Here is a 71,559-nt window from a genome sequence, read left to right as displayed (position 1 = left end):
TTTGAGATAAGTTGAGCACTGTCTGCGTGTGTACATAAAGTGTCAATATGATATGCAATATGATATTTTCAATGGTCGACTTTATCTTAATCTCTCGACTTAATCACCCCAGTTTGGAATATTTACGATTATATCCAAACTTATGTCAAGTAATGAAAAGTATTTAATCTTATACTAATCAATATAAATAACAATATGATTTACCGCACTAACGATGTGGATTGAAGTCCTGCTAAGATTGATCTAAAAACATCTTTTAAATAAATAAAACCTCAAGCACTTATTAAATACACAAAAATCTACATAGAGATTTAACTCTATATGGTATCGCTAAAAGGATACCGCAGTCAATGCTAGGTTACAAAAATACAGATCAACCTAACAGTATGATTTCATATAAATATTCTGGGAGATTCCGATCTTGCAGTTGCTGCTGTGTGATGAAGGGTTTTGTTATAATATCAACCAAATGATGAGAGATTTTAGTAAATTTCAATATTTATATACTGAAAATTCTACACCAATAAAATTATAAAGCCACCCGAAAAATGATAAGCGGTCACAAATAGTTGTGGCCAATACATACCTCATTAGAAATTCATTTAGCCCCCGGTTAGTTTTTATATCACCCAATAATTTGTTTTTAAATATCGGACTGTGAAGTTTGAAAGCTTTTGCATTAACATCACTAACACAAACAAATCACACACGCCATCTACGGGCAGCTAAATAGTGGAAATAGTGTTGTCTAAACGCGGTACCAGAAAATTGGCATTCTGCCATATATATATTTAAATTGAACAGAGTAATATCCAGCAGAATCGATACAAAGAAATATTTAAAATTTTTCTCTTATTAATTAAACATATAGTTTATAATAGTATTTATATTACAAATAGATTGACTGGTATACTATTAAAGTCTATGCTGTTTAAATCCTTTGGAAGCCTAATAGATAAAAACTATTTGTGAAATTTTAAGTTATGACACCTGAGAACTTTTATTGCTTTTAAACTAATCACCAAGCCATGCCACAATGTAATCAAAGCACACTCTGGCTGCTAGTAATCCATTTAGAGTTTGTAGATAAAAATTCCTTAAATTAATTCCCTGTTATATGTTATATGCGACAACTGAAGCATCCCTTATCTTCTTAACACTCTTCCTTGCACAGAATCACTGTTAATATTCCAAAAACAAAATTTAAGCCAAAATTTCTGCACAAATTTATTCTATAGAAAAGTGCAATTTACAACAAAAACTAATAGGAATAGAATGGACACTCTCACTTCCCTTAACATTTGCAACATTTCAGATTCTCTTAAATAGTTCATTTAGTACACCCTCACCCTAGAAGGGTGTGAAGGCACAAAAGCATAAAAAACTGCTTAACTAAGGATAATAAACAAGCGGCCACTCTCGGAGTCTAACACATGAGCGCAGTGAATACGTTTTATGTGTTACATCCACTTCGGTTGGGTCACTGAACTTCCTTGGTCACACAGGTTGTTGTTTCTATTTATTTGAAGTGCAAACGCAGTACAGCAGATTTCTTTGAACTTCATCCAAGCAACCAACCCAATTTCACTTAGTTTCCACTGACATCGATGCACTTAAGCTTCTGCTCTATTCAACAATTTTGCAAACTATGATTCCGATTTTTTTTTTATGGAGAGCTGTAGGCATGTATGAGTATCCATACTGACATAAATGCAAATATTTACTTTTACTTTTATGAGATAAAATTTGTTTATTCAGTTGATATTTTTTATGAGGATTTTGAGAACAAAGCGACTTTTATTCAAACGAAAGTTGAGATAACCACTTAACATAGAATGCAGTTTTTCCCAACGTGCTAACTAAATCCATAAAAAGAAATTTTATATCCCCTAAAGGTTTTGGAAACCTAAATATTGAAATAAAACAAATTTTTGTATATTCAGTTTCCACTGATATTTAAGTTTATTTTAAAATTATATATTATATATAAGTCACTACAAAGACATATATATTTTATAACACTTTTCTAATAAACTGGGTAATAAAAACATTTGCTATTTGTTGTCACTAGATGGTGTTGATAACATATATATTATGTTAAAACTGTTTTGAGCTAGTGCACTTTAGCACTTATATTCTTTTTTAACTCGAGGTTTCTTCAAAACCCCTCTTTGCGCCTTGACTAGATTATTGTTTATCACTTTATCAGACTAAGTAATAATTGACCTCAGATCTGCATACCTCCCCGAGGAGCCTGACAATACTAAACCGATTATGTCAGATAAACACTTGTGTGAAAGAAGACCTTTTAGGCTAATTTTTTTATGAGTTCAGTTGTGTAATTTATCAATCGTACAAAAAGTTATATTCAGTTATACATGAGCAAAATATCTGAAGAAATACATTCTGTGCTGCTTTACTACTATTAACAAAAAGTAAAGGTACTACAGAAACGTGTCGAAAAATTTGTGCAGCTTACGGTAAGAATGCTGCAAGTGAACTCCAGACCCAGAAGTAGCTTACTCGATTCCGTTCCGATAATTTCAATATGAAATATTTATTTCGTTCTGGTCACCCAAACACCACAAAAAGCCGATTAAATGTTGCAACTTCTCGAATAAGACCGACACACAAACTGTCAGAAGATACCGATCCCAGCAGTAGTTTGCTCTATCCGTTTCCGGTAATTTAAATGCCTAAAATGTACCCTGTTCTGGTCACCCAGTCATTAAAAGAACCGATTAAATTTTAAAACCTAAGATAGTGGAGGCACAAGTAATCCACCACATGACAGTTTGGAATTATTTAAAAGAGAATGCTCTACAAAGTACCTCCATGTTACGGCAATGAAACTCAATTGATGGAATTATCATCTGCGAAACTTTGCTGAAATGCAACAAAATCAAATCATTCATGAAGCCAATCAATACAGGCGATAAAAAATGGATAACATATAAAAATATCCAATCATTGGTAAAAACCTGCAATCCTCCACAAACGATTTCAAAGCCTAATGTGATAGACTAACTATCTAAGATTTGTGTGTTGATTTGTTGCAAGGATTGAAAGGAAATTATATATTAAAAGGTGCTTTAACCTGATACAATGGTTAATTCGGTCATCTAGTGTTCACAAAGTAAATAAAATTTGATAACAGAAAAGAAATTATATTCTATTATGACAATGCCAGGATATACACATCTTTGATGAATTGGAACCTGATTGAGAAGATTTGATACATTCGCCGTATAACCCGGACATTGCACCATCTGACTACCATTTGTTTTGATCTCTATAACACTCTCTTAATGATAAAACATTGGATGACCCAATAACCATCGAAAATAAAAATTTTTCAATAAAAAAAATTTTTACTTAAAAATTTACCCATAGATTGCAAATACTTTTTATATCACCCAATACAATATTAAGACTGTGATCTTCCTTAACACAGTTTTTCTCTGCTGATAGCTATCCATATCAACAAACCAGCATGATGTACATATTATTGAAAGTAGTGCTGCTATAAAGCTGTTATCTTCTGTACACAACACAATAAATTATTGAAAAAGTCTCTATATAGGCGAACTGCACATTTTAATGGGGAATTTGAAAGTTTAGTATCTATCAAATGCAGATTTCTATATTTACTTCTTCAGTTTCTGATTATCATAATGACTTATAATGTATTAATTTTATAATAGACCACATTTCGAGTACATATGTTAGTTTGCTATGTGAAACATCAATCCATGTACTAGCCAAATCTTTGTAAATTTACAGTTGGTACTATATTTCTATATATTCTATATTCACAGTTGGAAACGTTCCGCCTGTCTTAAACATTACTTTTTAATATAAAATTCCTTATCGGCTAGCAGACGAACCAAATGAAAAAGCTTTTTATTTAAAAATTTTCAGCATATATTTCGTTCTGTTTTTTAGAACTTCATCAGTGCTCAGTTCGCTAATTATTTATAATACAGATATTTATCCAAAATTGAAATAGCTACCAAAAACATAGAAATATAAAGACATGTAATTTGCCTCTGTTAAAAAAATCATGAATTCTGAAAAGGTACACGCAATGGGAAAAACATGTCTGTTCAAACGTATAAACAATCGAACTTATTATTTTTGTATGATCAATGCTATTTTGTTAGGGAAGTCAGCAATCAAACCAATAGCGAACATGTTGTATTTTGCTTGGACAAAATCATATAGAAAAAACTCTAATATCAGAGCAAATGCACACATAGCTTCTAGCTCATGCGTATGTAAGTTTCTTGGTAAATTTTTTCTACTCTTCTTTTTATTGCACACTTACTAAATATATATGTGCATGGGTAGGTGAGACAATATTTTTGAATGTGATGCTTGGATTTTGTTTGTGTGCTTTTTTTTTTCTTAAAATATATGACTGGCTTCGTGTGCATGAAATGCACAAGTCTTCCAAATTATTTAAAATTTGATTTTTGCTGAAATTTTATACTAGCTTCATACTAAAATATGATGTTTGCCTATGACATGATGCGAAAACACCGGAGTAGCGCAACCACAGTTGTTATTAGTGTAAATGCTCTTAATATATTTGGCTGTCCAGACTCGGCTATGCCATACAGTAACACTAGTTTCATGAAGAATATTCATAAACACCATATTATACAATAATTGATTATGCTTTATATATTAAGTTTTTATTATTATATTCTTATATTAAATACAATAGAATTATTAACTAAATTTTATTACTTAAATTATATAGAATACAACTATAAATCTTAGATAACTAATTATACATTAACTTAAATTAACTAGAACTATTAACTAAATTTAATTGCATATAACTTATAACTGTTTAAAATGAGTTTATTTATTTAGGGTGAATATTTTTGTTTCATTGCTAATTTTTCTAAACATTTATAAATAGTATATTTTTTATTAAAATTCAAATTTTTGCAATTGTTTTTAATATGCTGGTAAATTTTGCACTATATTAACAACTTTTTAGGTTTAAAAAACCCTCAGTACTGCCATTTAAATAGCATTGAAGATATCATAAAGTTATTAAAAATAAAAATTAATTTGATATAACTTATTGAAAGTATTAATTAATATAATTAAGTTAATGTTTTACACAGAAGTTCAAATATTTACAATTTCTTTAATTTATTGTTAAATTTTACACTATTTTTTTTAAGTACCCAGTTTGATTTAGCACTTTTATTGAAAAGTTTTTTAACAAAATTTCATTGTGGCACCCGTAAATCGGATCCTTAAATCAATTATTGTTATAAACTTTTTTATTTCTTTTTTTTATAGTGTTTGATAAGATTTCTTTAATACCATTTAAATGGTATTCTGTTTTGAAAAAGAAAGTAAAAGGTGATCACCTTTTACTAAAAAATCTTTCTGACGATCTCTATAAAATGTGCGTTTTACATTTTGAAATTTTTAAAAAAATATTTGAAAACATCGGCTCCTCAAACCAATTTTCGCTTTGTACATTTTTTTTCATTTCTTCTTTTATGCTATTTATTATAATTTTTTTAATGCCATTTACATAATAATAGTTTTCAAATATTTTTTTAAAAATTTCAAAATGTAAAACGCACATTTTATAGAGATCGTCAGAAAGATTTTTTAGTAAAAGGTGATTACCTTTTACTTTCTTTTTCAAAACAGAATACCATTTAAATGGTATTAAAGAAATCTTAGCAAACACTATAAAAAAAAGAAATAAAAAAGTTTATAACAATAATTGATTTAAGGATCCGATTTACGGGTGCCACAATGAAATTTTGTTAAAAAACTTTTCAATAAAAGTGCTAAATCAAACTGGGTACTTAAAAAAAATAGTGTAAAATTTAACAATAAATTAAAGAAATTGTAAATATTTGAACTTCTGTGTAAAACATTAACTTAATTATATTAATTAATACTTTCAATAAGTTATATCAAATTAATAAGTAATTTTTATTTTTAATAACTTTATGATATCTTCAATGCTATTTAAATGGCAGTACTGAGGGTTTTTTAAACCTAAAAAGTTGTTAATATAGTGCAAAATTTACCAGCATATTAAAAACAATTGCAAAAATTTGAATTTTAATAAAAAATATACTATTTATAAATGTTTAGAAAAATTAGCAATGAAACAAAAATATTCACCCTGAATAAATAAACTCATTTTAAACAGTTATAAGTAATATGCAATTAAATATAGTTAATAGTTCTAGTTAATTTAAGTTAATGTATAATTAGTTATCTAAGATTTATAGTTGTATTCTATATAATTTAAGTAATAAATTTAGTTAATAATTCTATTGTATTTGATATAAGAATATAATAATAAAAACTTAATATATAAAGCATAATCAATTATTGTATAATATGGTGTTTATGAATACTCTTCATGAAACTAGTGTTACTGTATGGCATAGCCGAGTCTTGGTAGCCAAATATATTAAGAGCATTTACACTAATAACAACTGTGGTTGCGCTACTCCGGTGTTTTCGCATCATGTCATAGGCAAACATCATATTTTAGTATGAAGCTAGTATAAAATTTCAGCAAAAATCAAATTTTAAATAATTTGGAAGACTTGTGCATTTCATGCACACGAAGCCAGTCATATATTTTAAGAAAAAAAAAGCACACAAACAAAATCCAAGCATCACATTCAAAAATATTGTCTCACCTACCCATGCACATATATATTTAATAAGTGTGCAATAAAAAGAAGAGTAGAAAAAATTTACCAAGAAACTTACATACGCATGAGCTAGAAGCTATGTGTGCATTTGCTCTGATATTAGAGTTTTTTCTATATGATTTTGTCCAAGCAAAATACAACATGTTCGCTATTGGTTTGATTGCTGACTTCCCTAACAAAATAGCATTGATCATACAAAAATAATAAGTTCGATTGTTTATACGTTTGAACAGACATGTTTTTCCCATTGCGTGTACCTTTTCAGAATTCATGATTTTTTTAACAGAGGCAAATTACATGTCTTTATATTTCTATGTTTTTGTAGCTACGTTGCTAGCATAGGCAACCATCTCCGTTCTTTTTACAATAAAGACCTTTAAGATCTTATTTACGCCAAAAGCTAGAAAAGGTGTGATAGCACTCCTCCCTAATTGTTTCCCTTTGTAGTTCTCTTGTTCACACAATCCATTACCATAGTAGCCTTGACGACTCCGCTGCCAAGCATTATACTAGTCCATGCTGTTATTGTACCAGCGACAAAAACATAGAAATATAAAGACATGTAATTTGCCTCTGTTAAAAAAATCATGAATTCTGAAAAGGTACACGCAATGGGAAAAAACATGTCTGTTTCAAACGTATAAACAATCGAACTTATTATTTTATGTATGATCAATGCTATTTTGTTAGGGAAGTCAGCAATCAAACCAATAGCGAACATGTTGTATTTTGCTTGGACAAAATCATATAGAAAAAACTCTAATATCAGAGCAAATGCACACATAGCTTCTAGCTCATGCGTATGTAAGTTTCTTGGTAAATTTTTTCTACTCTTCTTTTTATTGCACACTTACTAAATATATATATGCATGGGTAGGTGAGTCAATATTTTTGAATGTGATGCTTGGATTTTGTTTGTGTGCTTTTTTTTTCTTCAAATATATGACTGGCTTCGTGTGCATGAAATGCACAAGTCTTCCAAATTATTAAATAATAAATAAATTAAATTATTAAATTAAATTATTATTAAAATAAATTATTAAATAATATTTATGAATGATTAGAAAAATTAACAATAAATAATATTATTCACCCTTATATAAATAATTTTATTTTAAATAGTTATAAGTAATATGTAATTAATAGTTAATAGTTCTAGTTAATTTTGTATAATTAGTTATCTAAGGTTTATAATTGTATTCTATATAATTTAAGTAATAAAATTTAGTTAATAATTCTATTGTATTTGATATAAGAATATAATAATAAAAACTTAATATATAAAAAATAATCAATAATTGTATAATATGGTTTTTATGAATATTACTGTATGGCATAGCCGAGTCTTGATAGCCAAACATATTAAGAGCATTTACACTAATAACAACTGTGGTTGCGCTACTCCGGTGTTTTCCATCATGTCATAGGCAAACATCATATTTTAGTATGAAGCTAGTATAAAATTTCAGCAAAAATCAAATTTTAAATAATTTGGAAGACTTGTGCATTTCATGCACACGAAGCCAGTCATATATTTGAAGAAAAAAAAAGCACACAAACAAAATCCAAGCATCACATTTAAAAATATTGACTCACCTACCCATGCATATATATATTTAGTAAGTGTGCAATAAAAAGAAGAGTAGAAAAAATTTACCAAGAAACTTACATACGCATGAGCTAGAAGCTATGTGTGCATTTGCTCTGATATTAGAGTTTTTTCTATATGATTTTGTCCAAGCAAAATACAACATGTTCGCTATTGGTTTGATTGCTGACTTCCCTAACAAAATAGCATTGATCATACATAAAATAATAAGTTCGATTGTTTATACGTTTGAACAGACATGTTTTTCCCATTGCGTGTACCTTTTCAGAATTCATGATTTTTTTAACAGAGGCAAATTACATGTCTTTATATTTCTATGTTTTTGCCAGCGACCCGTTTAAGTCAGCTAAGTTACCTATGTTAACATGTGAGTCAATGTGGAAATGTAAGCTAAACAGTGAAATCGACTTTAAGTATGTCATTTTATATTTAAGATGATTTAGTCAATTTGTGATAGTAGTTTTAACTATATTATGCATATCTATGCTCCAGAATTAGAACAACGCGAGGAATAAAATTTAACAGAACGTTTTAAGCTTTAAACCCAAAATGTTCGTTTGGAAATTATAATAATCGCCAAATATAACTCAATGATATGAAATAAAAATGTACTATACTTTAAAAAAAAAAATGCATTCGTTTTTAAGTTAGAAATGTAATATTCGGGGTATTCAGAAAGAACTCGGGAATTCAGTATTCTATAAGTGCTACGGGGCAGCAAATGATAAGAGAAAGTTTATCAAATGTCTAGTTACGATGTGCAGACAAAATATTCATATATGCATTTATTTTTTATTCCAAATAAAATAGCTTCTTTGTTTATTTTAAAATTAAAACTTATTAGTTATTTAAATTCATTTCAAAAAATATACTATTAGCGCCATCTCTGTGCGAATAGTTGAAATAATATTGATTTTTCCTTCACTCTTTCATTGAGATTTTCACTTTCGCCAAAAATGAAAATTGTGCTTAACTTCACCTAACAACAAGAGCAGAAATAGTATCGGTATTTTCAATAGGTAGACAAAGATATAAAATATTACTAAAAAAAATAATTAATTATTTTTTATATATATTTTAGGCTGATACCGTTTCAAAATTAACATATCAATAAATAAGTATAATTGAATTTGCATTTATTTTTATTATTGCTTGAGAACAGTAATTGTAATTGTTGCGCATGGTGGAAAAGCCCAACAAGTGGAAGTTATTGTGATAAAATAAATTTATAAAATATTTCTATTATTGACGACATCACTTCATCATAGTCACCATAGGTCTTGCAGAGACAGCTGTATTGGATATAATGGCTGCTAATCTACAGCAGCAACGGATCATTAATCACCAGTTGAGGCGTGAAGTAGACGTACCACGGATGCAGGTATCCGAAGCATGTTTGCTCATAATGAAGTACATATCGGACCATGAAAGTGATGATTGCCTACTTAATGGTTTCACTAGCCAGAAAGTCAATCCATTTAGAGAGAAAGCTTCCTGTGCAATTTTGTAAGCTAGCCTAACACTAAAAGCAATTATGTAGCTCTAATCTAAAGTATTATATTTTTATGTATATATATAATATATATATAACATATGTTTATCATTTATAGCAAAACATATATTATAATAATTTTTTTTTAACTGTGTGCAATGATAAACACTAGACTTTTTATAAAGTAACTATAACGATATAAATACATACATATATATACATATACATATACATATAAGAAATTAGCCAAAATATCTATTACTGAAATGTTAAAGTATTACTAAAATTTAGACATATTTATTGATATATTAACAAATACAGCCGTCTTATTCTACTAAGAAAACTCTATTTGCATATAAAATAAAATGTACTAATATTTATTTATGCTTTTAGAATTATATGAAACAATATTTATATATATGTATATATAACACATATACATTAATAAATTTATATATTTATATGCATGTAATTCGAAAATATTATATATACAAATAAAATGTTAACTATTGTAGTAAAAATATTTAATAAAATAAAAATTACAATATAATATAAATGGTTTTTGTATTTGTGTTGCTGATAAAGCTACGCTTTCTTTATAATGACAAAGAAGCTATATGTAAAATTTAGAGGGTCTTCGAATAGCAAAGAAAGAAAGGAGAAATGGCTGACCATACTCATAAGTGCTCATAATCAGTGGTCTTAGGAAATAATCGAATTTTAATTAGTTTATAGTCTGTATATAATTTATTTGGACTGCAAGTGCCAGGCTTAGAACTCGTGCCTGTCAAATTAGACAGACAAATCTTAAAAGTGAAATTTAGGAGACTTGTAGATTATGTTAATCTGGCTAGATGCGAGGTACGCATAGGTTGGCCTCTAACGGTAACCAGATAAAATGAAAACTTTATGCAGATTTTGTAGCAAGCATTTTTGGGAATTTAAAGATTACGAATTATAGGTCTATTTCTGACACAGCGGACTATAATCTACAGTGAATTGAATACAAAAATATCAAATACAATAACAATAAAGCAGCAAATACACACACATATGCAGGAATTATATACGAGTATGTGTACAAATTACTAGGTATAGATAGTACTCAATCCTATGAAGTATGACCTTCATTAATTCGACGGTTAATTATAAAAAATGGTTTATGTAAACAATCAAATCAGCTGTAGTAATTAATGCATATATTAAAAATATTATTTTCAGATGGCTAAAACGCTGTAGCTGTCAACTATAGTATATAACTGTACATATAATAAATTTCTTCATAATAAATAAATTTAAAATAAAATAAAATGAAATAAAACAAAAATACTTCTACTACTTACAAGTATTTTGTATTCTGTTTCTACTATTAATCCTATTATTTTTGTTTAACAAAGTTTAATACGTTTTATAAAAAAACTCATACTGATTACCCTGATACTGATAACAGAGAACAGTAGTGGCTCTAAATCAAAAATAGACGTCACCGGTACTTAACCTAGTACTAACATCCATTTCGCAGAAAAAATTGCGATGAGTCTATGTAAAGAATTATTTCTAATTATTTTCTATAATATAATTTTCTATAAATAATTGGCAACGCGGCGTCATCGAGAAGATTCTACTGTCAGGTGCTACGCTTATTGTGAATGACCATTTAGTTTTGTAGCCGATTGTCAAATAACGCGTGTTGAGGTTAAAACGTATTCGCCTTAGTTTTTCGTTAGTGAAGTTCTTCTATAAAATCTGTGCATTAAAATGGCTTTATCTGTACCAAAAGCGCCCGGAGTGGCTCAAATGCTTAAAGATGGAGCAAAAGTAAGTAAAATATGTAAAATAAACAAAGTTTCATTTATATATCCATATAATATATGCATATAATTGTACAAAAATGAAACATGCTGAAGTACGCCTTCAATGGCTAAACGGTATTAGTCATCGCGAGTAATACAAATTAAATTATATACATTTTAATAAATTAAATTCATTTAGTATGTGTATAAATAGTAAAATACAAATAATTTTAGATGTACAGTGGTTTGGAGGAAGCTGTATATCGCAACATTACCGCATGCAAAGAATTCTCACAGACCATGCGTTCCGCCTATGGACCAAACGGTATGAACAAAATGATAATTAATCATATCGAAAAACAGTTCGTAACCAGTGATGCAGGCACAATAATGCGTGAACTGGATGTTGAACATCCAGCTGCAAAATTAATCGTTATGGCAAGTCAAATGCAAGACGCCGAAGTTGGTGATGGCACCAATTTTGTAGTTGTCTTTGCCGGTGCACTGCTTGAAGCTGCTGAGGAATTGCTACGCTTGGGTATTACTACTGCCGAAATTGCTGACGGCTATGAAAAAGCATTAAACAAATCTTTAGATATATTACCAAAATTAGTTTGTCATGAAATTGAAGATTTTCGTGATGTAGCGAAAGTGAAACGCTGCCTTAATGCTTGCATTATGTCAAAACAATACTCTGAAGAGGAATTCCTAACTGAATTGATAGCCAAAGCTTGCGTTTCAATTCTACCAGATAAAAGCACTTTTAATGTTGATAATATACGCGTCTGCAAAATTCTCGGAAGTGGCTTAGCTAAGTCAGAAGTAGTGCGTGGTATGGTATTTAAGCGTTTTGTTGAGGGTGACGTGACCTATGCAGAGAAAGCAAAAGTTGTCATTTTCTCTTGCCCAATTGATATTATACAAACAGAAACTAAAGGTACTGTTCTAATCAAAAGCGCTGACGAATTGATGAATTTCTCTGCTGGTGAGGAGAACTTGTTGGAATCACAAATTAAATCTATTGCTGAAGCTGGTGTAAAGGTAGTTGTATCTGGTGGCAAAGTTGGCGATATGGCTTTGCATTTCCTTAACAAATATGGACTTATGGCAGTACGCTTGAACTCAAAATTCGATTTACGTCGCTTAAGTCGTGCAGTAAATGGTACAGTGCTTCCTAGAATTGCCACACCAAGTCAAGAAGAATTAGGTTATTGCGATAAAGTATGCATTGAAGAACTGGGTGATACCACTATCGTCGCATTCAGGTTAATATACACTTAAAGTTTATGCAACAATCATAAATATTTACTAATTTTTTTTATTTATCTCAACAGAAATGAAGGCGCTGAGTCACGTATTGCCACAATTGTAATACGCGGTGCTACAAACAACTTTATGGATGATATTGAACGTGCACTTGATGATGGTGTTAATAACTTCAAAGGACTGACCCGCGATGGTCGTTATGTGCCAGGTGCAGGAGCAACTGAAATCGAGCTTGCTACACAACTTGCCGCCTATGCCGATACATTACCCGGCTTGGAGCAATACGCAGTGCGCAAATTCGCTACTGCTTTAGAAGTATTCCCCAAGGCTTTAGCTGAGAACTCTGGTGTTAATGGCACAGAAATTATAAATCAATTGTATTTGGCGCATAAAGATGCTGCTGGTAAAAATATTGGTGTTGACATTGAAGCTGAAAAAGCAGGTACTGTTGATGTCACGAAAAAGGATATTTTCGACTTATTCCAATCAAAGTACTGGGGTATTAAATATGCTGTGGGTGCAGCTAATACTATACTCAAAGTTGATCAAATCATTATGGCCAAACGTGCAGGTGGTCCAAAACCAAAGCAAAACACTGGCAGTGATGATGAAAGCTAGAGTAGACGTTAAGCATTCATTATTAATATTTATTTCTACACAGATTTATAACTTTACTTGAACAAACTCACCTTCTATCATTTTAATTTCGTATATTTGCTGCATATACTTTTAGCGAAAACAAATAATATAAAATTTAAATTAAATATCACAATGATATAATTGCTAAAAGTATTTATTAATATTATAATTTAATTTAATTACATTAATGCAAACCGATAATGTAAAGCTAATATAAAATTTAATCATTTTTATTATGAAAAAACGAATGTTTTTACACAACTAATAAAAAATAATACTTCATCAAAAAGGAATTATATTATTATTTTATATTAATAGAACTTTGACAATAATATCTCAAATTATTAGCTCATCAAATTTTATAGATTCGAATAATATAAAGTAATATGTAAAAAATATTTAAAAGGGTGAGAAAAATTGTTAATATAATAATATCGTTTGCAGCAATGACTAGGCATAAAATGTAAATTATTCCCACTTCCGTTTCAAAAGATATATTACACCTAATGCCACTGCAAGTAAGATTAGTTATTTATAAATGGACAATCAGAATTTAAGTTCTCAGATCCACATAAGAGAATCCCAGTCTTCTTCCGTTTTAAAATGCCACTGCAAGTCTTAAATGGCGCAAATGCCTAATATCACTGCAAATAAGATCAGTTCCTTTCTAAATCGACAATTAGAATTTGAGTCTTCAGATCCACAAAAGGGAATCTTAGTCTTCTTCCTTTTTAAAAGATATATTAGACCTAATGCTACTGCAAGTAAAATCAGTTCCTTGATCTGAAGACAATTAGAATCTGCGTCTTCAGATCCACATAATAGAACTAAAGCAAAATGTTGCCAAATATTCGATAATGACAAGCAAAGAAATTATAAGGAATTTAAGTCCCGAAAAAAGTTCGTATTTGAGCTAAATAAAATAGAATAGATCTTGAAAATGACGCATATAATTTAAAATTCTGTACCTCAAAATATCATACGAATGATACTATAATAAAATTTAGCAAATAACTGGAAGTACATATTCCAAATATTATCTCTTCTGAGCCACTAGAACATCAAAAATCATCTTTTAGGTTGTGGTATATTATTATTTTAATCTAACGAGAGTATATATTTATATATCTCGCCATACTGGCCTGTAGACATGCCGCGATTAATGAATTGGACTGATTACTGAGCAGGTCTAAACAAATGGAAGTAAAACGTCTTAATGGAAGTATTAACAAAGAAAAAGACAAAATATTTATGAAGCTGTCGGGGAACCTCAGTACGAAGCTTTTCAAATAATTCGATTATCAAAAAGGATAATCGAATTATCCAAATATCGATTAAAATATCTGTAGAATATTTGGCAAGAGAAAACATGTATTCGTTAAACCTTTTAAGCTTTATTTATTCTAATAAAAGACATTAATAGTTGTTGCAAATTTATTGCAATACTAAATTGTCATTAAAACGCAAAAATTTATTTGAATTTTGTTAGAATTAAAGACCGAAAACAATCAAACCATAAGAAAAGTTCATAGATATCAAATTAATCGACTTTAAATTAACTTAAATAACATTGCACTATATATTATAGCCTGTTTAAGCTGGCATTGATTTATTGCAATAATAAAAATTATTGCAATTAACCAATATAGGTGTTCAAACTATACATTTTGAATTAATGCAATTAAAGAAGCATCAAGTGTTATTGTTTCGTTTTAATTCTGCAAATTCTACATGAACTGTATTAAAAATGTAATGGTCTGTTCCCGAACTTTTCACATATCGTACAGTACGAAGTCACAACTCGGTCTCACAAAATCTCTCATCCTACTATGCATTTGGTACTAGAACAGAAAATAGTAAAATAAAATAAGAATTTACTTGATTTTTACTAAAATTACGTACTGGAACAAACGTAACATATCATGGAGAAAATGAAAAATTAATAACAAAAAAATAATTTTAGGTCTGTTCCACGAGCTACTTATAGTAACTTTGAGTAAACACTGCGTATACAGAAGCGCGTTCCACTAGCAAATTTTCAAGTATTTTTGTGTAAATTTTACTTCTGTTTTACTCATGTTTTACTATGAGTAGCTCGTGGAACAGACCTATTATTTTCTTTAAAAAATGAATTAATTAAGGATGTAATGAATTAATTAAGGAAGCATAAACATTACACGAATAATATAATATCAGGCAGCGATTGATTTGGTACTGGAATAAAAAATAATAAAACCCAAGTAATTTTTCAAGGAACATTTGTTTACCTTTTTTGTAAATATGTCAAAAACAGGTTTCTCAAACTGTTAAAATGCCAAGAAAAGCTTTTATACCCTAAATGTTCAATTTGCATTTGGAGCATATTTCGAACTCATTTTAATCTCGTTGGAACTCATTTATACAGAATGAGATGCAATGGATCTCATTTGCGCTTAAGATTTTGTATGCAAAAATTAGGCATTTGCTTTTCATTTTTGATTTTTGACCAAAATGAGGCCAGTGTAAATTTCACATTAGATATTTGTTGAAGTTGTGTAAATGCAATGTTGTATTAAATGAAATAATTAATATAATTCTAAGATATACGATATAACAAATTATTTACAATTTCTATTTATACTACTTACATTATTTCATGTAAGAAAAGTTACTTTTTGTAGTTTTATTTTAAAATTTTATTTATATCAGTTGTATACAGTATAAACGATCAGTAAAATATTTAATATATTTTTAAACATTGGTAGCCTTTTAACTACTTGGTAACCCTCACATTATGGAGCAACAGCAACAATAATAGTGTATGGTAACACTGTATGGCTTTGTTTTGCCCGCACTATCCAAATGTTAAACGAAATTGCTCCACATCAGTGTTCGCATACGTAAAAAAGAAATAGCGTTTTTGTAATGAATTTTTTTTAAAACAGTTTTGATTTAAATAATAAAAACTGAAAAAATAAACATATATTTTTGTGAAAAATTTAATTTTTTATAATAATATAAAATTGCAATTGTTTAGTGGCGATTTTTCCTGTGGAGTTTTACTAAAATGTATGTGGCTAAAAAAATAATTTGATGGTTGTATTTTATATATTATTCGATTTAAATCACTTTTAAAATAATTATTGAAAAACTTGTGTTAAAAAAATAGTAAGCTTTAAATTTTTTAAATTTATTTAATATCATTTTAATTTTAATTTTTTACAATTTTTAGAATCACAACAAAAAAAAACGAACAAATAATTGTAAGCTTACACTAAACTTGCTTTGCTAAGAAAATGGTAACCATAATTATTCAAAATTATTTATATATATTAAATGGAGTTGATTTTTAGAGTAAACCTGGCATCAATCTAACGAAGGATATGGTAGATGAGGCTATCGAGTCTCTCGCTAATAAGCGATATATACCAACATTTGGAAATATATGCTCCCATATTGAGAAAAAGTACACCAAGGGTGAAAGTTCAATACCATTTGAAGGCAAGTTGAAGTTGCATTGGTATCTTACTATGCTCTATCAAGGCAATCAGTTAGAAATATCGAATAAAGTTGAATATACCATACCAAGAGTAATGGAAATAGCTCAAGGCAAATATGAAACCAACCAAAAAAAGCAATAATATTCAACGTCAACCAGAAACGCTTTTCTTATTTAAGATAAATGATAGATAGATTTTCAACTGCTCACTATTTATACTTTAGTTAATTAATATACCAATAATTCTTGGTTGGAGTATTCTTTTTATTTATTTTAAAATATTTTAATGGATTTGAAACGTTTTGTTAAATATTTTAATTTTAACTTGAAAAGTCTGATTATTTTAATATACGTGCAAAATACCAGGACTAATTTGGACCAAATTATATAAATCTCCCACTAGCAAATGATTTTTGATCGCGAAATTTTTATGTTCATCTATCTTTTTCAAGTTTCATCGCTATGCCTCGAAGTTGAACAAACTGCGCACTTGATAGGTGTTCTAACTAAAATGAAACCAATTCAATACTAAAGTATATGTATTAGTAGGCCATCCCGGTTTCTTCGAAATACATACAATAAGACTTGGTCTACTGTCTATCGACTTCTATTGGGGTTATAGTTCTGTGAATAAGTCGAAAATAAGTCTGCTTCTTTCACCAAAAAATTTTATTCAGTTTTTCAATATTTTAAGCTTTAAATTTTAATGTTCAACTATCTTTTACTTACAACTCAGAATAAAGTTAGTCTTATCGTTTGCAGCTGGTGTAGTGAGAAGATTTCCCAGAACTTAGACAAATCAAAACACTGATCAAACCAAACTTCTGTAAAAACATTTTTAAATTCTCAACAGGTAATTTTAGGTTACTAACGGGCTTCATTACGCAGCATTAAGGTCTGAAATATCACCTATATAAACTTTAATTATCTGCTAATCCTGAAAGGAGATTATGCCTCTAAGATGATGAAACAACTATGCACATTCTTTGTGACTATCCGACTTTTACAACGTACAGAAGAAACTTATTTCATGTGGAATTTTTATTACCAGTACAGATTAAGCGCTCTTCTCCAGATTTCGTTCTGGACTTTGTTCACAAAGCTTTAAAGGGCTTTGTGTAATTAAAGTAAATTTGGTACATTATGATTCTTCTGGCCGCAGTACCGAATGTTAAGCGAATTCACGCCACTAGTTTTAATAATAATAATATTTTTGAAACGTTTTATCGCTATGTCTCTTAAACAAAATTCACAGAGTCAGGTGATTTAACTAAAGCGAAACCGATTTAGTAACAGAGTATCGAGGTTATAAGGTTTGATCTTCCCTCTAACGACTTATGTCGGGATTATGGTTTTACTGATGAGTTGGAAACGACTTCATGTTTCAACTTCCTTCATTTAAAAGATTTTTTTTAGTTTTTCGATATTTTGTGCTTGAAGTTTCAATGTTAATCTATTTTATTGAAAAATTTCATCGCTATGCCTCTGTATTTTTTAACAGTATAAATTCGCAACTTCTTATAAATATTTTTATTTCTGATTGACTGTGTATCTATATTTATATATCTATAAAAATTAATTTTTTAATAATTCATTAAAATAAATCAAAATCTCCATTATTCCAAAACAATTCACATTACGTAGAAAACTGTATTATTTTGAATATAATAGGTCTATTCCACGAGCTACTCGTAGTGAAACTTTACGAGCAAAGTCTGTGTAGCATTTTCAAATTTCGACAGGGATGTTACGCTCCCTCAATTGCTCTCATTTACTCGAAAATTTGTTGCTCAAAGTTACTACGAGTAGCTTTTGGAACAAACCTAATATTAATTAATATATATATAATATAATATATTTTGTTAGGATAATACCACCTGTATGAGATATCTACCCTCTTTTTCTCTCCAGCAGATCCAATCGCTAAAACTTCCTCTTAGGTTCTATTATAAAATTGGTAAAGATTAAAATCGTATATGAATATATATATATATATATATATAACTTATTTTCATTCACTATTCTTAAATAAAAAGACATGATAATTGTTTTTTTGGTTCCTCTAGATAACACATCTAATTTTATTGAATCCAAGCAAAACGAGTATTTTGTTTTTGTGATGTTACGAAGTGTTCATCAATAATTTGTCGGTAACAATTTTAAGCAATTACAAGAAAAAAGTTATGTCGAATAAATATTTGTAATATTATAAATTTGTAAGATAATATATTATTATCATTGTTTATATACGTTTGAAAAGAAAATTTCTTGGAAAAGGAACGAAGATCAAAAAAAGTTGAAAGTTTTCCATATTGTAATTTTCACAAATTTTGATAAATTAATGTTCACAAAAGTTATTTTCAACGATTCAAGTATTTTTTTTTTTGGTTTTTTCTTATATTAATAAATAAATATATATGTGATCTGTATATAAATATTTATATATGTGTTACATATATATATGTATATATTTGAATAATTTAATATTGTTTTCCATTTTAAAGTAAATTCTCATATAATAAACGCAATATTTTTATATATAAAATTACGTTCCCTGCGGTTATTAATAAGATTTTATAATATATAATTAATATTTATATTATTTCCAATAAGCTTATATAATTTAATAAACAATAATTTTAACTTCAAAGAAATTTGCTATATTTTTTTAATATATATTATTATTACTTTTTTGTATACATATTATTTTTTTTATGTATATTATTTTTGTTTTATCTATATTATTTTTTTTTTATACATTATGTTTTTTTATATATATTATTCATATATATTATTTTTATTGTGTCACAATTGCCACTGCAGTTAAGACAATTGTAACATTTTTGAGATCATTTCGCATATAGAAAATATATATATATATATTATTTCCTTTATAAGAATGCATTTGGGATATGTTAGTTTAGTATATTTCTCCAGGTTTAATACTGGTCGTTGATAAAACGTTTGCAAAATTACACTTTTTGAGTATCTTATTCACTCTAATCTAATTTTATATATTCACTCCTATACATATATCTTATACCTTGAAAATCTTCATTTCGTGCAATCTTTTGCTGTTTGCTCACGACAGCAAAATAAAGATCGAAATTACTATTTCTTCTAAACATATGATAATAATATACACTAACAATCGCCATATAATATAAAATTAATTACTTTACTCTAATATGCTTGATAAGAACTTGGAAAACTTGGAGTTATAAGGATGGATACAAATTACAAACAAACTCTTGTGTTTGTAAGTGAAACAAACATTTATGTAAAATTATTGTCTATATTTTTTTCATAACTTTACTTCTTATATAATGCTCCTCCTCCTCATCCCTGAAATTTACTTTAAAAATTTGTGAAAGAAAGTTGCATCAATTATATATTATTAGCACACAACAACAAATAATAGACTTATTTAAAAGACACTTACGTATTTACCTATAATATAACTGCTAAACTAGGCTTAGGTTCTCCAAGAACTGTTACGTCAAGAAAGAAGTACTACATCACTTGTATAAGTTAGGTTAGGTTAGGTTGGAGTGGTAATCTTTTGCACCAAAATTCTCTTAAACAGATATAATAACCCATTGTGATACCATGGAAATCGCTGAAATTTTTAATGATATTTTTTTGAAATACATTTAGAGTCAATTTTACAATTTCCCACACTTAGGGCCACAACACACAGCAAATGGTGATCGATCGCTATATTGGTTATTACTGTTAGTCCTTTCGATTTTTTAGCTTATATTGCAAGTAAAAACAAATATAGCGATTCACGATCACTCGATCCTCGTGAAATATAATATTTAACTGTTGATTTGACACTAAAGTGACTATATAAATTTTTAGTATCAATTGAGTGCATATGGGGCAAACACTTAAGATTTATTTAAATTAAGTGTAGATTGTAAAACTGGTTCTGAACACGTTAATAACAATGATCAATTCCAGAAATAAAAAATAAAAGCTCAACAGTTCATATAAATTTAACATACATAACCACATCATACTAATAATAATTGATATCACTAACATACCACTCAGACCTAACCATATTATTTGCCATTAATTAAGTCAGTTGAAACATGCTCTTAATATCTTAGACATAACTCCCTCAAAGGTTATAGATTTGATTTTGAAATGAACTTCGAAGAAATATAAACAATATATATATAAATAACTATATATAAATAAATTTATATGAATAAATATATATAAATAAGTATATATATAAATAAGTTTATATAAATACATATATATAAATAAATATATATAAATAAATATTTACAAATAAATTTATATAAATAAATCTATATAAATAAAAAAGTCGTCTTGCAATCAATATAATTAAGTCTATAAAATCAATTCAATATGGATAGAGGTAGGTTTATAAATATGTTCTTAACTAATATTCGTTGCTTTCGAATAAAAAAATATATAACACATTAAATTTCTTTAATATTTAAATGTGTATATAACAATATTCATTTCCCTAAATATATAAAAGTACCTTATATTAGGCACTGTAGACTTAGCCTAAGTTCATAGTACCTACCTCCAAATCAATTGTAAATAAATTAAATATATTTATTACATATAATAAATTTGGCAATAGTTCTTAAATATAATAAAGCACTTAAAACAATTAAATTTAACTTAGGTTTAATTAATATGGAAGTATTTTAATTATTAAGAAGAAATGTATATATATATAGATTGACTAAATATATATATATATAGCAGAAGACTCTAGTTATTTAAGCTAATAAATAGATTTTATATGGACACTTCCAATAAACTAAACAGTTATCACAAATAATTTAGTCAAAGTTATTAAATAAAATACATATATATATATATATATATATTATTTTTAGGTGTTTCATAAAACAGAGCTTAGCTCATCATTTGTTAACTTATTTTCTTTAAAGTAATATAGAAATAACCTCATAAGTAGTAATCGACAATCACATAAAAGGCTTTTTAATATTGATATAAGTATAACATTAAAAATAATTAAAATATAAAATAAAATTAAATAAAAAAATAAAATAAATAAACAAAAAAATAAAATAAATAAACAAAAAAATAAATTAAAGAAAATGAGTACAAATAAAATATAATTTCAAATAATAAATCGAAAAAAAAAATAAATTTAAAAAATAAATTAAAAAAGTAAATTAATAAAATAAATTCTAACAATTAAATCCAAAAAAAAAATTAAAAAATTTAGTTTAATATTAAAATAATTTAAATCAGTGTTTAAAAACTAATTTAAAATAATAAAGTAAATCAGTACAAAATTAAAATTACAATAAAGAAAATTAAAATAAAAAAATAGATTAAAGCAAAAACTATTAAAATAAAGTAAATTTAAACGAATTTCAATACATAATAAAATTTGTAAGAAAAATAATTAATAAAATAAATTAAACAATAAAATATGAATAAATTATATGAATAAAATAAAATTGATGCTTAGCAATTATTTTATCTGAAGTGGTTAGCATTTATATATATCTTTATGGGATATATGTACAAACTGGATAAACACTAGTGTGCTTATACCCTAGATTCTGAATGACTTGCATATTTCATTTCTTCGGTGACCCAATGAAAAAGTTATGCATATTTAATAGACTATCGGAGCTTCTGATTTCTTTTCTAACCTTAAACTTTTCTCTTGAAAAGTTTTCTTCTCTGATTTGGTTTGTTTTTCATGCACTGAACAATTTTAGTCTCTTCACTTAATATTTTTGAAAATTTACCTTACTTTTTCATTGATTTTGTCAATGATATATCTGTATCACATCACAACAACATTTAAAAGGAACTCTTGATATCTGATATGATATGTTTATAAAGGAAATGTTTTTTTTTTCTACACCTTTTCACTAACATTTCTAGATATTAAAAAAGAACATATTTTTTAGATACTATTATTTTTATGTTTAGTTTATTTGTATGTTATATTCTATATACCTAAATGAAACACATTGATAATAGATATAGTTCCAGAGTCAAATAATTAGTAAACCTGCGAGAATGAGTCATTTTGAAAGGCCTTCAAATTTTGCCAGTAATCTACTATTGTCACACTATTGTTAAAGAACTTTATAGAATATAGAATATATTATGTTCAATCACATATTATATATATGATATATTATATTATAATATATATTATTTTATATTATATTATATTATATTATATTATATAATATTATATTATATTATATCATATTATATAATATATTATATTATATTATATTATATTATATTATATTATATTATATATATTATATTATATATATTATATTATATATATTATATTATATATATTATATATATTATATTATATATATTATATATTATATTATATATATTATATATTATATATTATATTATATATATTATATTATTATATATTATATTATATATATTATTTATAATATTATATATTTTATTATATATATTATATTATTATATTTATATTTTATATTATATATATTATATATTATATTATACATATTACATATTTTATATTATATTATATATATTATGTTATATATTACATATTATATTATATTATATCATATTTTATATTATCATCTTAAAATACCATGGAAAACTGGTGATAACATTTTCTTAATTTCGAATATCAACATGTTCAAATTAGAATAAAAAATAAATTGTTAATATTTAAATCTATATATAAACAAAACAAAAAATATTTGAAAGCCTTTTATTAAATTGTCATCGTATAAGTGATTTCATGTTGAAAGCAAAATAATTATATATAATAAAAAAAATTATTAAATATCATAAAAAGAATGAATTATATATAATACAAAAATTATTATTATTTAAAAAAATTATTAAGTAAAAAAAATTATTAAGTAAAAAAAATTATTATATGTAATAAAATATAATTAAATTAATAAAAATCAATCGTTTGATATAAAAAAAAAATAATTATAAATATTTAAAAAATATATATTTATTATATTATAAATATTTATTTATTATAAATATATGAATACCATGATTATAAATAACTATAATAATAAATATATAATTATATAACTATATTAAATATATAATTATATAACTATATTAAATATATAATTACTATTAATATATCATTACAATATACATTTAACTAAAATAAATATATATTATAATAATTATTTAATTTTAATGACTTAATAATGCTAAATAAAAATAACTTTTCATTTAAATCATATTTTTCAAATTGATATTTCTTCACAGTTCATTTCTACACGAAATCTGAAAATATCGCAAAGGCACAACTTTAAGTCCAACTAATATTTATAGACTGCTCTTCAATTTATTCTTTAAAACTTCCGGCATTCCCCTTTGAACGACTTAACTTTCGAAACAAAATTTCTAAACGACTTAAATTTCGACCAAAATTTCTAAATCGATCCGTTAAGTATAAACTGCTCATGACTTTACAAAGTGAATATTATCTCTGTCAAAATACTGCACTTTGTAGAGTCTACAATTTTTTGTAGAGATTTCTAGCAGTTAAATTCGTATCAAGCATATTTTATTATCTCTTTTAAGTATAAATCGCAAACGTTTTATTTTAAATAAAATTATTTACTAAAAATAAATTTTTATTGTTCAGTTTAGATTTTCATAAATTAGCAAATTTCTTTAATTGATCAAATTTAATGGTTAATTAAATATAAATGTTAATTTCTTTTTTTATTAATTCAATAACGTTTAATGTATAATAATATTGAAACAATGTTCAAAAGCTACATAAAAACTTTGAAGCTAATAAATTTTCGCTAATATTTTTAATATATTTAAATTTAAAATCGAATAGCTTTAACTTCAATAATGCATTATCAGCGTAATAATTAATAAATAATTAATTAAATATATGCTTGCTTCATTTTGATTATTTGTTGAATAATTAATCATTTAATTAGTATTGCTGCTTTTGCTTAATGCAAATATAAATTTTACTAAATTTTTATTTAAATTTTGTTCGTTACTTTTTACTTTGCTAGATAATAAAATATTTGCTTTTACTTTTACTTAGTTTTTTTAAGTGTACGATAATTAATTTGTTGTTTAATTAATAGTTTAAGAATAATAGTAATAATTATAATAGTAATAATAATAATAATAATAATAATAATAAGAGTAAGAGGAATAAAAATATCAACAATTGATGTTTTTAGTGTTGTAGAGTTTTTCGTATTTATTGGAGAATTCTCAAGTAGTATAATTAGCGCTAATTATAAATAATCTTAATACATTTGGGTTTATGTTTAGTACTCGTTTTCGAAAATTGTCAGTTTGTCTCCTCCAGAATATTCGTATTGGTTATATATATATTAATGTGTATATAGTTTGATTACATAAATTGGTGGTGATAATATTGCATATATCGCTTTGTATAATAAATATTCATATAACTTGTGTTCTGTTAGATATTTAATCGAATATATATGTTATTGTTGCGTGTTGTTGATAATAAAATATTTGTTGCACTGAAAACTCCAAACGCTAACAAACTTCCATTTTCGTCTTCGTTGATATCTACTAAACACACCCATGCTGTTTTGTTTAATCTTTGGTTTCCTTTAAAGTACGGTGCATGAGGACTTCTCACGGAAGGGATTAACCTTTTGACTGGAGAAGCCAGTCAAGAGATAATCCTCTTGCTCATGCTCTGTTATGTATTTCATCATTTTAGCGCATGATTCCGAAACTGATTGACGATCGATGGCTGCCTCACGGCGTAGTTGCTCGACGACGGTACGTTGTTGTTGCAATGAGGATGACATTACGTCCATAACGGCTGTCTCGGATAGGCCTATGATTGAGAATTTGCAAAATATGCCGTTGGTATTGAATTCAAATTTGTAAAAAAATTTTAATCAAAGTCTGGGAAGAACTTAGTCTGATGGGAAGATGATAATATAGTGCTTTGGTTGTTTGTGGTAATGGTGGTTGGTTGTGGTTATGGTAAATAGGTGATTGATTAGGTTTATATATTCAAGAGGTTTATATGGTGTTGTTGTAAGCTGCAAAATCGTTATAAAAAAGAAAGAAAATTGCAAATTTGATACAAATGAATAATAAAACCAATGAGTTAAGTGCGTTATGGAACAAGGAACAATTATTATTTAACCAATTACAGATTAAACATGCACATAAAAAATCTAATTCACAAAATTATATCTACAAAAAAATATATATTTATATAAAAATAAATAAATATACATACTAAGCCATATATTAACTATGTACAATTATAAGACATTTAAAAATTATATGAAGTAAAAACAAAAAAAAATGTATAGAAAAATATATAGAAGAAAATTCTAAAAACATAATTAAAGATGTAAAAAAGGAGTATAAAGGGAGTCACTGAATTTTCTTTAAGATAAAAAAGCGGAATGTATTTGGCAGTTTGGAAGTGGGATTCTATCATATGCTGTAAGAGTTCTTATCTTTGTGAACTCTTTTATATAATAAAATTTGACCTAAGGTCTTAATAAGTCTAAGTCTTAAAAATATAAAGTCTAAGGATAGACCTTAACGCACGAAAAAATGGATAAACTCAACTTTCTTTGTGAGGTTGTATCACATATTGTTGGGGTTTTTATCTTTAAGACTTCTTTTATAGAAAAAAAAATATATACCCAAAGTCAAAAGATATAATTGAATATCTTAAAGTAAGAAGGGATCAAGTTAACTTTCTTTAAAAAAAAACGGATTGTGCTATGATATTTTAGCAGTGGGACTCTATTATATGTTGTAGGAGTGTTTATCTTTAAGTACACTTTTATAGGAAAATATATTAAATCAAAGTCTTAAATTCTATGATAAAAAAGGGCATTAACTCAATTTTCTTCAAAAATAAATCAGGTAATATTATAAAGTTTCTTTAGTTTTAAAGTGAAGTTCTATCACATACTGTAAACATTTTTATCTTTAAGAACTTTAAATAGTTAAATATATAGATTATAATATTTTTGGGAAGCACTCTGTGTTTGGTGTGATAGATTTTTAAACAAAGCATACTACTTCTATTCATACTAAAACTCAAAAGGAATTGACTGGGGGTCTTAGCAGTAATCCTACTATAAAATGTATTCAATTTTTTTATATTTGAAAACACATTAATTGCTTGACTGTCTAACAGTAATCATACTGTAGTATGTCTAATATATCTATTGCATAAAATATATTTATTACATAAAACCTACAAAACCAGAGTTAATCTATCCATTCACCCAAGGTCTATCATTGATCCTTTCGCAGTATTGTAAACTAATTTTTTTTTAAATATTTGTATATAGCAAGCAATTACTTATTAATATTTTTAATATTTACTTAGCGTCTACACTGGCTAGGCTCTAGCAAGATTTATACGTATGAATGCACATTTGTATTATTTTCGAATAGCGATAGTTTTCAATAACAAAGGAATTATATTCGAATTATATAATTTTTAAATGCGAACAAAAATGTGTATGTATTAGCGAAAAAATGAGCGTGGATATAAAAATCTTGCGAAACTCTAGCCAATTTAGACGCTGGGTTAGTAACAAGACAAATTGTGTAACAAATTTTAATAATCACAATAACTACAGGTCCATATTTACAAAAATCTTAAAAATAATAATAAATATAAAACTGGTTAGATCCTATAATAAAGGATGTTGCAAATCTGCACTTATAAGAGCAACGATTTATCTATATCCTCAAGCATATCTAAGAATCTAGGAGGCCGCATAAATTCAAAACAACTATTATGAAATACAGCAAACAAGTTCCGATGTATAGAAATTCACAGGGACCTAATTCCCAAGCTGAATACTGCGACTATTGCAGATTTCTTATTTTAGTTCATATATAACATATAACGACGTCAACATTTTATAGAATTTTTTCACTGAACGTAAAAATAATGACAATATGATTTCAGAAAAAGATTAAGATTATCGTTAACTGTGAATAATAGAGATTGGGATTTAACCGTTTTTATCAAGCGGTTTTATATTAGTAAACAATGGATTCATTGCCTTTTTTTCAAATGGTTTTTTTTATCAAATGGTTTTATATTAGTTAACAATGATTCAAACTCTTCAATTTGTCTTTAGAGAATCTCTAGAACAGAACTTCTAGGTCCTACTCCTATGAAACAAAATTTCATTCACTTTTTATTTATTTCCTTTTTATTGAGTCATTTTATCTAACTAAACAATGATGTGAGCTCTCTTCAGAACATGCTCTCTAAGAATCTCTAGAAAGGAACTTTTAGCATAGTAGTGCCTATGAAACAAAATTGGTTTATCGGTCAATTGATATTCACTGTATTTTATTTTATTTTATAATTATTGAATTAAATTATTCGCACTATTTGCAAATCGTCTCTAAAAAATCTCAAGAAAAATTAAATTGCCTATATTAATTTTGGGCTTTCAAATCCTATTAATTCGACTTTTTTCAATAATTTTAAATCATTAATAATAGCTTACGAAGTTTTAGGATGGTATAATACTAATTCTCTGTCTTGATCCAGTTTAACTTCACTTAAAATCCAATCTATCACCAATTCACTCTTGTTCCGAAACAATTCTCACCCCTTTCAACACACTTCCTTTACCTTATCATGCTCTAACCCATGTATACGTATTTATAATATGTTTTATATTATCTGCTCTATGTCGTTGTTTTTGTAACCCGCGAAGAACCGCTGGCATAGTCCTTTTGGGCATGTTGAATGTGACAGGATCGTTATACTCGACTAGTGGCACCGGGACGCAAATCCGACGACACTTAGCACCTGCTCTATAGAAACTTCAACTGATACCGGCAGAATTCCTTAGAGTTCCAATGGGCGCAATATATCGATACGTGTGTTGAGAGCACCGTGGTGTTAAGCCTTCACGACAGGAAATCACGTTAAATAATTTTAGACTTCTGTTCCTATCTACCTGCTCTATAGATCTCCGCGAATTATAAGAACAACAATAACAACCAATAGGGTAATAAAATGTACTTTCAGAATAAGAATTTTGGCTTTAAGCTGGAAGGTTTTATCTATAACTAAAAACATACATATATATAAAGTAGAAGATTTAGTTTTTGAAATTAATACTGGGAAAAGAAATTATAAAACAATTTTGAATCATGAAGACTGCAGTTGAGTCATGGGACTTTGCAGTTGAGTCATCAGGCACGTTTGTCATACACATGCATTAAATTAAAAAAAAAAAAGAGGAAAAAAATTTTATACAAAACATAATTAAGGAAATGCAACATTAAGCATACGTCACATGTGTAACAAAGTAAGAAAGTATCCATGCTAAAATCAATAAGCGAATTGCTAAAATTAGTTAAAAAGAAAAAAACACCAAATTCAAGGATTTTGTGGTTGTTGAGGCTGCCATGTTTTGCGCTATTAAAATAATAAGGCACGGCAACAACGCACAGCGGAACAACGGAACAACGCAACACGGCGTACACCGTGTTTACAACAACAAAATGTTAATCAATTGCTATTTATAGTGTAGGGATTAATGAGTATGCAAATGAATGCTAAAACAATTGAGGCAAGCGAAAAGGAAAACAAATAAAAATCTTGCAAACAACCACTTAAGCATATGTGAACATTGTTTTTTTTATAATTTTTTTTTATGCTACATATTTTAATGTAATGCAGTTGTTCTATCAGACTTTTTGTACATTAACTATTAAATCGATAAAATCATAAATTATTTAAGATAGTTGTACGCACACACACACACACAACGATTGGCGTGAAAACGGCAGTACTTTTATGCAGACATTGCAACACTAAAAAGATTCAAGGGTCACCATTAAGCACCCCTCACCCAACAACACAGAAGAACACAATAGACATTTATGCACCACATATTATTTAAACACAACACAATAAACACACTTTAATTAATTGTAGATTTCATTGTATTAATAAAAAAAATACTAAAAATGCTATTAATTTATGTGATTTTTGTTTTTAAAAAGTTTTACAAATAAACGGAATAGCACCGCTCGTTATTGGAAAATTTCACAATGAAATTTACAATTAATTTGCGAAATTTTACAACAAATCCTTTTATTTAACATAATTTATGTTAGTTGCTATTAGTTATTTACCAGTTGTTATTAGAATTTACTTAATATTTAGCAGTTAATTTTTAAAATAAATACTGAAAAATACTTAGAGCGACACACACCCAAGAAAATTATTTGCCTTTAATGAGCATTCGCTTTTTATGTATCATTACTGCTTTACGCACGCTATTCTCAGTTTATATGAGTGCGTACAATATATGCTGAACAGCTGAGTGCACAAGTGCGAAAGAAATGCAATGATATTTGTTTTTATATTTGTACTAAAATTTCTATTAGAACTGAACTGAATTATTTTATTTATTAATTTAGTAACGCGATTGGCAACGCGTAAATATTATTGTGAATTGTTATAAATTTAGCCACGAACATATTTATGTCAACGAAATGACATTTATTAACCGCATTTTTACATTGCAGCTAGCAAAGTTATTTAAACCAAAATATTTAAAAGCACAAATAAACAACATGAGTGATTTACAAGAAATTATTACAAAAAATAAATTTAACGAAGAAATATTAACATCACTTAAGCATGAGGTAGAGTATAAATAGTGAAGTAATCATTTAAATTCCTTAATAGTATTTCTTTACAGCTGAAAGCACTACAAAACGAATTACTTGTACGTAAAAAGCAACAGTTACGTGCTGAAAATGCTGATTTAAATAAAAAAGTAGTAATTGCCAAATCATTACTAATTGAACTAGAAAATCGTAATGGAAAAGTACAAATACCAATACCTGGTGTGCGCAGCTGTAGCACGCAAGCCACAAATGCCGCACCACCGGCAACAGCTACTAAAGCCAACACTGCAACTGCTACTCCAGTACCCGCTGAGCAACAAACACCAAAAGCGGATAAAACAACAAAAGAAAAGAAACCAAAAAAAGAGAAACCTGCTCAAGATACAAACAATGCTGTAGCAGCTGAAGCACCTATAGACGTAGGACGTTTAGATATGCGTGTTGGTAAAATAATTGATGTCAATCGTCATCCGGATGCAGATAGTTTGTATTTGGAGAAAATTGATTGTGGTGAAGCACAACCTCGTACTGTTGTATCGGGTTTGGTAAAATATGTACCAATTGAAGATATGCAAAATCGTATGGTTATTGTTCTATGTAATCTCAAACCAGCAAAAATGCGTGGCATTGTTTCCGAAGCGATGGTCATGTGTGCGTCCACTCCTGAAAAAGTTGAAGTATTAAGTCCTCCTGCTGGAGCAGTACCTGGTGATTTAGTGCATTGCGAAGGTTATAATCGTCAACCTGATGCACAATTAAATCCGAAAAAGAAAATTTTCGAAACCTGTGCTCCAGATCTATTGACCAATAATGATTTAGTAGCTTGCTATAAGGGAGCTGTTTTACATGTGCCTGGAAAAGGCAATATCGTTGCACAAACTTTGAAAAATGTTAATGTAAAGTGAAAATGTATGTTAAATTGTAATGTAAAAGAAAAATATTAAAGTTTGCTACTCTTAAGACCATGTTTTCACTTACAATTATCGAACGTTAAGGCACAATTTTGTATGGATTTTATATGAAAAATGGCACTTTTTCTTGTACATTCGTTGAATAAATTGTAATGGTGTAGAAGCACTAAACCACAGAACATATAAAATGTAATCATTAGTTATATTGGAACTGTCTAGGAAAATATTTATTTGATTATAAACAAAATTTAATTGAAGTACAACACTATATATGAGAGACAACTGCTTTCCAGATATATTCGTTTCTATCAAATGGAATAAGATATTTCGTGCACCACAACCACATATAAATTAGGTTAGTTAACGGTTAACATTATCTGCGCATAGTTAAACAAATTCGGACAGATGAGTACTCCTCAGATCTCAAGATTTAGTACCAGTCAGCTGCTTCAACTAAGGCGTAACCTTTTCAGCATTTTGACATAGATACTGACAGGTCACTGCGTAGTGAAAGAAATGCTATAGGATTGAATCTACTTATACTGAGTTTTGTGAGCATTATGACTCTGCAAATGTGTAGGACTATTTTCTTACTCACCTGACAAAGCCCCCGTTCTGCAAGACAAGAGACTTGGGATAGGTTTCAACGTTTTGATGCTGATTGACTTCATTTCAAATACCACCCACCCCGCAATCCATTGTAATTCTCAAATTATCCCTACACGCACAATCAATACCCATCAGTATAACATGCAATATTCGTCTTGTAGTTCCTTTCATGTCTTTTGCCTTACAGATTCCTGCGGGTTATAACAACAGGGGCTTGGCCAAGTTTATAGACTTGTCAGGCCTTTTCACTTTTACTTGAATACTGGATTAGTGCCTTTCCTAGTTGCTCGTTCGCTAACTATTGCAGTCGTTTCGAAGATTCTTCTGCTCTACACATGAACAGACCATATGGTATCATAACGGACCGTTCTTAGAGCTAAAGTAGACTTTGGGCACAAGACTGCCACTCCAACCTAACCTAACCCCTAGTTGAACTACGACCCCAATACTAGAACGTATAAATTAAAACGTGTGATTTATATTTTATATTATATCTACTTTGGTTTTTATTTACGTTAAGATTTAAATAGACTACATATAATAGCAATTATATTATATAACAAAAGTTTAGTATAAATTAATATTTTAAACAAATATATAATCACAAAACAACCCATATATACCCTCGGTCCACATTTCTGTCGCTTATGGTTGATTTCTTTGCGGCGGGTTTGCTGCAGTCTCGACAACGACCGTTTTAGAAACCATATCATAGACCGTACGATTGTTCTTAAAGAAAACCATAAAAATACAAACTGGGAACAACATTGTTATGATTATATTCTTGAGGGCAGCACGTGTCAATGCTCGTTTAAACGTTGGAACGGTTGCAGGATATATAAGAGCTTTAGTTGGAGTACGTTGCATTTGCAACTGTAATGGCATTTGTGGTACAAGCGGTGGATTAATTACAACCACCGCTTCAGCATAATGTACACGTAAACCCATTAATGCTTTGCCCGGTGTAGCGCCATTGCAAAAAGTTGTGCAAACAGCCTCATAATAACAAACAATTGCTTTGGTAACAATTTCGAAAAGCAATAGATCCGATGATGAGAAGAAAGCCTCAATTAATTTCTTAACAAATTCTCCCATATTATCGTCTTCCATTGATTTACTCAACATAGTCTTATCAACATCGAAACCGATGTCCATATCAAAAATATTTAAAACAGTAAAAGATAAAATAATCTTCACAATTAAGAGTAATAAGAAATCTATTGATTCTGCAACAACACGTTTCCAAAATGGTGCAATAACATATTCAAAGCCACCATGACGAAAAACTAAATCAGCTTGAGCCTGATCATCCAAAAAACGCATGCGTCGATTATTTACCACTGGAGCAGCAGCAGCAGCAGGTGGTGGTGTAGGCTGTGCATTGTTTGGTGTATTAATATTGGCACTTGGATTCACATTTGGTTGATTTGTTTCAGTTGTGGGCATACCAAAACCTGCCTGCTGGTTTTGAAAGACTTGTGGATAATTATTCATAAGATACCATGGAAAGAGGGCCATAGCATTTTGTGATATATTGGCATTTTTCACCCATTGTTCCAGACAAGCAAAATATGCTTCTCTTGCAGTTAACTCTTTTACTGGCGTTTGCACCTCATCCGGTTTCGGTTCATCAGTGTTTGGTGTTCCCTTATTCGGAACGGAATGCTTTCTTTGCTTTTTATTTTTAGCACCGTTACCTCCTTTCTCTGACATCTTGGTATACTTTATGTTTAAAAAATATTTGAAAATTTACTTAGAATTTTCAATCCTCGAATGAAAATTTTGTTTGGATACACGACAATTTTTTCACCGTTTTATGTATAAACACATCACTGGACAATTCAATATATTTTTCACCATTCACAATAGTAATACGAAAAAAAAGTTGGTTATTTATTTGCATAGATTGTCATGTTATTTGTTTATCACATTTGATTTTTAAATTGAGAAAATTATTATGTTTATATTATAACACAAATTAGTATTTTAGCCATTAAATCGTTCGTATTTACTTTACAGAATGATAGCATAATTTACATTAATCTAAGTAAAAGTATTGAGCAAATTATGGAATTAGTCCAAAAGTATTCTTTAAACTAAACTAATGCATATAATATTAGACGTTAAACTGAAGTCTTGATCACACCAAAGCTTATAACCGGTTTTTCAGTTGGCTATCTGTTATTTCATTGTGTCAAATAATTACGATTATTGTTGAAATTTGTTTTCTTTAATATATATTTTTAATCATATGTTAAGCTATTCATATTCTCAAAGTTCCGAATAATATATGACTGATCTAAAGAATTTATATCATGGATCAAGTATTGTTTTTTACGGTATTTCGGTCTGACAATTTTGTTTAAGTTATTGAACTTGTTATAAAGTGTTTAAAATTTATAATTAAATAGAACCGTGTTTTGTTTTAAAATAATAATAATATTCAATAGTTAAACGAAAAATATTAAAATAAAATCTATCTATATATATAATATCTATAAAACGTGATTAAAACTAATTGGGCGGCGCTGCCAAAACTATAAATTCGTCAATTGTGAATTGTCAATTATTGAAAAATATTCAATTTTGATTTATATATAATTTTTAAATAATTATATATATGGACAACTGTTTATTGGCATTTATATATTGTTTTTTTAATGCTTATCATATTAATTGTTTAATTAATGTTTAAATTTAAAATTATGGTTAATATAACTTTTTTAAGCCTTTACTCAAAGTAAGCGAAAAAATAAATATAACCATTTAACAGGTTACTTTAGTGTAGTCAGCGTTAAAAATATAAAAACTGAAATGCAAAATAAATGTTATGTTCCAAAAAAACAACTTATACATAAATAAATTAAATTTGCTTAAATTTTAGGAAGTAATTGTTTAACTATATTTTTACCTCACATCAGCAGTTATGTTAATTTAGTTGCTATTTAAATGTAAATAAAAATAATGCTAAACGACAGTAGAAGAAAATGATTAATGTAATATTGTATTTTAAATAAATAATTATTTTTTATCACTTCACCTAATAGTTAATAGCTTATACTGTTTTATAACGTTGTGAACCATATAGTTTAGGTTTACATATCTATAGAATTAAGACCAGCATTTCACAAATACATCAACTCTAAAATCTTTATTTTCAATTAAATGATAAACATTATATGTAGTTGAAACTATAATATTTATATATATAATATAATAATATTTTTACTTTATCAAAAAATCGGGAGTAGCAAATTTTACTCGAGAGAGTAAAATAAGTGATTCAAAATATATCGATCGAATGTAAGTCTGGTCTCTTATTCTTTCCTTGATGAAACACGGGTATCTGCGATCACTTATTTGATCCACTGTAACAAGTTTTTCATTGAAATACAAAAATTTATTCAGGGGATTTTACAAAAGTATAGTTTGTAACTCAGCACATATTCCTAATGGATTATAAATTGCATTTGATTTAAGAGAGTGTAATTCTGATTTAGTGTGAGTACCCATAGAATCAAACATTTCAGCGTTCTGGTGTAAAATAAATAATAGAGATTGCTATAAAGAGCTTAAAAGTTTACAATAAATATCATAACTTTGACAGCTCTCATTCACAATAGTGTCATATTGTAAAAAGAAGGAAAACTGATTTGATTTGCGGCTGATAGGAGGCATAAACTTGTTCGTTTAAACAAGTTGTTTAAATGTTAGTTAACGCATAAAATGTCTATCCCCGTGGAAACTAAAACACGGCAACGGAAATATCCGTTTGTTGACATGAAAATCGCGGATCATACAGTGTTAAACTCAATCGAAGGTCGTTTCATTTGCACCGAATGCAATCGTTCACGCAAATTCTTTTGTTATAATTGCTACATACCAGTTGGAAATTTGGGTACACTCCTACCCAAGGTAGATATACCAGTTAATATTGATATAATAAAGCATAAGAAAGAAATTGATGGCAAGAGTACGGCAGTCCATGCAGCAGTGTTATCCGACCGTGTACGTATTTTTACATATCCAGATATACCAGACTATACAGAAGATGATGACGTTGTGCTCATATTTCCTGGTGTGACAAGTGTTACAGTGGCACAATTATTTAATAAGAATGTACGCCTAAATACTGAAAATAATTATGGTATGCCAAAAGGTCATAATATTGGTACAATGTTACGTCGTCGCTTGGAAGAAATCGTAGAGGAAAAGCAGCAAGAAAATGGTGAACAAAAGTACACCTTTACGACGTTACCTATCAAGCGTGCAGTATTCATTGACAGTACATGGAATCAAAGTCGTAGCATATACAAAGATAAACGTGTACGAAGTCTAAAGCCAGTAATTCTACAAAACCGTTTTTCACAATTCTGGCGACATCAACGAGGCAGTCCACGTTGGTATTTAGCAACAATTGAAGCTATTCATCAATTTTTGGTTGAAGTACATGTTAATGCTTGGGGTTTAAATCCCTCCTATGAGGGTTTAAATAATCTAGAAATAGCACAGGCGTTTTATGAGACGGTAACTATGGTTGCATCCTCGCATTCGGAAGATATGGCACGTGAAGACCCTTATAATGGACAATATGACAATTTATTATTTTTCTTTGCCAATATGTACGATTTAATACATAAATATTATGATCACAATGAATTGAAGTCATATCGTAGACCGATATAATTTAATAAAATTTATTTATTTATTTAGAGAAGTTGAAAATGTTTGTTTTCACAATTTTTTGTTTTTATTGTGCAATTCATTGTTTCTACGTTTCTTTTTCTTACGTTTCTTAGAAGACGCTACAGCAGATTTCTCTTTACTACGCAGCTTTCGCCATTGCAAACTATTACGACGATACATTGGCCACGGCGGTATAATCATCTATAATTGTTAAATGATAAGTTAAAATAATATAATAATATCAAGAGCATATATTTAGAATTTATTATTACCAATGCCGAAAATAAATATGCAGCCGCGAGTATAATTAGCGTTTGTGAAAAATCCTCAATTATCGCACCCCAAGCGAAACCCACCGAAGCGAACAAAATCATTATGAAGCGTAGCACCCATCGAGCATAAGCTTGCCCCACATAATCCTTAAGGAATAATATTTTTAGCACATTATTTTTTTTTTTATTAAGAATATTACCACATAAGTATCGGGGAGCCATATTTTGCTCTTTATTTTTTTGCAAATATCACACATTTTGCTTAGCAAAGCAAAACGGATTTGACAGTAACGGTTCCAACTTCATACTCTTTATGCACTTGATCGTTTTCTTCTTAAAATACAGGGGGTTGCTATAAGTTTTTAACGTGATCATTTGCATATTTTTGTCATGAATTTATTACCTGATTATATGGATTTCAGATACCATTAAAATACTGAAATTCAGATTATTTATGATAATAAAATTAAAGGATAATCATAAGTTAGATCATGTTTAATTGAATAATATGTTCTCAATTATCCATTATACAAATTTTATCTAACGATAATGAAAAGATCACTAAATTCTTTTAAATGTTTTGTATGTAAATCATCATCCATAGCTATACAGTCTATGTAGGACCTAAGCTTGTTTTACGGAATTTCACAAGTCTTCTCTATTTTTGGCTTTTATCTTTCATTTGATGTTGTCAACATATCTCTTTAATCTTATAGAACACTGTGATTCCATTTCTTTCTCAGTCTTCCTTTGCTTCTCGTTGTTCTAACTTCATTCTCAAAGATTCTGGCTGCTGCTCTATCTTCTGGGATCCGCATGACTTGTCCTACCCACTTCAAGCGTTGCTTTATGTGCTTAATTATTGTATTATTATTGTATCATTATAGTTCATCATTATATTTTATACGATATTCTCCGTTTTCATGCACTAGTCCAAATACTTTTCCCATAATCCTTTTTTTCAAATATCACCAGTTTGTTTGCTTCTTTGCATGTAAGCAAAAAAGTTTAATGTCTTTTGTTTTAATAATAACAGTATCAGTTCGGAATTAATCTTACTACCATCACTAAACATCACCATATTTTACAAGTTTAAACTGTATTTCTTTGGGTCTTAATCCTTACAGTCCGAATATCCTCTTTATTTTGTCTTTACAATTTTTGCAGACATTCTTTTTGTGGAAAAGTTTTGAATATTCTCTTTGTAATTTTTTTTTCCGTTCATTCGTGCCCTATATTCGTCTTTTTTTGTGATTTTATGAATCTAACATTATGCTTCACAGTTAATGCTTCTAACTTCCTATTAAAGTGTATGTGATTCCATCTTACCCAACGCATATATTCAATTATTTTTCTAAATTGATATAATAGCTTTTCTTAAATTGTTTTAAAGACTGTTACTTATATTCTTCTTCTTAATTTTTGTGATATTAGTAGAGCGAAGTATATTCCTGATAAGAAATGTTATATCATTATAACCTTACAACTACTTATACACGATAAAAATTATAGTTATCCATTAATTTATGTGATATCTTAAAGCTAAGGATAAATAATACGTAGACTAAAATAGTCCACAACTATTCAGATATCCCAACTGGTCTAGCAAGACTTAATTTTGGTACTATAATATAAATAAGCTTCACTTAATGTAATAGATTTCATAAAGACATGCATCAACACTTTAGTATGTACAGAATTTAAATTGTAGCTTATAGAAATGTAGAACGAAATTAGTAAGTTGATTAGCCTCTAAGGCAGCATGCAACCATCCAAATTCTTACGGATAAGGAAACTACAGAAAAGTTGGAGAAGGCATATCAAGTTACATTTAAAATTAGGGTAATACAGACATATTTATATCTACTGGAATTTTAATAGAATATTGTTTAGTTAGTAGACAAGCTGCCAGATTAGAAGTCCTTTGTTTTGAAATATAGAAAGCCTGGTCTTTTTCAAAACATGAGAAAGTTAAGCATGTCTATTACTATATAGCAAGATCAGCCAATAAAATTTAGGACTTCATTTACTAGAGAATCTAATAAAGACTCTAAATAATAAATAAAATAATAAAGATACTGAATATAATAAAGTTTGAGAGAATCAATATCAATATGAAAACCAACCTTTATTGGCCTTAGGGAAACTGACTTACAATTAATAGAATTTTACTAATCTGAGTTGAATTGAATATTAATAAATTGCAGAAAGGAACTGATGATATATATGATACTTCGGTTAAACTATGAAACTATACCCCTTTTTCTTAAAATATATCTGATATCTGTTTCTTCTTAAAATAGCTTATGATTTGAAAGGTTTCTAAATAACACTTGTATTAGGATTGAAATCTTAATAATAATAATTATCAGCAGGGAAGGAGTAAGCGCATTTCTTGTTAAAATATAGATTTTATCTCAATTTTTTTTAAAATATATTTAGAACATATGTAGTTTTTAGTAAGACCATGTAATACAGACAGCCATGTTAACGTCTAATATAAAACTGTTGTTGTTTTTAGTATAAACTAAAGATTTGAGAAGGAGAGTGAGTAAGCGCAAGATTTCGAATAAACTTTGGTCACGGCGTCGATGTTTATGACTCGTCACGTTATTCAAAAGAATGTTACTCAGCAATTAATGGCAGAATTCATGTCTTTTAAACGCAGATATGTATATTTTTGTTTAGCTAAAAATAATAGTAAAAGTACAGAAATTGACAATTGTGAAGACTCTCTGTATAATATGCCTTATCTGACAAAAGATTATCTAACAAGCAGGTTCAAATTTTAACTTAGCTCCTTAGAGAATAGACTGACTGAAAATTTCTTAACTGAAGAAAATTTTTTGAACTGAAAATAGACTAATAATAAGCTTTAAATTTTGACTTAAACCTTTAGTGAAGAAACTAATAGATTCCTTTATATCTGAAAAGAAGACTATCTGACTCTAAGTTTAAAATTTTAACTTAGCTCCTTGACAAAGAAACTAGTAGACTCTTTTAACTGAAAATTAAGGATTTAAAAATCAAATTTGTACTTAGCGCCTTAGAGAGTAAATTAATAGTTTCCTTTGCTTGAGAATTAGATTATCTAATTATCGGGTTTAAATTTTGACTTTATAAATAAACGAATAGCCTCCTTTATTTGAAAATAGATCATCTATTAATCAGGTTTAGATCTATTTTAACGTAGCTCATTAGAGATAATATACTATTCAACTTATATTTCATATGATAGCTCTTACTAGGGTTTGTTACAATCTAATCACTAATTGATGCTAAAAACTATTTCTTCTCTCGTGCCACACAGATTGACATCCAAATGGTGTCATAGATAGTATGACAACTCATTCCATGTAGCTTATGTTGATCTCTTTCTTTGTATTATGAATATATTGACAAGATAATAAATTAATATCGTTGGAGTTAAATATCGGCAAAAGCTTTCTGCTCTTCATACCGAGACAGTATCTGCTATGAGCCTATAAGTGCATCATAACAATATTTTTAATAGGCTTTCGCGCATAATCCTCGGAGATAAAAGACGTTTTCCACTAGCAACCAAAAATGTCTTGATTCAGTTCAAGTTCTGAATGTAGGCATGTGCTAAATAATTACTTATCTCGCATCAACACGTCTATCTGCAATGAGGTAGCAGTTCTCTCATTAAGCGCGGTCCAGACATACTTTAAACGTAATTATTTATAGTTCTATTCCAATATTAAAACTAAACTGGACTCAAATTATGTTTATAACATGCCCGCCAATATCTTTCTTCATTAATTCTTAATACCACACCTCCTTACTCTTCCCATTTTAGCTTTTCGGATTATTTGATTTACAACAGCTGCAATTCTAATGTGATCAAATTAATTATAGATCAAGACTAGACATATAATTAATTTTTGCATTTAATTTTTTTAATTAAAATAAAAACAAATTTTATTAATTTTTTTTAGACATTTAAAAGTTGATTTTATTTTCAATAATATAATAATATAATATTTATAAACTTATTTTATATTATCTATGTAAATCAATTATATTTGTTACAAAAACGAAAAACTTTAGACGCTCATTTAACATGCGTAGAACACAATAAATTGTATACATCATATTTTAAATAAAATGTTGTATTTTTATGTAGATTGTATGATCACTTTAATTTATTTATTATTATTTAATATATTTTATTGCAAAATCCGTTTCTTCTATTACACATGATAACTTGGAATTTCAATTATTTAAAAAAGTTTAAACCTTTTCGATTTTTTCAAAAAGTTTTTTTGTTTTAGGAGCGTTCCAAAAATTTTATTCAATAATTTCAAATATTATTTTAATATTAATAATTATAATAATTATAATACATAATTTAATTTATATTTTTCGACAATGGATTGCTAACTAAGATAGTTCAAATAGGTATTATTTAATAAAATAGTATATAATTTAAGGATTTCCGGCAGCACTGTGATTTTTAAGTAAAGCTCTTTATGTCTAATAAATGTTATAGATCTGATACTGGAGAGTCTGCAGAAGATATCGTTTTTTTTTTGTTATAATGAAATGAACTTGAGAAAAAATATATGTTTTAATATCAACCAATAAGAATTTTATATTAAAATTAAACAAAATATAAAAGATATAAATAAATAATTAAATAGATAAAGAGAGCAGGCATTTAAAATAAATAAAAGATCTGGTATTATAACGCTCTATGTTGTATTAATATAGATCGGACTACCATCACCATTAAAGTACTGATTAAGTATATCTATATTTTTTTATGTTTTAGATTAAAATTAATTAACTGCATGAATTAAATTATTAATAATTTATAAAAAAAATACATATAACATCTTTCTTCCTAATTTTATATTTCCATTGATTATTGACTATTGATTATTTAAAAAAAATTTGAATTGTTTAAATAGTTTTAGAAACATCTGTGTTTTCCGTCCCCGCCTAATCTCCCATGACAAAACTATTGGACTTAATGTACTGCGTTCCTACCAAAAGAGAATTAGAGAAAAGAAAGTGGAAGTGGACAGTATACATCTTAAGAAATTAATCAACTTTTCCCGATCGTGCAGTTTCACTGCATTATAAGAAATTTTTGAAATCTGTTTAAATAATTTTAGAATCATCTGCATATTGCAGTGTCACCTATACTCCAATGACAAACTATTAGACTTAACGAACACATTTCACATTAAAATAGAACTTGAGAAAAGAAAGAGGATGTAATTAGGGCACATTATACGATAAGAAAATGAAGTTCACAGGGCAGCTATATATCGGGTCGGATCAGGCAAATATGCTTGCGATCGATTATCGGAAAATGCTAAAATAAAATATTATTATCTTAAATTTGTTACTTTGCAAGAAGCTTTGAGCCCTATGCTTTCATTATTTGCATTGTTAATAATATTCATCTCTTTTACATAGCTTTTGTATATGCATCAACTCAAATATAAAAAAATTTTGAACTATTGTTCTGAGTTTAATGTATAATATTCATAAAAATAGATTAAAAGCAACAAATGGGGTCTTAGGATTAAATATAGCGTTACTATGACTTTCTCCAACCATCACTAACATAAACCATCTAAAATACCTAATAAAAAAGTTAACATCTTTTATATAGCCACTTAACTGGCTATATGAGATCCTTATCGATGAATGGCATATGTGCCTATCTGGCACTTACAGAGTTCAATTTATGAACGCAAAATAAACATATAACGGCTTCTTATCTAAAGAAATAACTGTATTATCAATCATATCTAAATCTGAATTGATATAAATAAATTAAATCTCCAGTCTGATTATGCAGTTAGTATGAAATCTATAATAAAAATCTCCACTCTGATTATATAGTTTATATTGGAGCTATGATATAAATCTCCACTCTGATTGTGTGACTTATATAGAAGCAATGTTGCAAATCTTCACTCTAATTGTATGATTAGTATTGGAACGATATAAATCTCTAGTCTGATTATGTATGTTAGATAGAATGAGAGTTATAATGCATATCAGAAGATCGAAATAGAGAGAAGATGTAATTTCAAACATTTTATCTGAGAAATACTTATTTTAAATGAAAAAAATCAGGACTTAAAACATTTATAAGCAAACTTTTGAAGAGAACAAAGCCGACAAATCATAAATCTCTGATATAGCATATTTTTTAAACCTTCAGTTTACATATATATATATATATATATATATATGCTTAATGTACATAATAATAAATAATTATGAATACTTTAAATAAAAATTAATAAAAGTGCTTCGATATAATATAGTTTACGGATTTCGATTAAGTATAAGGGCAAAAAAAAAAAAAAATAATAATAAAGCAATCATGGTTTATAATCTAGGGTATATATAAAGTATATATATGTCAAATTTAACGTATTATTATTTTTTATATATATTATAAAGAATATAAACATTTAACTTCGTAAAAATTATATTTAGGAAATAAAAAAAGCGAAAAATGATTAATATTAAAATAAAAACCTTCTTATAAACATTTTCTACATTGAAATAACTTTATATATATGGAAATTTAATGAAGTTAAAAATATAAATAAAATAAAGCAACAATACCATAATTATATCTGCATATAATAGTTTTGAAATAGCATAGAAATCCGACAGACAGTACCTGGTTTGGTAGCAAAGTTACTTTAAGTGCCAAGGATTTAAATAATTCGAATATAAAAAAAAAATATATTTTTTTAACTTTAGATATATGTTTAATAACAATTAATAAATTTAAACAATATTAATACACATATAAACTCAAGATAGACATAATTCTAAGGATATAACTAATCTTAAATTATTTATTTTTCCACCAATTAATTCTGGAATGTAACATATTAAACTTATATATTTAATATGGATTCTGGACAGTCAAAATAGATTAGAATTTGAAAAGGTTACAAAATAAATTGTCCAATCATTTTTATGCTTTATATAAAACCTAAAAAATATTATCTAAAGAAATATATTTATTTATTCAAAGCTCTTCAATAAACTAGGGGAGGTAGCGGAAGCTAACATTAACGACCTTTTAAGATTATATAAATGTATGGATTGGAGTTAATCGAGCTGTCTACAAACAACGACTAAAACAGTTGGTAATGAGAATGTGATACAAAAATGGTGCTCAAGCACTAATTGGATTAAATCAAAACTTAAGCTAAGTAAATAAATCCAAACATTGTAGATATCTACAGGTTTAAATAAAAAATAAATATAATTTAAAAAAAAGGTATTGTTTATAGTCATTTCAGTGAGCTTTGTTGTTACTATTATTATTCTTAAACAAAAAAGGAACTAAACAATAAAGTGGATTTTACAAAAACAACAAAACAGTAATAAGGAACAAACATAACAATAACAGTAATAATTGTTGTAATTTATTAAAAATTTATTGTAGTTTATGTTCGGACATTGGAAAGGACAACAGTTTTAGGAAAAAAATATTCTGGTTATTGTCATGGAAGCCAACGTCAATGCCTTAAACAAGATAGTCACATATTGTGCGTTTGGTCCATATCAGATAAACTAGTATTTAAAAAAATAATAATAATATAAACCAATAATTTATTCATTTAAGATAATCAGAAATAAGGATTTTATTTTGTATATGTTTGAGTATCTCTGCTATAAGCTCAACAGTTCTGCTGCATTTTGCATATATACTATATGTGAATACTTTGGAAATACATATATTAATTTAAAAGCATTTAACAAAAACTTAAAGCCTGCTTATAAATTCCATTTAAAATATACTATAAAATCACATTTTAATAAAATATAATTGTCTGAGAAATTTATTTTAATACCAAACTAAAGAGTTTCTTTCATTAAGTTTTACATAATAAAATATATTGTATAATTGTTTACCTTTTCGACGACTTGAAGACAAAATAAGCTAAGTTGGCAAGTCAAGAAAAAAAATCAATTATGCTGAAGACGTAATCGAAGTATATGTGCAGTCAAACAGTATAAGTTTTTATTGCCAGACGTTACCGATATTTAAATTACCAAATTGTTGGTTTAAGTTTCCAGTTACACCGGTACTGGGTGTCTGAAAGGATGAGGGTGCTCCAGCCATCTGTGGCATGCCAGTTAGTGGCATACCCCCCATATTAACTTGTGGCGCTGCCATCTGCGCTGGATTTCCCAACATTGTTAAACCACTCAATAGGCTTTGATTTGTTTGCATAAGATTTATATTGGCTGGTGTTTGTCCTGTAGCCATTATACCAACTGCACCAGGCATCATGCCAGGCATTTGTTGTGTGAAACCGGTAGCGCCTGGAAATTGCGCATTAAATGCTCCACCGCCTGCTGCACCTGTCATATGCATGCCAGCAGCTGTACTAAAAGCAGTTGGTGCCGTCATAACAGGTGTATTATACATGCTAGTCGAATTGGGCGGTGTCATGAACTGGTGTTGTTGTGGATGTGGTGTACTGCCCGCACTCATGTAACTAGAAAACGCACTTGAAGCTCCAAACATTGGTTGTGGTTGTAGGAAATTCATTTGTGGATTGTGGGCAGAGGCGAGGTTATTAGGTGCAGTACCATATAAGGCTAAAATGCTATCCTTGGTTAATTTTCCTGAGCTATCCTTATCGTTAGAATTACCAAGTGCGCTTTGATTGAAAAAATCTTCCTCTTCTTTTGCCAATGAATTATGTGTAGGATTTTGTGGATTTAAACTTGAATCTGTCATTTTTTCTCCATGCATTGTTGGTGTTGCACTTAAAAAATTACTAAAAGTATCGTTGTTTAAGTCCTGTGCACCATTGTTACTACCCACCGGATTCTGTGTGGGTTTAGTTGGCGATGAAAGTCCTAACAAATCACTACTGTGATTTGAATCGCTAACTGCAGAGCTAGTTGAATTTCGATGAGTTTTAGGACTGCTGCCACTTTGTCCCGGTTTCGGTTTAGGCAATGGTGCTGGTAATGGTGTAGACTTTATTGAACTCGTTGCAGACTTTTTATCACTACCACTTATTACATTCAGACCAAGTGCATTATTGGCTTGTGCAGCTTTCTTTTTACGTTTTTGTCTTTCCAATTCTTCATCGATTTCTTTAGCCCAATCAACTTTTGGTGGTGATGGTGGTACCCATTCACGAGCCAAATACTTTTTATGTTCATATTTTGCACGTATAAAAGATTCAAGTGCTGTATCAGTTTGTGGTCGTCGGAAACCATCGGGTAATTGTGCTTCGTAAACTGCTCTCGCACGAGAATTGCCCATTTGTTGCAAAGATATGACCTGTTCTGGTGTCCAAGTATCCAGATTAACTGATTTGACACGCGATATGTGCACACCTAAGTTGCGATGAATACCAGCACAACGAATGCATAGAAATACGCCTAAATTCCAAGAAGCCCATCGAGGTCCTATATTTGAAAAAATGTTGCATTAATGATCGATAATTAGTACATATTAAAAGTAATATAAAATAAGTAAAGAAAAGTATTATGGCCATTATTCAACTACTCAACTACACTGTACTCAGTGAATTTCTAGGTGACTATCAAAAATGGATCAAGTGGATGCAATGCTCCATTGCAAGAGCGCAGGTCTACTTAGAGTTTTCTTTCATAGCATTCAAAAGTCCCAGTGGAGTTTCGGTCTTCGTAAGAAAGGTGTTTTAGGATGTGAACTCAGTAAATCCTTTAAAGAATATTAAGTACTAAAGTCACTAGCGAAATTTACGACAGAAATAATATGGGTTTAAAGAACGGTCGGGTCTACGTTCCGGAGCCATTTCAGATTTTATAAACAGACCCCAGCGGATTACAACAACAAAACATATAAGGATTGCAAGATAAACACATAGGATAGAGTAGGATGTATGGTAGGGGAAGAGAAAAGGAGGAATGTTAGACATAGTGGCGAATTGGATAGACTACTAAATACTCTACACCATTCTAAATAGAGATAATAAAAGTTTTATTATATTATTTCAAGGAATTCACTACTCTCCACAGTGACACTAGAAACTGTATGAATTTATTCTAATTTATGACGATGATTGTGTCTTATAGAAATTGGTTCATTGAAGAAAATTAATTATAATAATATATTATAATAATTAATTATAATATTTCAGTATTTATTATTTAGTACAAAATGAACTGGTATAGAGATATAGGGCTTCAGATTCTGCAAATTTTGTTTATATGTGAAGCCGTCAATTTATCATAATTTATCATAATGAAAACATATAGATATTATCAGTGGTCAATTGTTCTCTTTTAATTATAGAAATTTACAAAACTCTGGTTTAATGGGCTTCTGTCGCACAATATTTTATATAAATTAAGTGAGCAGTTTTATGCTATGTCCATACAGTTATATCATTCTTGGTTTGTGGACATCAAAGATTTGAAGTCAATGTAATTTTAGACTGTTCGTTCAATATATAGAATGTGAGAATGGATCATAATGAGCGTGAACCATTTGAAACTTGGGCACAAAAAATTGTTATAAATTATTGGTTGTTTTTGCAAACCGTATTTGATCGCCCGGGTAGACGAAAAACTTCGGCAGTTAGAAGCTGTATTCCTCATCAGCGAAATCTATGGTATGATAAGGAGTGTCATCAGACTAGAGCTGCAAAGAACGTGGCCTATAAAAAGATCCTGTAGTCAGTAGCTACGTGAGTCGTACTCGAACAATATTGTGAGATGAGGTAGTCATCTCTTTACACGGAAGAAACGAGATCAATAAAGGCGCGAGCGGGTGGTAATCAAGGCGTGCAGAGATAGGAATAACGACTGTTTTACCAAATGGTTAACCATTTGTTAATATGGTAACCATATTAGATCTGCTATTGCTTACATACTTATATACTAATTCCGAATTTCTACAATATAGTACAAAGAATCTGTAACTCGTTACAGTTTATGGCAAATTTGGATACCAGATAGGAGCTTTTATCGTTACTCTTAAATAAAAGTAAAAATATCATTTAAAAATGCTTAGTATGAGTTTGATATGAGATTCGAATATGAATCTATAGAGTGAAGATATGACATTTAGCTAAGTTGATAGATTGTTCTTTTAGTGTCTATTTAGAATGTCATAGCAGTTACACACATGATAAACCACACAATAGATCTTCAGATTATAGTTTATAGGACAATCGGTTTATAAAAATAAATCTAAATAAATTATCAAGATACTAATTATTGTTATCATTATCAATGCAAATACTTAATTATTTTATTTATTCATTAATTGTTTTAAAACCAAAACTCCTTATATTTTTGCTTCTGTATTGAAAACTTTGTTTATTTCAAGATAATATTACGTCTGTTATATTATCGAAGCGATTAATATAGATGACGTTTATCGTTTGCGTGATTTACGTATGAATTGGACTCAGTTCCGTATTTAGAAAAAAAATATAATGTAGAGATCAGTAATAAAGTATTGGCATTTATACACACCAACACATCGCTTTCTTTTATCTTTCATTGATTTTTGTATTCAACGATATGAGTTGCGGTTACGTTGTATTTTATATAAACAAATATGTATATATATTTATATATATATAAGTGTTACCCCCATGGTAACAAATCTATACCAGCAACAGTAAAGGCAATAATAACTCTAGACAATCAATTGTTGCTGCCTTCCGTCAAAAATACAGATAAGAAAATTATCACAAATCAGAAGTTTATGAGGTTCATAAAATTATTTAAACGTAAAAGTTATTTGTAAACAGAAATAGAGTTTGAAAAAAAAATATGGATTGTTGTTTATGCAAGTGGTTCAGCATTTCACTTGCTGCAACTTTATTGGAAATTCCAGAGCGGTCACTGATATTTCTGTCATCTTCGTTATTTGCTTTATGACGCATATAAAGCCTCACCACAATCTTCCCCAACATTTTCATCATACACTAACACAACCATAAAATCAATTTTTCAGTAAAAATTTCTTAAATTAAACAATTCTCGTCATGGATTTTTAATACCTTTTGCATCGCAATCAACACAATATTTATTATCTTCATCACGAAGCATTTGAGTTAATAATGTTTGGCATTTTTCCTGTATTAATTTGGTCCGTTCAGTTTCTTTGCGGCTTGACGTCGAACTCATTTTTTATACTTTTCGGTTTGCTTTTAAAATGTTGTAAATATTTGCACTTTAAATTTTTGCTCTAATAAATATTTGTCTTTTTTAACAATAAGTACATTTGTATACTTTTTTTTTCAAAACTTAATTGAAAAATCCCTATTGCAATGTATGCAAGATGAAAATTTTGTACCAAATAAAAAAAAATTACTTTGCTGTGATATGGCGAACGGCCATTTGTCAAAATCTGCGGCGAATTGTGCCCCAGTAGAGTGTGGCCATCCACAACAAATACACACGGCCGCCACAATAAACAGAGAACGTATAATGATATATGTTGACATAATTTTTCAAAATAAAGTTTTTGCTGAAATTATCAATTAATTCCATGCATATTTTTTAAATAGATTTTCTTTTTACAGCATAGCCTTTTTAGCATAAGTTTAATTTTGAATTAATTTATTTTATACGGCGTTTACATTGGCCGAAAATGGCTCATTTTGGTCAAAAATCGAAAATGAGTATCGAATGGCTCATTCTTGCATATAAAATTTCAAGCACAAAATGAGTAATTTTCTCACATTCTGTATGAATGACGTTCGAATGCATTCCACATATGTTCCAAATGCAAAGGAATCTATTGAACATACCCTAAATGAAAGCTCTTCATGGCATTTTGACAGTTTGTAAAAGCTGTTTTGACATATTTACAAAAAAAGATAAACAAATGTTTAGTAGTTTTATTTCAGTTTGAATTGTTACCATGAGAACGAATGAAATACAACGAATGTAAACACTTTCAAATGAGTCATTCAAAATGAGCCATTTTCGGCCAATGTAAACGCCGTATTAGTTAAAAATACCGAACGTTGCACTAATATTTTATTACGTTTTACACCCTAACATAATACGGCATTTACGCGAACGAGTTCCATTGGATCACATTCTGTATAAATGCGTTGCAACGACGTTCGAATGCGTTCCAAATATGTTCCAAATGCAAAGGAATACATTGAACATACCATAAATAAAAGCTTTTCATGGCATTTTGACAGTTTAAGAAAACTGTTTTTGACATATTTACTAAAAAAGGTAAACAAATGTTTGGTGGTTGCATTTTCTTGACAATGATGGACCTCTTTTTAAAACTTCTACCTCCCAAAAAGTAATTAATCGAAGTTAAAAAAATGTTTTAAGTTTATATAGTAAAGATTGAAGGCATATTTAACATTCATGTAATATTTGTTTGGCACAAGGCAAAAAATCAAATTTACAGGCAAGTTAAAAAATCAGCTGTTTGAAGTGGGAACAAATAAAATACAACGAATATAAACACTTTCAAATGGCTCATTCAAATTGCATAGTCTCCAACATAGAAATGCAAGAGTAAATATATTTTGCGCGAACACATCTATATATATTAAGAGTATTGCAATTAATCAAAATAGTTATTTACTTTACAATTTTTATTAAATGCAATTAATAAAATGTCAACATTTATTGTTACGTTTAAATATTGCAAATGCAACACAAATTATATTCAATATTTTTCGTTAAAAAATTTGAACAAGGAAACTGAAATATTTTTAAGATTTATATTGAATTAATAAAAACAGAACGTAGACAGAACACACTTGTTATTTATTTTTATTATTTTTTAAATTATTATTATTATTATTATTTTATTAAATTAATAATTATTTATTTGTTAATATATCATTTAGTAATTTTAAAAGCATATATTTAGCTTATACACAATTTATTATATTAATATTTTGGTGTTATTTAGAAAATTAAAAGATCTTAGATCTGTTCCACGATCTACTGGTAATAACTTCGAGAAACTTTACGTATACAAAAAAGCGTTTCGCCAGCAAATTTTCGAGTAAATGAGAGCATCTTAGAGAGCGTAAGATTGCTATCGAAATTTGAAAATGTTACTTGTAGTGATTTTGAGTAACACTGTGTACGCAAGTGCGTTCCATCAGCAAATTTTTGAGTAAATGAGAACGTAAATGGAAGAATTTTGAAAATGCTGCCTAGACTTCACTGGTACATTTTATTTCAAGTAAAATTTGTGTGATGTGTGAATCAGCTGTTTTAGTTTGAATTTAAAATTGTTGTATTGTTAATTTGTGTGGCATTGGTGTTTTCACCAAATTTTCCGCAAAGCTGTTCCATTAAAAACTATGTAAAGAGCGAAATTAGACACTTTATATGTGTTACGCTCTTAGTTTGTACTTTACTTTCGTTTTACTATGAGTAGCTCGTGGAACAGACCTTTTATAACAACTCACAACAGCCGCTGTGAATAAAATTTGACATCCCTGGTGCGCGGAAAATTTTTAAATGTCACTTTCAAAAACCGATTCCAGTAAATTGTGAAAAATTATTGCATATGCACTTTTGTGTTTTTAATAAAATATAGAACAGTTATGAATTCAATTACTGAAAAATTTATGCCGCAAATGGCAAAATGTCGCAAATTGTTAAATTTGGGTTACACTAGCACAAAAAATAGCGGCATTGCATGGTTAAATGTATATTTGAATATATCAAAATGTTAAAATATAAAATATTAATTAAAATTTGCTTTCAGAAATTGTGTGCTGAATTTTTGGAATTTTCCAATAACTTACATCATTTTATTACAAAAGAAATAGAGAAAGACTTTATTGAAGCGAGTGAAGATTTTGAAATAATATTTTTGTGTCTTACACAAATTATTACGTGCATTAAGCACTTGGAGCGCACCATAAAAGCTGAGGAAGTCAGCGGCTCTGCCATATCAGTAAATATTATTAATAGATCAAAATATATAGTTTAAAAATGTTATATGTGTATTATGAATAGGCTTCAAGACAGCTCTTTCTTGATCGCATTTATTGGTGTTTGGATCGTTTGTTAGAATCAATGAAAAATTTGGTCTCATGTGATACATTTAATTATAAGACCATAGAAGAGCAGTCATTTATTGAATTGATGGATTTGGTATTTGATTCTTTGTTACCATATAGTACATACAATGAGAGCACAAATTACAATAATGCAGAACAAAATGCTGAGGTATTATATTACATATATTAAATCAATATTAAAGAAATAATATGTACATTTAATTGAAGGCAATGTTTGATAGTAAAAAAGTACGTTCTATGATTGACTTAATACTGAGTCATACGTTAGCGTTTGCTAATGTGGCATTGAAAGAAGATAAAAAAGCTATTAGTGCGCTTTGCCAAAAGGTAATAAACAAAATGATTTGCAAATAAGTAAATAAATGATATACATTTATTTAGGTGCTACGTGAGTGCATATCCTTTCAAGACGAATGTGCACTAACTAAACCAGTACTAAAAATTAATGACTCCAATAGGAGTTTGCGAGCAATGTCACTGGAAAATGCACTTTATCAACTTGAGGGTTATGTTAATGAAGCCTTATTACGTTTGGTATATGTCTGTTTTTTGGACTTCAACAAGTTTTCGATACAGACATTACGCACAGAAATATTAATACGTGAAACTGATGATCCCGTTTTAGATGAACTCATAGCAGATTTCGATGTGAATGTAGATCGTATGACACAAATTGGTATATTTGCCATTACTTTTGCGACAAATTCTAAAAGTAATTATTCAATAATTATTATTTTTTCAGTTATTTTATTAGTATTTGATGTAATTTAACTTGGCTTATTTTTAGTGAAAACAATCATTCGCAGCTGTTTAGCGTCAATAGAATCTCTTGATTCTTGCGTTATACCCTCATTATATGCAAAAAATGCTGCCGACATACATTCGGAAATTTTAGAACAACATTTTAATGAAGAAGTTAATATTTTCAAAAACGCCATACAACAAATAATGGATAGTCACGCCTTCACATCATGCTATGCGGATTTGCTATCAGATTGCATAAAAAAATTAGAAAAGGATTTCAATAAAACAAAAGCATGTGAAATCATACAAATGGCTGAATTATTATATGAACATTTTCAACTTCCAGCCAATCGTAAAGAACTTGCGAAAATAGCAGATCGGGATAAATATTTTAAAAAATTTGTAATAATTTTACGTGAATGTCAAGCAATTCTAATCTGTGCTGATCAAGTTGAATCGAAAAGAATTTTAAAAAGGTTTAGAATTTTACATTCTATTTCACGTAAATTTTTAGACACACTTGTTGCTCACGGAAGACATGCAAAGAAAACTAATGCATTTATAATGTCCGAGCAGTTTAATGAGTCTGAATGTATGTTTGAATCTGCTGGTATATCACCTTCAATACCAAGCATATTGTATCAAAATGATCATACGCTACGCAGACGTGCTGCTAGTGATTCTTTAAAGGGAAACTACTCAAAATTAATGCATACGCCAAAACCTTTACCATTAGTATTGCAAAAACCTAAACATGATGCAGAATTGCAAAAAGTTACAAATACAAGTGTATCAAATATTGGAGGCAATGAACGCCGTTGCAGTGTACGTAGGAGTATGTAGATCCAGTGTGATTTGCTTGTTCATATATTTTATTATAACAATTTTTTATTTTATATAATAATTATAAAATGTTTGCTTTATTTGCAGAACCAAGCTTACGCACTGCGATGTTTAAACGCCAAAAATCTACCGAAACGGAAAAAGTGTACCATATTTATAAAAATAACTCCGCAAGCCTACAAATAAGTGGTAAAAAATAAAATATCTTTATATTTTTGTTTTCATTTACTACTACTTTTATAATTTTAGATATACTAGATCAACTTTGTAGTATGTCTTCGAATATGGCTAGTAATTTGAAGAAAAGTAATTCAAAATAATCGTATATATATATTATACGTTCGATAAGAAATCCTTAACTGATGCAACTATAGTGATATATTATAATTTACTTTATCCAATATCATTAGTTTATATATATCACTAGAACTTTTTAAAAAATTAAATTTATAGTTCATAATTCAATTTATAATTTTTTTACATAATGCTTTGTAAAATTAAATATTCATATAAATATGAAATTCAATGTTAATACTTTTAACTATAATATTCATATTAAGATATATTCATAATAATGGTATTATGCATAAATAATTGCTTAATTGATTAAAAAAAAATTGATGTCTGTATAAACTTATTAACAATTTAAATGTATAGTTAATAAGTCATGGAAGATCTCTTTGTAAAATTATCATTTCATTAAAATATAAAATTTAATATTACTTTAAACTATAATATTTATATATATGTATCTGTACGAGTATATACATTTACAATTGTATTATACATAAGTAATTGTTTTACTTATTGAAGAAAAATTTTTCACTATTCATAGATTCATTATCTATCAATTTTAATTATTTATATAATTATAAATATAATATAAAAATTTTAATTAAATGTGCACGTGTAAATGTTATATGTCTATATTATAAAATTATACAAAGAAGTCAATATTCGATATTGAGAAACTAAAATATTACCTATGATATCAAAATGTATAAGTGTTAAAATTCTTACTGTGTAACAATTTATATAAGTGCTAAAAGTTGTAATTACCTATCGTATTTAAAAGCATGGTTAATATTTCATTAAAATCAAAAATATAATGTTCAACATTTTAAACAAATATATAATTCAACTTGAAACGCAAATTGTTTGTCTATAAAGGGTTAACAGTTTTATACTTATAAATTTAAAATTTAATTGTTTAGTTACTGATTTATTATTATTAAATAATCTATTGCTGGTTTTAATATTATAAATATGCGACCTCTTGGAAATGTATAGGTAAATATAGTATGTGTATTATATTTACCTTAGGGATATAAGGGTGAACCTAAGGGATAGAACCCTTAGGTTCACTCTCACCTACTAACTTAATAGTATGAGCTTGTCATGTAGCTTCATAAGAAGATATCAACATTTCCACATTGATAAGAACTTTGGTGGCTACTATCGTCTTTACAGTTTTCATCATATATTAATAAATTGAAATGTTTTCTGAAAAAAAAACAATGGAATAATGAGCTATATATAGATAGATGTCCATGAGTTTGTAATATTAATTGCAATAATCTAATAATGATTTCTAATATATAAAAATAGTTATTTGGGTTAGGTTAATACAATTATTCGAGGATACTGGAAACTACTTGGACTATCTGTCTACTATAGATTGAAAAATAAAGCTTAAGGATATGCTTGAAAAAAACTTCTGCAGCTAACTAAAGTTCATAGAGTACTAAAGTAGATAAATAAGCATATAATTGAGGTGCGCGATGCATCAATAGAACAGATTTCATACGCGTTATTCATTCTTCTTAGAACTACAATATAGTTCTACTAAAGGGTTAGCCTAGCTTTCTTTTTCAATTGCCTATAGCACTAGTAGCAAAAACATGAAACTTACTCCCAAATGCGTAAACTTGATGAGATCGTCTAACACTAGCATTTAAAAACCAGATCTTGGACAGGTAGTGGTTGTTGTTGTAGCCCGCTGGGACCTGTAAGCAGGTAACATGAAATAATTTACAAGATAAAGGAATAAGGACATTGGAATAGGAATAAGAGGCGAATTGGGCGATTGGGATTTAAATTAAACATAAACCCGTGTTCAGGCGGAGAATTCTGGTCACTTCAATGGGGTGGGTCCAAAGGTCATTAAAGGGTTAAAACTAGAGGATCTCTGTTTCTTTTAATATCAATTCAAAATTATATATTATTTATATTCATGGAATATTCTTTATTTAATAGTTGGTTGCTCTAGACAAAAAGTTAACTTATGCACGCCGACTCAAACGAATCATTAAATATTGTAATCAGAAGCTTCTGACATGAGTGTTCCAAAATCTACTAGGACTCACAAGCTCTAATTTAATTTCTGATAGACGTTTCAATTGCTTGTTGTTGAAGATTTTCTTTTTTTTCAATGAGTTATTTAATCTCGTCGGTGTCAAACTCATATGGGTACCAGAACGCAGTGACGTGTCGGAAATCTGTAAGGTAGACGATCTTACCAAAGCAGGAACATTGCTTTCCGATATTCACTTGTTGGTATTTACATTCCTTTTGAAGTGACTTACTTGCAATGGAATATAAATGTTAAGGTTGGTAAGGAAAACATAGGTAGTCGAAGACTTTTGTCACATCACAAAACTTACTTGGTCCGAATTACATAAAATCCTTACAAGTCGGCTGCTTCAACTGCTCACAATAAAAAATAAATTAATAATAAATTCAACAATAAATTAAATTTAATTTAATATAAAAGGTTCCGATATAGGTTAAATACGATATAATCTAATGATAATGAAAATAAACTATGAGTTTAAATCAAATTTTGTTTAAATTTTTTATTCATATTTAATTATAATTTAATTTTTAATATTACATTTTCAACATTTTTATGGAAGACAATTAAGTGACTTAAATTAAAGCTTTATGCGTTTTTATATAGTATTATATATTATAATCGATCCATTAACCATAAAACAATATCAACAATCAAATTTTGTTTTAAGGTTATTATTACATAGAAGATATACATATATAATTACATTTTAACAGTATTTTTATATAGGTATGTAATTATTTATGATCTAGAATTTATTTAAATGCATATTCTGATAAATTTATGTACTGAAAACATACACATCAATAGTACAGATATAATCCATGTGTTCTAGAAGTGGTTATAATTATTCCTGAGCTATTCGTTAATGTTGACCAAGTGCTTGAATAGTTGACTTGATTGAAGTGTATAGATAGTTAGAACTGTAGTTCGATATTTGAAAATTTTAGTTCTGTAAGAATATTTTAGGGTCATTTGTAGGTAATAACCTAAAATAAAAATTTTTTGAAAATGTTTATCCCAAATTATTTGTTTTAAGAAGTATATTCCTTCACATATGCTCTTCGTAGATTCAGCCTTGTTGATATATAGCTTCTACGGGCAACAGTAACTGATTTTAAGAATTACTTATGGTTCTTGGAAACTCAGGGTTGTTTATTTTCCCAAAGATTTAGGAATTATAAATATAACATCAGATCTGAGTATATAATCAGATTTTTCTAATTAGTTGTAATATTAACCTCAAAACCTCTACGCAAAATATAAATTACAAATAAATGTGTGCTTAGATATGCAATATTTAAACGCAAATAAATAACACAATATATGTATGTATATTTCATTCAAAAATAAATGGCTAATTCTAAAATATTATTTCCTTTTTATTCACTGAGGAGTTGTGAAACGTTGCTTAATAAATTTAAATATCTTTTTTTTAAAAACAAAAATCATAAATTGCATAAATACTTAATCCACAGCGTCTAATGTTCAGGTTCAAATAGTTTAATATTTCAAGTTGCCCATGCAAATGTATTTTATTTCCACATATTCATCAATACCATGATGACTGCCCTCACGACCAATACCGGACTCTTTAACACCACCGAACGGTGCTTCAGCTGCAGAAATTAAACCTTCATTCACACCGACCATACCTACTTCAAGTCGTTTGGCTACTCGGAATACTTGTTGTAAGTTCTCACTATAGAAGTAACCAGCTAAACCACGCCGAGAACTATTGGCTTTCTGTATTGCTTCTTGCTCATCTTTGAATTTTATAATCGAAACAACTGGACCAAACACTTCTTCAGTGTAAATTTTTGCAGCTGGACTTAGATCTGTGACAATTGTTGGTGCATAGAAGAGTTCACCGTGTTCTGGTAGCGCTTTACCTCCAGTTATAATTTTGGAATTATGTTTACGTGCATCGTCCACAAATCCACTTACCTTATTAAATTGCATTTTATTAACTAGTGGACCAATTTGCACACCATCACCGTCACCAGCGCCAATTTTCAAATCTTCAACACGTTGTTTTATTAACTCAACAAAGCGATCGTAAACACCTTCTTGTACAAAGAAACGATTGGATGACACACAAGTTTGTCCACAATTACGAAATTTAGATATCATTGCGCCATCTACTGCCTTTTCCACATCAGCCGAATTAAACACAATAAATGGTGCATTACCACCCAATTCTAGTGATATGCGTTTAATGCCATCAGCACAGTTTCGGAAAAGCATTTTACCGACTTCAGTTGAGCCTGTAAAAGAGATGCCTTGTACATCGGGACTCTTACAGAAGAGATCACCAACAGGTGCCGCCTTATTTGTTGTAACAACATTTATGACGCCTAGAAGAGATTGGAAAATTATTTTAATTTTTAATTATTTTAAAATATTGAAATAAAATTAAAAATATTGTCTAATGATGATAATATAAATAATATATAAAATTAAAGGTAAAGATGAAGGCTATAGAAATGTGACATCAATCTCAAACAATGTTTTAGGTATAATACTTTTTTTGGGAGAAGCCTATTTAATGCTCTTATATGAAGAAGACACATAGGTATCAATTTATGCTTCGGCACTTTTCCGAATTGAGAGACGTATTGCTTGTGCAGCAGGAACTTTACTCAATTGAGGTTATTCTACTGAAAAGTTACTTGTCTCTTATAAATACGTCCGCAGTCAATGTTTCCATACATCCACGTTTCATTAATTGTAGCGATATGATGAAGGAAGGAAATCAGCGACATTTTTAAATTCGTAAATTTACCTTTCACTTGAATTTACCACCAAACGGCGTTTGTCTGGAGATAAAAGACTTCTTACCCTTGATCAATTGAGGTCAGGATATAGCTTAACAATAATAACTGTTGGGACGTATATATAGTCACGTATATATACGTCCCAACAGTAGCTTTACTCTACATAACATGCCCTGTTTTCATGCCCCAATGCTCACATACATTTGAGCTCTAACTTGTGGTTTCTTTCTATTGAAATGGATTCTTTCACTTGGATCTATGCTGAATTTAACATCCTTAACTATTTTCTTATTCTTCTTATTTTCTCTTAATTTTCTTATTTATTTTTAAGAATTTTTTTGGAATATTTCAAGTGTGCATTTTGAGATTTATAAATTCTGGGTATTTTGGAGACAGAAAGTATTATTGACAATCTATTTGATTTTCTCTCTTTGTACAACTGATATTTACTAGATATAGGTCTTACACTTTCTAATATAAGTTTAATTAAAAATTACTTCTAAGTTAGAAATTACCTTTTGGTATGCCAGCTTTCTCTGCGAGCTCTATGATCGCAAGAGCGGTTAATGGTGTATCTTCTGCTGGTTTTATCACAACAGTGCAACCTTTTAAGATTAATAGGGAAATAAAAAAATAAATATTATACAATATATAAAAACAAGTCAATCTTATAAGTTTACCTGCTGCAATGGCGGCGCCAGCTTTACGTGTTATCATTGCAAGTGGAAAATTCCAGGGTGTGATAAGTGCCGCAACGCCCAAAGGTTGCTTCATAATAATAGTCTCGCGATTTGGTAATGAACTAGGAACTATTTCACCATATATACGTCGTGCCTCTTCAGCGAACCACTCAACAAAAGAATTTCCATAAGCAACTTCACCTTTTGATTCAGTAATCGGTTTGCCAGATTCTGCCGTCATGATATCAGCAATCTCCTGACAATGCTCGTTAATCAAATTATACCAATTCTGTAAATAAATATTAATGGATTTTATTAAATTTAATAACTTGACTTGTCTGGGAATAGAAGGATTGTCATACTTTAAGCATGCTTGAACGCTGTTTGGCTGTCAGGTTACGCCATTCATCGGATTCATATGTTCGTTTAGCGGCATCAATAGCAAGTTGAGCATCCTTTGCATTCATGTTCGGCACATGTCCGATGACATTACCTGTAGCTGGATTTTTAACTTCAAACGTATCGCCGCTAATGGCGTCAACCCAGCAGCCATTTATGTAAGCCTGCGATTTTAGCAGATTATTCATCATGGGTACGGGCTTGGCGACCGTCGCGAATAGTTTGTGTGGAATTGTAATTGCTTTACGTATCATAATTGGTTTTTAATTCGTTTATTTTTGTTTTTTGGAAAAAATATAAACACTATTTAAGTGTCGTTGTATAATTTTGATTTATCGATTTTTTGCGAATCTGCTGAACTTTGCTGAGAACAATATTCACTTATCGCGCTTATCAAAAAATTTAAATTTTTGCTTTTTTATCGCTTTATAGACTTGTGTTTTGATTAAAATAAATTGATTTAAATTAATTTTCCTTGTGCTCTCACTAATTTAAATAATTGGCGACCCAAAGCAAATGCACCGGCCGCACACAAATTTCTGATACCAGAATATCAGCTGATTTTGTTTTGTTTCTGCCTTTTTCGCTTTATGCCTTGCTTTCTTTTGCTTATCAATAAATATTTTTTGTTTTGCAAATGCTTTGTGCTGATTAAGATAAATGTATGTAGTTTTTTTATAAACAGAAAAAAATTTATATAGATTATAGAAATTGTTTATAAGGGGTTTTTACCAATATTTTTTTTATTTTTTCTATTGCTTTTGGTGAAGTTTATCAGTAATTTTTATTTTTACCAATATTTTTTTTTTATTTTTTCTGCTGCTTTTGGTGAAGTTTATCAGTAATTTTTATAGTGCCAGCTTTTGGTGATGTTGGCTGGCGCTTTGACCTTTGTTACTTCAATTATTTATATTAATAATTATAATAATAAACATTATTCATTCAATATACACATATATATATATTTACATACATTCTCAATAATTGAAGTGACAAAAGTCAAAGCGCCAGCCAACATCACCAAAAGCCAACACTATAAAAATTACTGATAAACTTTACCAAATATATACATATATATATACACTGAATGTTTGAATATATATATTTAAGCAAAGTTGGCCAATGATTGCAGACGTGAGTGAAGTGAAAAGGGTTTATATCATAATTAATGCAGTCAATGTAAAAAAAGCAGGTTTCCATTTTCGAAAAAAAGAGTGTCAAATAAAAATTGATACTGGTTAACATTATATTCTGAAAATAGTCAAAAAAACTTATTTAAAATAATATGTCTGTTCCACGAGCTACTCGTAGTAACTATGAGTAACAGTATGTATACCCAAGTGCGTTCCAATAGTAAATTTTCGAGTAAATGAGAGCATCTGAGAGCGCGTAACATCTCTGTCGAAATTTGAAAATGTTACACATACTTCACTCGTACATTTTATTTCAAGTAAAATTTGTGTGATGTGTAAATCAGCTGTTTTAGTTTGAATTTAAATTTTTGAATTATTTATTTGCGCTGCACTTGTGTTCTCACCAAGATTTTCTACAAAGCTGTTCCATGAAAATCTGCTACTAAAAAAAAAGTTACAATGTTACAATAATCAATAAATATATGTTTACAAATAGAAGTGTTGCTATATGTCCCTTTTTTCATTGATCTCTTTAATATATATATATTAAGTCAGATCAACATATCAATAAAAGCTTGAATCACAATGGAAATAAATAAATGGCTCCGTGTAGAAGTGTTGATGCATGTCTCTTTTTTGCGTTGATCTATTCAATAAATATAAATTGAATGGTCAATAAATGGTCTCCGAGTAGAAGTGTTGATACATGCCTCTTTTAGCATTATTCTCTTCAATAAATAAAAATTGAAGTTACCAAATGATTAAAGATCTCAATTACAATGGGCAATAAATAGATGCCTTCATGTGGAAGTGTTAATAGTTCTACATAACATAAACATAAAGGTCTAAATAATGAGCTTATTTATATAAAAGATCTTTGTGTGGTCAATCATCTTATTAGTGGTTAGAATGAGCAAAACCGCATAAATGAGACAGTGTGAATATGCTATTATCTATTACCTTGGTGTTTTTATTTTTACGTCTCTACTAGTTAAACAAGTACCAGTTTACTAAGGAATTTCAATGGAATAAAATAATAAAAATTAAAAATATGAAAGCATTACTTAAGGATATAACTCTAAAATACAAGACATATTATTGTTTCTCAAATTTGAGATAATAATTTATTTAATAAAATTTTATTAAAATTTGTTTACACAATATTTAAAAGTACAAATATTTCTAAGTTTACATAATTTATTTTAATTATAATTTTAAAAAAATATATAATCTCTTTTAGCACAAATTGGCACATAATTTTAATTTATCAAAATAAAATATATTTTTAATTTTTAAAAATTATAATAATTTTTACAGTTATACATTTTAATAATATCTATAGATTAGAATTCTTTAATTTAATACCTATACATATGTGGCTTTTTGTTCTTAAATGCATTTGTTATTTAAAATACTTTTTAATAAAGATATTAATAATATTAAATAAATGTTGTAATTATATGTATTGATAACAGATAAGAAAAAAAAATTAATTTAAACACAATTCTTCTAATGCTCACACTTACAATTATCGAACACTATTAGCACATTTTTGCATGGATTTCATATGAAAAATTATACTGATTGTTGCATTTATTGTTGAGTTACTTATGACAGTGTAAACGTATTGTTGAGTTAATAATGTTAATAATCTATTAAGTTATTTTTAATTTTTTTCTAATAGAAGCTTGTAGATGTTTCTGATTCTGTTACTAAAACTCACATAGAAAAAACTTTAACAAAAGTAAAATGGTCTCAACTTTTCTAATTTTACTTTTAATGGTCTCTTCACTTGAGAATTTTAAATGATTCATATAAGTTTTGAATTTATTTTAAAAGTCCAGGCAACATGTGCTTTACACCACAAACTTAACGACTCTCACAGAAAAGGTTTGCATTCACATATTTGCTCTCAGAGCAAGTGCACTTAAAAATATAAGTGAACATTATTCGCATTATTCGCAGAGACAATTGAATAAATTTTGAGTAAAATGTGAGACGCATTTTCTTTCCTTTTTACACTAGAAGGTTGCAAGAGAGTTTAAAAACAACAAACAAATATACAACAGCAATAACTTTATGTTGATAAGTTAATGAACATTAACTCGCATAGTGTGAAGTGCATATTAGAACAACAAATAACGCCGATCTTAAGGATTCACTTAGGTCTATTGAGGCAAAAGGTTTAATCTGGATTATACGAGTCCAATATAAGAAATAAATTTAAGCCATTGAGTGTTTGTATAAATATAAAAGTAATTATTTTGTGAAATATATGGATTTGTTTTAAAATGTTTATTATTTTTGGAAAACTATAAAATGGAACAGATTATGCATCTACAAAAATTATTCTATCGGTGGGGTTACTATTTGTATATATTGTTTTGAAATGAAATTAATAATACTTTGAATTATTATTTTTTATAACATTCAAGATAATTATATGAATTAATCACGAACGAATTTTTAAAAAATGTTTGTTTTTTAATATTATTAGTGTTTCAATGAATCTGAAAAGAATTGTTTACTTTTAGGGAATGACATTTATGTTTAGTTATAATATAAGGTTGAGTCACAAAACAAAAAAAAAACTTACGAAATAAAAAATATAACAAATGTAAATTTCTAGATTTATATATATATGCATATATATTTAAAAAAAAATGCTTTTTTAGATATTGTGAGTGTTTCAATGAATCTATCAATGAATATATATATATATATATATATAAAAGATCGTTATAAATATTGCGAAATAGAAAATATATTAAAGGTTTTATCATATTTAATAATATAATACAATGTTCAGACAGCCAAATTTTCTTAATTTCGTAAATTTTAAGTTTCCTTAATTTCGTTAAGTTAATTTCGAAAGTGTTCACACTGCCCCAAATAAAGGAAATCATATGTTTTTCGTTTACAAATCGAATGTTGAAAATTACATGCTCCAAACACCATTTGTATCTAGGTAAATTTATAATGCCCCTTAATTTCAGTCTTCGTTTCAACGAAATTAATGCCATTTTTCTTAATTTTGTTCTAACCTTAAAACTGAAACTTCATTTTGCTGAAACGAAGTTGAAATTAAGATTTTTATGAAATTAAGATTGTGTCTAAACATAGTATAACATTTACCTATTAATGAATTATACCTTAATAAGAATTATTTAAAATTATTATAAAAATATTTTACACACATACAAATTGATATACTTAAGCAAATAATAAACTTATTAAATTATGGAAGTCTTATTTTTATTTAATTTAACTTAATTTAATTAATTAATCAATAGTTATTTTTTAGAATTTCAAATTTACGTATTAGAATTACAATACAATATTACGATATCACCTTATATATTTTACTAACATATTAATTGATCAATTTTATGAGTTAATTACCTATTAAGTAAATAAAATTAATTTTTGAAAGATATGGTCTTGATTTTATTACAAAAAATTAAATATTGCCTGATATCAATGGATTGTCTTTTACGATTAAGCATGCTTAAGTTCACACCAAATAAATTTAGGATGTCGAAAATTTATGTACATGAATTGTGCATGTTTATGTGTGTATAAACAAATATGCGATTAGGTATATAATTCAAAGTTACTTCCAAAAACGCAAAGTTACTTTCAATAACGCAAAGTTACTTTATGTTACTCGTTGGTTTAGGGCTATTGGGTCATTGTTTTGCACATTAAAAAACAAAAAAATTTAGAACCTCTGGGCCTTTAATTAAAGCAAGGTGATCTTCAACGAGAAGTCTCACTACTGACTAAGATTATCTAGAAAATGAGTTCCTAGTGAGTAAGTACTTTTTTCTTTTTCTTTACAGCTGAGACCAAATTCACTAAAAGGTGGTTTTAATCTTCCAACATGATTATCTTGTAAATTGTTAGTATATTTACTATAAGATTTAAATCTTTACGGTATATCTATATAATGAGATTTTTTTTTATTTAAGAGAGGCGGAAATTGTTCTAAAAATTAGTTTTGATTTGTGGTACTGATCCAATGTATTTGGGTTCAATAGTCCTAAATACGCTAATAAGCATGCTTAAGATCACACCAAATAAATTTTGGATGTTGAAAATTTATGTACATGAACTGTGCATGTGTATATGTGCGTAGACAAGTCTGTGGTTAGGCATATTAATTGCAGAAAGACCGCTGCAATATCATCCCAGAATTTAAATTTAGAACTATACTAAGCTGTATAAAAAATGTTATAAAAAACAGTTTTAATCTGAGGAATCAATCCAGTGTGTTTATGTTTAATGGCATGAGATTTTAATCATCCTGTATATGTTTTACTTAAAGTTAAATACTAAATTTTATTACGTCTTCTTTTGAAGTATTATTCAGTATATTTTAAACTGCCAAACTGAGCACAATTCTTGAAGGGTTTTCAGTGAAGAATCTGACAAGATATTTCTTAATGGATAATTTTGTAATATATGGTATATTATATACAATTCATAATTTTATATTATATATATTTTATGATTGTGATTGATTGAATAACTTTTAATATATATGTATAATTTACATATATATTTATATATATATACAATAATTAGTAAATAATTTTGATTGTTTTTTGATATTAAGAACTTTTTTGAAAAAGCCCTTAATAGTAAATATAAAAAAAAAGAATAAATTTGGACAAAAGAGGCAGTTTTTAAATATATAAGAAGACAAAAATATATTATTAAAATAGAACATACTTTTAAGGTATTCAACAAACCAAAATCAGGAAAAAATACTTGCATATACATCTACTTTTATGATAATTTTTCTGCATTCTGAGTCAATTATACATTTTTCTCGTAGGTGTAATTGTTATTGGTGAATATTTCGGTTATCTCTAAAAAAACACTATTTATCTATAATATGAATACCTAAGGGTAATGGTTAAATGTAAGCACAATGGAACAAACAAATATAGAACAGAAAATAGTAGATCATAAAAAATATATATGAAAAAAATTGTAAATTGTTGGAGTTATTTTTACGACTTATATGTCACGAAAAAACACCAGAGTTTAACCTTTCAAAATTGTAATTATAATCATTTCTAATCGATGTTTGAACAGTTTCACAAATGTCTGATAACTTCAAATGATAATAAACACCTTCATCGTCGATAGTTTGAAATTCTGTAAAATCTGCATTTGTAAATAATTTATTAGCCTTTTTACCACTAAATCTGATGCAAGCCAATAATTCTGGTTTATCCGAGCTACCTTGTTTATTTGCCCAAGGGCTTGCTGTTAATTCGCGTTTGAAAAGATCCAGTCTCATGGCATCAACTTCCTCAACATCGGAACTGCGTTGGGATGTGAAACGAGAGCTACGCCTTTTTTGCGTTTTCATTAACGGATTGTTAATAATATGTTTAATGCTCCAAAAGCAGAGTTGTTCGGAGCAACTGACGAGCATATCTCCATACGGCGAGAACTTCATATCATAAATACAATTTTTATGCGTTTCAAGTTTAGAAAGAAGTTCATATGTTTTGTTATTGGTTACTTTATATACCTGTGGATATATGAAATCCATTTGTTATCCATAAATTATTCGAAATATTTAAAATATATTAATATTACCTCAATGTCACCAGTGTTCAGACCAAGAGCTATGAAGTTAGTATCTTTTGAAGTAACCAGACAATTTACTTTACCATCAAAACTTGAATCTCTTCTTAGTATCTGATGAAAATTATATTCCAAATTACCATTCATAATGTGAAAATTATAGAGCTGCAAAGATATATTTCATATAATATTTCAAAAATTTATTAAATTTCTATTCATTTTATTCTTAATCACACAATTAAAATAAGCTAATGTATATTAATATTTGGAAAGTTATTGCTAATATACATATATACTTTTTAATATATTGTAAAATTAATATCATAACATAGTTTTACTACAATTTTTAAACCTCTATTTGATTCGCACCGAAACATCTTTACCTTTAAAGAACAAGACAGACCTATTAAACAAATCGATGGAGTCTATAGAAACACACATTATATGAAACAAATGAAGGCATATTGAATATGTACATTCCTCGGTATTCTACAGAAGTTTTGAAAAAATTCTAACTTAATGGGCTACTATGTAAATCCAAAATGTATTGCTCTATGGACTTACAATATAAGTCCAAAATGTATTGCTTCATTTAAGAGATAATGTCAAAATATCTAACATGATGGGCTACTATAGAAATACAAAATGTATTGCTCTAATGGAAGTGATAATGAATAAAAGTCATATATAATTAAGCGACTATCTCTTTGCAATTTAAGGTAATTAGGGAAATATCAAGATTGTAAAAAATTTACTCTAGCGTTCCACAAGGTAGTGTTTTTGAACTAATTTTTTTTAGATTTTTCTATAGCTGATCTGTTCACCTTCGAGGAAACATCAATTGCAATATTCAATGTTAATACGCTAAACATGTCTAAAGACTTGAGTTCAAGCTACTGAACTGAATGGCTAAATATGTTAAGATCCAAAAGCAAATCCAATTCAGTCAACGTAGGTCACATACACTCCTGATAGCTGAGATTAAAAGAAAATAAATAGAAAGCAGAAAGGACGAGTGTAAAGAAATTGAGAATAAGTCAACTATTTGCAATAATCCATTGCAGGAAATATTAACAGTCCTTTTTCTCTACAATTATTACAAATGGTTTTTTGTTTAACGCCATTTATTTGAGTATCTCTCTTTAAGGAATATTTAGAAGTACATTGTCACAACATTGATAGAATAATACTAAAATTTATTGATTAGAGAGTAATATCAAGTTCTGCTGAATGTTAAAGCAAGGTATATCTGTCCTAAGCTGATTAATCATTAAAGTTCTTAAGACAGTTCTTGAAATAATTGGGGTAGGATAGTCGAGTGACTACCAACAGTTTACATTAATATCTATATATTTCTGGTTTTATATTGATAGTCTTTAAACACTGGTGTAGTCTGACGTTTGATACATAGCATGGTGCGTTTGATATTATATACAGCAATTGGAACCGTTGAAGGATTTTCATACGAAATAACTTTCCAAATTTCACAAAACACGTAATAAAATTATATACAAAAACTAAAGATATATTAAAATAACATATATTAGATACGGTGAATTACTACTATACAGATATACCAAGATCAAAAATTTACATATTTACGCATGAACAAAATTACCGATACCTATGAGGTGCGAAAAATTGGTTTGATTATCGGCATTTGATAGATACTGAAGATAAGTATTTCTGGACCGATGGAGTAAAGATAAATTAATTTAATAAGTACTGCAAACGGATACTACAATGTATCAACATAGATCATTTTATATCGGCTTTACAAAGATATTCTTTACACACATCTTTGAGAACATAATGGATAGGAAATGCGTTTCTTAACACCTGCTGGGTTCAACTAAATTTTAGTGAAAGTAAAGTAGCTACAAGTTAATATTTCTTTGCATTAAATCCATTATTAAATTGATTTTTTTTTGCATTAATAATAGTAATTGCTTCTTTAATATTAATTGGTGGCATTGAAATTCCTTAATGTTTCTTTATAAGTTCTTTATAATGGCTCTTCGATTGGTAAATCTAGAGTAACTTTTTCAATCGAAATGCTCTTTTAATGCACTTTTAGTGCAATTTTCATTTTCTATTGGTAAAAAGGGCAATATGTATAACACTCAAGATTGATTTCTAATACACTAGATATTTTAACAGAGTAGCAAGATTACACTGAAATTAACAGGGTATCCTAAAATATCCTAAAAATGTTCGATTGGAGAACACAGTTTGACAGATCTAGAGTAAATCTGTTTTGAAACCAGATTTACCAATCGAAAACGTCATAAGTATGGGTATTAAGATATATTACAGTTTTTATAAAGCTTTTATCTAGAAAGAGTTTATCTCGTTCTACCCGTCAAGCTGTAGTTCATATGTGTATCTGTTATTTTGTTCATGCCCAGATATAATCGCAGTTCTTATATGAGACACCCTAATTAATAATAAATAAAGAAAACTAATTAAAGTGCGTTAAGTTTAAATAACATTGAATACAGAAAGTTAGATTAAGTACATTTACTATATATTATTGAAATGGGCCAATTTGAAAATCAATTATTTCTAATATATAACATATATAAGCCGTTGTTAATTTTTTTGCTAATTACTTCAATGTGAAGTTGTAGTATTGCTGATTTGTTAATATTTTTAGTAAAATTACATAAAATTTGCAATTTTAGAATTTATAATTTCGTGCTTCTATATAAAAACATTTAAAAGGCAATTTGTGAAGAAGTTCCAGGTGAAACTATTTTTATGGAGTGAGTGTAAGTTGGGATATGTAAAAACTTTGCAATTACTGCAACTGAAGGTAAATGTTACACAATATACATTTAAATGAACACAATGGTTTTGGCTTTTTTACCTTTTCAACCTTTATCTAAAATCTGCGCACAATTGTGCTGAATATGATCGCACATGGATCTATATTTGGTTTTTAATAAAACTTTAATTGCGGCTAAAAAAGCTAAAAATATGAAATATAAATATAAAATAAAATATTTGTATATATTGTTTCTTTATTTCTTATTTAAATTATTTATTTAACCTTTATGTCAACGCATAAACACTTAGAATATAACGTACACCCAACAGACGACCCCCAGTGTGCTCTTATAAGACCCCTAACAACATGAAAGAGTTAAAAAAAGTTGTTGTATGTTACACACCTTCAGCTGTGTTTGGGTGTTACTGAGAGAAGTAAGTCTAATATATATCCAACTGTAGAGGTGCTGGTCGAAGTGGTAATTTCAACAATTACTTGTGGCTTTGTACCCAAAACTTTATTTTGACTAGTTTTTGGAATATGATATTAGACCTTTCGAAAAGTAATTTTGTTTTTTCTCAACAGACAGCTTCACACTTAAGCCCCAATATTATTTTATATCCTCAATAGATAGATAGCAAAGCTTGTTTATGAAAAATATCAATTGATTTCACACAGTAGTTGTTAATTGGTGGGCTATGGAAAGTAAGATGGAAAGTAAGAAGCAAGATTTTTGTCAAATTTTTCTTGTGTACTATTGAAAAGTTAATAATGCAGTTGAAAAAACAACAAAATTTTCCTATGGGTATGTAAAAGATGTTTTGATAGAACGAAACTGGTTTGCAAAATTTCAATCCCGCAATTTTAATGTTGAAGATGCACCAGGTTTTGAAAGATCACTTGGAGTTAACATTAGAGACATTAGATCGTTGAGAGATTAAATTGTTTGTATATAATTCCTCATGATAATTTAAAATGACTTGGTTTAATCTTAAAATTCAAGATAAAGGTTTCACATATTTTTAAATAAATTTGTAATTTTTTGTAAATTTGCTTTTAAAATTTCAAAAAAAAAACTATTTTTCCATTTTTGATAATTTTTAAAATGAGATTATCATTACTAGAAATGAAAAACATTAAGAAAATGATCCATACTTGAAACGCTTCTTCACTTGAGTCATGAAATGGGTCATCTGTAGTAATGTTAGGCATAAGAGACTATAAAACAATAAAGTTAAACTGGTGAAGTATACTTGAGAAGACTATATACATTAAAAAAGCTAATGCCATCCGTTTTGAAATTTCAATTCTTATACAGTTATCAGCTGAACAAACTGAATGATTCACATAAATAGAATTGATCAATATTAAACAATAAAAAAAATGTAGTGTTCTACCAATATAATTTGAGGCGCCATACATGTTTGGTAACTCACTAAACGCTTTTAAATAGTAGATGACATATACTGCCACACCCAATATATTTTAGTGATCTGGAACGTTCTAATTATAATTTAATTAGATCTGTACAAAATGTGTCAGACGGTAAAAGTTTTGCTTCAAATTAATGGGATCAGTTTTTGGCTAAGAAAGAACAAACATTTTAGGAGAGTGAAATCATGCTACTACCAGAAATATGACAAAAGGCTTTGTTCAGTATAGACAATATATATAATTTCATAATACATGAAGTATATTTACTACTATACTATAATACACTATAAGAAAATCGTAGAAAACGTATACAAAACTATATTTAAGTAAGCTATTGAATATTTGAAGGTAGTCAAGATATCACCTAAAACTTAAGATACATTAGGCTCGAATCAGTACCTTATTCTCAAGTATTCTGTGCGCGTGTTGACATAAAGATTAAAGTTATAGAAAATTATTGTTTATTTCATACTTACATAAATATTATTAGTTATTGCCAAAAACAAAAAATTATTTATGCAATCATAACCATTTAAATATATAGGACCCGATTCGAATGTATATACATCGTCTAAATAGCAAATGCCCTGGAATGAAATAGGA

At 28.2% G+C, this 71,559-nt stretch overlaps 11 protein-coding genes across 18 annotated transcripts in view; 5 read left to right on the top strand and 6 right to left on the bottom strand.

Moving 5' to 3' along the window:
• Positions 1 to 9,292: 9,292 nt before the first annotated feature.
• On the top strand, positions 9,293 to 10,133 carry LOC119681206 (guanine nucleotide-binding protein subunit gamma-1-like). Its single transcript, XM_038094324.1, has 2 exons — positions 9,293 to 9,344; positions 9,407 to 10,133. The coding sequence occupies exon 2, from the start codon at positions 9,632 to 9,634 to the stop codon at positions 9,833 to 9,835; it is 204 nt and encodes a 67-aa protein (XP_037950252.1). The 5' UTR covers positions 9,293 to 9,344; positions 9,407 to 9,631; the 3' UTR covers positions 9,836 to 10,133.
• A 1,341-nt stretch (positions 10,134 to 11,474) lies between these two features.
• LOC119681195 (T-complex protein 1 subunit theta) lies at positions 11,475 to 13,798 on the top strand. The gene is made up of 3 exons (XM_038094309.1): positions 11,475 to 11,635; positions 11,845 to 12,875; positions 12,945 to 13,798. The coding sequence occupies exons 1-3, from the start codon at positions 11,576 to 11,578 to the stop codon at positions 13,492 to 13,494; spliced, it is 1,641 nt and encodes a 546-aa protein (XP_037950237.1). The 5' UTR covers positions 11,475 to 11,575; the 3' UTR covers positions 13,495 to 13,798.
• Positions 13,799 to 25,214: 11,416 nt separating this feature from the next.
• LOC119681204 (guanine nucleotide-binding protein subunit gamma-1) lies at positions 25,215 to 30,357 on the bottom strand. 5 transcript variants are annotated; one of them, XM_038094321.1, is made up of 2 exons: positions 30,265 to 30,357; positions 25,215 to 25,865 (listed from the first exon to the last, which is right to left on the bottom strand). In XM_038094321.1, the coding sequence occupies exon 2, from the start codon at positions 25,843 to 25,845 to the stop codon at positions 25,633 to 25,635; it is 213 nt and encodes a 70-aa protein (XP_037950249.1). In that variant the 5' UTR covers positions 25,846 to 25,865; positions 30,265 to 30,357; the 3' UTR covers positions 25,215 to 25,632. The 5 variants fall into 5 exon arrangements, with proteins under 5 accessions (XP_037950249.1, XP_037950247.1, XP_037950246.1 ...); XM_038094319.1 differs by having other exon boundaries at positions 25,215 to 26,076; positions 30,265 to 30,346; XM_038094318.1 differs by having other exon boundaries at positions 25,215 to 26,076; positions 30,185 to 30,274.
• A 146-nt stretch (positions 30,358 to 30,503) lies between these two features.
• Positions 30,504 to 31,645, top strand: LOC119681200 (aminoacyl tRNA synthase complex-interacting multifunctional protein 1). The gene is made up of 2 exons (XM_038094314.1): positions 30,504 to 30,700; positions 30,757 to 31,645. Exons 1-2 carry the CDS (start codon positions 30,548 to 30,550, stop codon positions 31,588 to 31,590), a joined length of 987 nt encoding a protein of 328 aa, XP_037950242.1. The 5' UTR covers positions 30,504 to 30,547; the 3' UTR covers positions 31,591 to 31,645.
• Positions 31,646 to 32,698: 1,053 nt separating this feature from the next.
• LOC119681199 (protein FAM8A1-like) lies at positions 32,699 to 34,056 on the bottom strand. Its single transcript, XM_038094313.1, has one exon. It carries the CDS (start codon positions 33,916 to 33,918, stop codon positions 32,851 to 32,853), a length of 1,068 nt encoding a protein of 355 aa, XP_037950241.1. The 5' UTR covers positions 33,919 to 34,056; the 3' UTR covers positions 32,699 to 32,850.
• Positions 34,057 to 35,835: 1,779 nt separating this feature from the next.
• Positions 35,836 to 36,914, top strand: LOC119681201 (tRNA-uridine aminocarboxypropyltransferase 1-like). Its single transcript, XM_038094315.1, has one exon. The coding sequence runs from the start codon at positions 35,932 to 35,934 to the stop codon at positions 36,889 to 36,891; it is 960 nt and encodes a 319-aa protein (XP_037950243.1). The 5' UTR covers positions 35,836 to 35,931; the 3' UTR covers positions 36,892 to 36,914.
• On the bottom strand, positions 36,902 to 37,474 carry LOC119681203 (signal peptidase complex subunit 1-like). The gene is made up of 3 exons (XM_038094316.1): positions 37,364 to 37,474; positions 37,164 to 37,310; positions 36,902 to 37,092 (listed from the first exon to the last, which is right to left on the bottom strand). The coding sequence occupies exons 1-3, from the start codon at positions 37,418 to 37,420 to the stop codon at positions 36,940 to 36,942; spliced, it is 357 nt and encodes a 118-aa protein (XP_037950244.1). The 5' UTR covers positions 37,421 to 37,474; the 3' UTR covers positions 36,902 to 36,939.
• A 4,055-nt stretch (positions 37,475 to 41,529) lies between these two features.
• On the bottom strand, positions 41,530 to 49,621 carry LOC119681196 (stromal membrane-associated protein 2). Of its 3 annotated transcripts, none has more exons than XR_005252509.1 (3): positions 49,199 to 49,621; positions 45,090 to 46,607; positions 41,530 to 41,734 (listed from the first exon to the last, which is right to left on the bottom strand). XR_005252509.1 is itself a non-coding variant. In XM_038094310.1 (2 exons), the coding sequence occupies exons 1-2, from the start codon at positions 49,323 to 49,325 to the stop codon at positions 45,199 to 45,201; spliced, it is 1,536 nt and encodes a 511-aa protein (XP_037950238.1). In that variant the 5' UTR covers positions 49,326 to 49,621; the 3' UTR covers positions 44,994 to 45,198. The 3 variants fall into 3 exon arrangements, 1 of the variants encoding a protein (XP_037950238.1); XR_005252508.1 differs by having other exon boundaries at positions 41,530 to 41,693; XM_038094310.1 differs by lacking the exon at positions 41,530 to 41,734 and having other exon boundaries at positions 44,994 to 46,607.
• Positions 49,622 to 51,655: 2,034 nt separating this feature from the next.
• On the top strand, positions 51,656 to 54,179 carry LOC119681194 (serendipity locus protein alpha). 2 transcript variants are annotated; one of them, XM_038094306.1, is made up of 8 exons: positions 51,656 to 51,841; positions 51,901 to 52,092; positions 52,155 to 52,367; positions 52,427 to 52,546; positions 52,601 to 52,931; positions 53,007 to 53,798; positions 53,894 to 53,995; positions 54,056 to 54,179. In XM_038094306.1, exons 1-8 carry the CDS (start codon positions 51,737 to 51,739, stop codon positions 54,124 to 54,126), a joined length of 1,926 nt encoding a protein of 641 aa, XP_037950234.1. In that variant the 5' UTR covers positions 51,656 to 51,736; the 3' UTR covers positions 54,127 to 54,179. The 2 variants fall into 2 exon arrangements, with proteins under 2 accessions (XP_037950234.1, XP_037950236.1); XM_038094308.1 differs by having other exon boundaries at positions 53,007 to 53,788; positions 54,056 to 54,146.
• Positions 54,180 to 56,883: 2,704 nt separating this feature from the next.
• LOC119681198 (succinate-semialdehyde dehydrogenase [NADP(+)] GabD-like) lies at positions 56,884 to 60,650 on the bottom strand. The gene is made up of 4 exons (XM_038094312.1): positions 59,979 to 60,650; positions 59,617 to 59,905; positions 59,452 to 59,541; positions 56,884 to 58,516 (listed from the first exon to the last, which is right to left on the bottom strand). Exons 1-4 carry the CDS (start codon positions 60,267 to 60,269, stop codon positions 57,663 to 57,665), a joined length of 1,524 nt encoding a protein of 507 aa, XP_037950240.1. The 5' UTR covers positions 60,270 to 60,650; the 3' UTR covers positions 56,884 to 57,662.
• A 5,247-nt stretch (positions 60,651 to 65,897) lies between these two features.
• The window catches only part of LOC119681192, a 13,039-nt gene continuing 7,377 nt past the window's right edge, over positions 65,898 to 71,559 (bottom strand). The window contains exons 11-13 of the mRNA XM_038094304.1: positions 71,433 to 71,559; positions 66,765 to 66,917; positions 65,898 to 66,696 (exon numbers count right to left, since the gene is read on the bottom strand). The exon at positions 71,433 to 71,559 is cut by the window's right edge and continues 26 nt beyond it. Coding sequence (XP_037950232.1) covers positions 66,181 to 66,696; positions 66,765 to 66,917; positions 71,433 to 71,559 — 796 coding nt within the window. The 3' untranslated portion in view covers positions 65,898 to 66,180. The remainder of the gene's footprint in view (positions 66,697 to 66,764; positions 66,918 to 71,432) is intronic.

The sequence above is a fragment of the Teleopsis dalmanni genome, chromosome 2, assembly GCF_002237135.1.
Source record: "Teleopsis dalmanni isolate 2A chromosome 2, ASM223713v2, whole genome shotgun sequence".
Lineage (NCBI taxonomy): Eukaryota > Metazoa > Arthropoda > Insecta > Diptera > Diopsidae > Teleopsis > Teleopsis dalmanni.
The sequence above is the reverse complement of the archived record's forward strand: the minus strand, read 5'-3'. Positions and strand labels throughout refer to the sequence as shown.

Bases quoted from the DNA above. Each gene is read 5' to 3' on its own strand.
- LOC119681201 (XM_038094315.1), top strand. From the start codon at position 35,932: ATGTCTATCCCCGTGGAAACTAAAACACGGCAACGGAAATATCCGTTT.
- LOC119681198 (XM_038094312.1), bottom strand. From the start codon at position 60,269: ATGATACGTAAAGCAATTACAATTCCACACAAACTATTCGCGACGGTC. The intron at 59,906-59,978 runs GTATGACAATCC...ATTTATTTACAG, and splicing joins AGCGTTCAAGCATGCTTAAA to AATTGGTATAATTTGATTAA. The intron at 58,517-59,451 runs GTAATTTCTAAC...AATCTCTTCTAG, and splicing joins GAAAGCTGGCATACCAAAAG to GCGTCATAAATGTTGTTACA.
- LOC119681196 (XM_038094310.1), bottom strand. From the start codon at position 49,325: ATGAGTTCGACGTCAAGCCGCAAAGAAACTGAACGGACCAAATTAATA. The intron at 46,608-49,198 runs GTATTAAAAATC...TTTCAAATATAG, and splicing joins TGTTGATTGCGATGCAAAAG to GACCTCGATGGGCTTCTTGG.
- LOC119681203 (XM_038094316.1), bottom strand. From the start codon at position 37,420: ATGTGTGATATTTGCAAAAAAATAAAGAGCAAAATATGGCTCCCCGAT. The intron at 37,311-37,363 runs GTAATATTCTTA...TTATTCCTTAAG, and splicing joins GGCTCCCCGATACTTATGTG to GATTATGTGGGGCAAGCTTA. The intron at 37,093-37,163 runs GTAATAATAAAT...TAACAATTATAG, and splicing joins CATATTTATTTTCGGCATTG to ATGATTATACCGCCGTGGCC.
- LOC119681206 (XM_038094324.1), top strand. From the start codon at position 9,632: ATGGCTGCTAATCTACAGCAGCAACGGATCATTAATCACCAGTTGAGG.
- LOC119681199 (XM_038094313.1), bottom strand. From the start codon at position 33,918: ATGTCAGAGAAAGGAGGTAACGGTGCTAAAAATAAAAAGCAAAGAAAG.
- LOC119681194 (XM_038094306.1), top strand. From the start codon at position 51,737: ATGAATTCAATTACTGAAAAATTTATGCCGCAAATGGCAAAATGTCGC. The intron at 51,842-51,900 runs GTATATTTGAAT...ATTTGCTTTCAG, and splicing joins GCGGCATTGCATGGTTAAAT to AAATTGTGTGCTGAATTTTT. The intron at 53,996-54,055 runs GTAAAAAATAAA...TTATAATTTTAG, and splicing joins CGCAAGCCTACAAATAAGTG to ATATACTAGATCAACTTTGT.
- LOC119681200 (XM_038094314.1), top strand. From the start codon at position 30,548: ATGACATTTATTAACCGCATTTTTACATTGCAGCTAGCAAAGTTATTT. The intron at 30,701-30,756 runs GTAGAGTATAAA...ATTTCTTTACAG, and splicing joins TAACATCACTTAAGCATGAG to CTGAAAGCACTACAAAACGA.
- LOC119681204 (XM_038094321.1), bottom strand. From the start codon at position 25,845: ATGGACGTAATGTCATCCTCATTGCAACAACAACGTACCGTCGTCGAG.
- LOC119681195 (XM_038094309.1), top strand. From the start codon at position 11,576: ATGGCTTTATCTGTACCAAAAGCGCCCGGAGTGGCTCAAATGCTTAAA. The intron at 11,636-11,844 runs GTAAGTAAAATA...AAATAATTTTAG, and splicing joins TGCTTAAAGATGGAGCAAAA to ATGTACAGTGGTTTGGAGGA. The intron at 12,876-12,944 runs GTTAATATACAC...TTATCTCAACAG, and splicing joins ACCACTATCGTCGCATTCAG to AAATGAAGGCGCTGAGTCAC.